The following is a 72,089-nucleotide window of genomic DNA, read 5'->3' on the forward strand; positions in this document are numbered from 1 at the left end:
ATTGGGTTGGGATAGTTGGTCGGCATGGACAAGTTGGACCAAACAGTCTGTTTCTGTGCTGTACATCTCTATCTCAATGTTGAACATACTCTGTGACCTGGCCTCCACAGTTTTCTGTGACAATAGATTCCATAGATTCAGCAATCTCTGGCTCAAGAAATTTCTCCTCATCTCCATTCTCCCTTTATGCTGAGGCTATGCCCAGGGTATTAGTCTCTCCTCCCAATGAAAACATCTTCCCAATGTCCACTCTGTCCAGACCGTTCAACGTTCTGTACGTTTCAGTTAGATCCCCCTTGAATGTGGGCCTGTTAATCAGGATGACCAAACCGTTCAGGATGAGGACATCCGTGATTAGATTCAACAAAGTGAGAATGGAGGGTGAGAGTGTGGGATGGATATTTTCAGCTTTTAGGGAATAAGGTAGGAAAGAAAGTTTAATATAAATTATAATTGATCAGATGAGCCGATGGGCCAAGGAGTAGTGGATGGAGTTTAATTTAGACAAATATGAGCTTTTGCATTTTGATGAGGCAACTCAGGGCAGGACCTATGTGGTTAATGGTCAATTAATGGAATTCTGTGCTCAAGGAAGCAGTAGAGGCAGCTTCATTAAGACACTGTTGGATGGATTTTTTTGCGTGGCAAGGGAATTAAGGGTAGTTGGGATTTATGCAATTAGGAGGAGCTGAGACGATTGATCGATCCGCCATGATTTTAATGAATGGCGGGCCAAATGGGCTACTCCTTCTATTACTTTGAAACGACACCCTGCGTTTCCCATGGCCTACCCACCTAACCTGCACGTCCCTGGACACTGGGCAATTTAGCATGGCCAGTCCAAATCAAGGCCAGTGAGCAATATAGTGATGTGGAAACCAAACACCAGAGAGTGAGAGAAAGGGACAAGGAGAATAAATTTACTAGCAATCAAAACTGGATTGTCACCATCACAGAAAATAAAACTATAAGCTGCATTGTAAAAAAAAAGCGAATTAATTGACTGCACACGTTGAAGAGAATAATTACGATCTGAGACTCCTTACAGAGATATGGCTTCAGAATGACAAGGATTGGATCCAGAATTTTGAGGGGATACGTGGCATTCAATTCGAGTGAGAGGCTCAGTAAAGGTAGAGGGTGGGCACTGCTAATCAAAGCACTGATAACATGGTAATCTGGTGTCAGCTCGGATTTCAGGTCCTGATTTCTCTGTCCTCTTCTCCCTGTTCCCACAGAGTAAGATGTTGTCTGTTCTCAGCTCAGCTGGCTTTCTGCTGAAACTTTGAACCCCTTTTACACCTTCCAGAGCAATGAAACATTCAGTTCATCAAGGCGTAATCCAAAATATTCTCAGCCTGACAACCATCCAGACTGAGAGAGTCATCGGAGCAGGGAATAAAACAAGAAAAATGAAACAAAATTAGACATAAATGCACATTTGTTGCTTAAAGTGTGTTTATTAGATCGTAAACCAGAATTAGGGGTCTCCCAGGATTCTTATCATCCCCCCCCCCTTGAGGAATTCTCTCTCCCTAACAACATTTACATCAACAGAAATAAAGCATCTGTTATCAAATAGACATAGAGATATACAGCACGGAAATAGACTTTTTGATCCAACACATCCATGCTGACAAGATGTCCTATATAAATCTAGTGTCCCATTTGCCAGCATTTGGCCCATATCCCTCCAAACCTATCCTATTCACACACCCATCCAGATGCCCTTTAAATGTTGTAATTGTACCAGCTTCCACCACGTCCTTGAGCCTATTTACCCTATCCATGCCCCTCGTGATTTTATAAATGTCCATAAGATCACTCCTCAGCCTCCGACACTCCAGGGAAGCAGCCCCATCCTATTCAGGCTCTCCTTATACCACAAACCCTCCAACCCTGGCGACATCCTTGTCAATCTTTTCTGCACAGTTTCAAGTCTCACAACGTTGTTCCTATCCAACAGTGGGGAGACCAGAATCGAATGCAATAATCCAAAAGTGGGCGAACCAATGTCCTGTACAGCTACAACATGACCTCCCAACTCCTATACCCAATGCATTCAATGAGCCAAATGGCTTATTTCTGCACTGCAGCGATTTAATGATTTGATTTTGTACTAGAGTCAATTGCAGTCACTGTCTCTGGTTTATGGTGTGTCAGGGTGGGATCACTGGTACCAGAATTGCATGCAATACTCCAGTCGCAACATGACCTCACGACTCCTGCACCCAGTGCATTGACTAATAAGGTCAGGCATATCAAACGCATTCTTCACTATTCTGTCGATGTGCGACTCCCCTTTCAAGGAACTATGAACCTACGATCGAATCATACAGCATGATCATGGACTTTTGGTCCAACCAGTTCATGCCAACCATAATCTCAAACTAATTCAGTCTCTCCTGCCTGCTGTTGGCCTGTATCCCTCCAAACCTTTCCTATTCATGTACTAAAACAAATGTATTTTTTTGTACCCGCATCCATTGCTTCCTGAGGAGGTTCATTCCACACATCAACCACTCTCTGTGTAAAATTAGTATTTGAATGGCAAGGATGAAGTTGAATTGAAATGGTTCATTAAAATAAACAGCTTCTACCAAACCCCCTACAGCAGGTATGGCAGCAACTCCAACTCTGGAGTCTCTCAAATCGGTATTTCCATGGAGTGGAGGGGAGAGTAAAGTGTTGGATTCACAGAGGTGGGCGTCTTCTGAGAGTGTAAAGCTAAAATTAAACCCCGTGATTTGCTTGAACTCAAACCGCATTGACGTGGAGGAGAGCAAAAGGAGTTTGAAAAGTGTCCTCCCCTCCCCATGTGCCTCATCTGCAGGGCAGCGCAGGCGCAGTGCGACCCCCCCTCCCCCCATTGTGGACGTCACGATGTGGAGGTAGCCCTGTCAATTTCAGAGAGAAACTCCCTCCCTCTGGGCAACATCTGGGAGCAAAACAATGTCTCCCCTTTTCCATTCCTCATCCTGGGAGGGGGAGAGAGAGAGGCGTGGGGGTGGGGGTGGGTGTGGAGTGAGGTGGAGACTGTTCACTTGTAGCAACTGGAGTGACTCCATGGAGGGAGCAGGCTCTCCAAAGGTGCTCAGATGCTCTCTGTCCCTCTCAAAGGTATTTTCCTTGTGTATTCCCTCAGTTTGGCACCCAAAGAGTTTGTACCCGGAAAAGGTTACTTCTTTCCTCATGCTCAGAATTATAAGGGTAGTTTCTCTTGGAACTGAGCAGTATTTAAGGGATTGGCACATTGATTTCAAATGTAGACATATATTGCTTCATATGGTGTATATCTAATATTGTTGGCTATTATAAAATATTTGTGGCTATAATTGTTCACCTTCTAATGCAGTAATAGAGTCACGTTCTATATTTCTTGTCTTTTTTTATTTACTAGGACAGCAGGAAGTCATTCATTAACTTCACTGGCTTTCTTTTCCCAAGCAGCCTTGACATTTCATTATCATATTCTTGATTCAGCTCGATTTCCAGCACCTTTGTCGATAGCTTGTTCCAGGTTATTGCGATCTAAATTAAGTTTTCCTCTATACACACTTAAGGCTATCTTGTTGCATGAGGGTTTTCCGTGTCCTGCATAATATATGGTCAGCACTCATCTAGTGATCGACAGGAATTGCCACCGATGTTATATTCATTTAACAGTACTGACAGTGATCGCTCAATTTGTGATTTTTTTTGCAGGAAGACATGCAGAAAGAAATCTGAAAACAAATGATACATTATTTTCTGACAGAGCCACTTGAATCAATGGGGCTGACTATCAGCAGCCATTCAATTCGAGAAGAAATGTTTACTTTTGTCTGTATGAGAGATTTTGAACACTGGTATGGCAGGAATAATACTGAGACACCCGAGTGAGGGAGATTGAGTACCCTGTCTGTGAAAAATGTGTCAAACAATTTACTCAGCTTGGGGGATCAAAATCTCACCCCTCACAGTGGGGAGAGACTATGTATCCACTCTGTTTTTAATGTCAAACCCAGCGCGACACAAAGAATGCTCCCCTCATGGGGAAACCATGGAAACATGGGGACTGTGGGAAAGGGCTCCCTTCCCCATTGGAGCGAGACACCCACAGATGCGTTCTCACTGGGGAGAAGCCGTTCTCCTGCTCAGTATGCGGGAAGGGATTCAGTTGGCTGTGCAGACTGCAGACACAGCAGCGAGTTCACACCAGGGAGAGGCCGTTCATCTGCCGCCATTGTGGGAAATGATTCATTCAGTCGTCCCACCTGCAGATACACCAGCAGGTACACACCAGAGAGAGGCAATTCACCTGCTCTCTGTATGGGAAGCGATTCATCGATGCATCCCACCTCCTGAAACACCAGTGGGTTCACATAAGGGAGAGGCCATTCACCTGCTCTGAGTGCAGGAAGGGATTTGTCGATTCTTACACCCTGCTGACCCACCAGCAGATCCACATCGGAGAGATGCCGTTCACCTGCCCGAAGTGCGAGACTGCAAAATGTGCAGTCATGTGGGCAACTTGTGGAGGCACCAGCCGATCCATGCAACGGAGAGGCCATTCACATGCTTTGTGTGCGGGAAGGGGTTCAGTCAGACATCTACACTGCAATCGACATAAGGGTCCATATCATGGAGAGGGCGTTCATCTGCTCTAAGTGTAGAAAGTGCTTCACCCGCACCTCCCACCAGCGAGTTCTGGAATTTTTTGAGGATGTAGCTCTGAAGATGGACAAGGGAGATCCAGTGGACATAGTCTACCTGGACTTTCAGAAAGCCTTTGATGAAGTCCCACATAGGAAATGATTCATTCAGTCCCACATAGTGAGCAAAATTAGGGCGCATGGTATTGGGGCCAAAGTACTGACTTGGATTGAAAATTGGTTGGCTGACAGGAAACAAAGAGTAGTGATAAATGGCTCCCTTTCGGAATGGCAGGCAGTGACCAGTTGGGTACCGCAGGGATCAGTGCTGGGAACGCAGCTTTTTACAATATACATTAATGATATAGAAGATGGTATTAATAGTAATATTAGCAAATTTGCTGATGATACAAAGCTGGGTGGCAGGATGAAATGTGAGGAGGATGTTAGGAGATTAAAGGGTGACCTAGAGAGGTTAGGTGAGTGGACAGATGCATGGCAGATGCAGTTTAATATGGAAAAATATATGGTTATCCACTTTAGTGGCAAGAACAGGAAGGCAGATTACTACCTAAATGGAGTCAAGTTAGGTAAAGGGGAAGTACAAAGAGATCTGGGCTTTCTGGTACACCAGTCAAAGAAGGCAAGCATGCAGGTACAGTAAGTAGTGAAGAAAGCCAATAGCATAGTGGCCTGGAATATTGTGTGCAGTTCTGGTCTCCAAATTTGAGGAAAGACATCCTGGCTATTGAGGGAGTGCAGCGTAGGTTCACGAGGTCAATTCCTTGAATGGCGAGACTATCTTATGTTGAAAGATTGAAGCGATTGGGCTTGTATACCCTTGCGTTTAGAAGATTGAGAGGGGATCTGATTGAGACATATAAGATTATTAAAGGATTGGACACTCTGGAGGCAGGAAACATATTTCCACTGATGGGTGAGTCCCGAACCAGAGGGCACAGCTTAAAAATAAGGGGTAGGCCATTTAGGACAATGTTGAGGAGAACCTTCTTCACCAGAGAGTGGTAGGTGTGTGGAATGCTCTGCCCCAGAAGGCAGTGGAGGCCCAGCCTTTGTATTCGTTTAAGAAAGAGTTGGATAGAGCTCTCAAGGATTGTGGAATCAAGGATTATGGAGATAAAGCAGGAACAGGATACTGATTGAGGATGATCAGCCATGATTATAATGAATGGTCGTGTAGGCTCAAAGGGCAGAATGACCTACTCTTGTACATATTGTTTATTGTCTATTGAGTTCATGTGCCATTGCAGGGGGATTGAAGGAGCGACGGCTGAGTGCCATTATCGACTCGACTATCAACCCAGTTCCGGGAATTCCCGGGGTTTGAATCACGCCAAGGCAGATGGTGGGATTGGAATCCGGTCAGAAATTTGGAGTTCTGAATCTAAGAATGAAACCATTTTTGGGGGGAGAAACTGCCATCTAATTCACTCATCTCCCTTTTAGGAAAGGAAACTGCCATTGTGGGAAAGGATTCACGCAGTCATCTCAACTGCATCCTTTGTCCGGTCTGGCCGACACCTGACTCCAGACCCACAGCAGCATGATTGACTCTTGACTGCCCCCCTCCATGGCAAATGAGTGGGAGTAACTTAAATGGATACAGTGTGTGGTTTGAAATTGCTGAGTGAGACAATACTTCCTTCAGCTTAAGGCTCTCCCAAGGACCAATTATAAAGGGACAACTCGGTGCTTACTAACAGTAAAGCAAGTGGAGTTGGGAGGAGTATGTGAGCTTTGAGCTGTTTTTAAAAAAACTCTTCTTTTCACACACTTTTTTTTGCTGGGGAGATCTGAAGCTGTAACAAAGTTGGGTGACAATAAAGGTTACTTGAACTTAACCCCAGTCTCAGACTGTCAGTGAAACCTATGAGATCCAATAGGTTTTTGTTTTAAAGCTGCTCAATTCTTTCAACCTCTTGCACTAAGTTTCAGAAGGAGCAGTGAATGAGTAGCTAATATCGCTAGAAATTGTAAAGTTTTCATCTCTGCAGGTATTGCATTGTTTCATTCACATTTTTTTTTAGATTAGATTATTTACAGTGTGGAAACAGGACCTTCGGCCCAACAAGTCCACACCGCACCCGCCGAAGCGTAACCCACCCATAGCCCTACATCTACCCCTTACCTAACACTACGGGCAATTTAGCATGGCCAATTCACCTGACCAGCACATCTTTGGACTGTGGGAGGAAACCGGAGCACCCGGAGGAAACCCACGCAGACACGGGGAGAACATGCAAACTCCACACAGAGAGTCACCTGAGGCGGGAAATGAACCCGGATCTCTGGCGCTGTGAAGCAGCAGTGCTAACCACTGTGCCACCGTGCCGCCCAAAACATTGTAAGGTTTACTGGCAGCACCTGGAAGTGTGGGATGTATTCACGAGAAACAAATTTAAAAATCATTCAACACCAGGTTACAGTCCAACATGTTGATTTGGAAGCACTAACTTTCGGAACACTGCTCCTTCATCAGGTGTTTGTGGAGCAGGATCATTGGAGAATCTATAGCAAAAGATCGCAGTTTTGTGCAACAGAAATGATGATATAGAACAAACTTAGATTGTTGTGAAGTCTTTCATCTTTTAGAATGGGATGCAGGTTTTGGTTCATTAATATGTAAATCCCAGAACTTGTTTGAAGACACATTCTCGAGACAACTTAAGGTCTGTATCCCAATCTTGATTAGGAATTTATAAAATCTCACATGGATTGACTGCCGGGAGATTGTATTTGGCTCAAAAAGCGCACAATGTATCTGCAAATACAAATCACACCAAAGCCTTATATGTAAGTGTGCATGCATGAGAGTATGTGTGAGTGTGTGCGTGCTTGATAAAGTGTGCGAGTGATAGAGGGTCATACTGTTCTGGCTGAGATATTGAGAGACCCTGGTATAAGTAATTACGAATCCAATTATTTTGGTCAAAGAATTGGACAATCATTTTGCAACAAAGTGATCTACTCTGATAAGGAGGTTGTGTTCATTTCTAGGGTAAGTGAACAGTTTGTAGATCAGGGAGATGAAGTTCCAGACACTTGGGAAGGGATAGAAATGAATTTGATAAATAAGACAAAGAACTGTGGATGCTGGGAATCTGAAACAAAAACTGAGAACACTGGAAAATCTCAGCAGGACTGGAAGCATCTGTGGAGAGAAAGCAGAGTTAAACTTTCGAGTCCAACAACTCCTCTTCAGGATTCTGAAATAGTTTGTGAGAACCCCTTAAGTCATCTGCCCAGCTGTAAGACCATAATACACAGGAGCAGGATGAAGCCATTTGGCTCATCGAGTCTGCTCCACCAGTCGATCATGGCTGATATATTTCTCCATCCCATTCTGCTGCCTTCTCCTCATAACCCTTGACCCCTTACTAATCAAGAACCTATCTCTGTCTTAAATGCCCTCAATGACTTGGCATCCTCAACCCTTCTCCTAGTGGAAACATCATCTCCACGCCCACACTATCCAGTCAGAGAGTAGCACAGCGCTGCCTGACCCACTGTGATCTCCAGCATTTGTTGTTTTCAGGAAGGATTCCAGCATCTACAACAACTCGCTTATAAATTTTGTACCCAGTTGTTTAGCTCTCCCTGGATCCTGTGAGATTTAACCTTACTCAACAATCCACTGTGCTGAACAATTAACAAAGTTCCCAGCCCCCACCTCTTTCTGCACACATGGGCAGCACGATGGATCAGTGGTTCGCTCTGCTGCCTTACAGCGACAGGGAACGGCTTTCGATTCCAGCCTTGGGGCGACTGTCTGTGTGGAGTTTGCATATTCTCCCTGCCGTGTCTGCTGGGTTTCCTCCAGGTGCTCTGGTTTCCTCCCAAAATCTAAAGATGTGCAATTTCGGGAGAAGTGGCCATACTAAATGGGCCCATAGTGTGCAGTAAGTGTAGTGGAATGGGATAGGGAATGTGTCAACATGGGTTACGCATTGGATGGTCGATGTGGACTTGTTGGGCTGAATGGCGTGTTTCCACATTGCAGGAATTCTACGTGGCATTCCCCCAACTCCAGAGTCTCAGCACGCTTGGCTTTTCCCATGGACAGTGTGGGGGAGGGAAACAATGTTTTACACAGGAGTAAGGTTCCGTGAGTGTGAAGCTAAAAGTAAACGCAGTGCATTGCTTGAGCTGTTTTCCCCGGTATACCAGAGGCTGAGGCGTAATCTTACAGACGTTTATAGAATCATGAGAGGCATGGATAGGATAAATAGACAAGGTCATTTCCCTGTGATGGGAAAAGTCCAGAACAGGACGATATTATGTTTGGGGTGAGGGAGGCAAGTGTAAGGAATGATCTGCCGGAGGAAGTGGTGGATATCGGTCCAATTATAACATTTAAAAGGCATCTGGATGTGTATATGAATAGGAAGAGTTCAGAGGGATATGGGCCAAGTGCTGGTAAATGAGACGAGATTAATTTCGGCTATCTGGTCGGCATGGATGAGTTGGACTGAAGGACCTGTTTCTGTGCTGTGTATCTCTGTGACTCTGGCTTGCCTGTAATGTTTGCCCTGCCTGTGTGTTCAGTTTCTGTCCGGTGTCGGTGTCAATGCCTTGATGTCTCATTTCCTCCATCTCCCCACTTCCACCTCCCCAGATGTTAACCATTTCATGTCTGGTTGTTTCTCAAGAAGCTGCATTGAAGGTTCATCCTGAATTGCCACTTTGTTTGGTTCCCAAAATCAGACTTACTCACTCCTCGATGTCGTGAAAGATACTAACTCTCAGGTGGAGGTATCCAAAATTCAGAGGTGTCTATCTTGATGTTTTCAGTTTTCGGTCTCTGTAAGATCTTATATCAGTACCGTCGGGAGGATTAGTTTGAGCGGAGTGAGAATAGAGGGGTGAGAGGGGGTGGGATGGTGCTTTCAATTTTGTCGAAAAAGAAAAGAATGTTCTGCAGAAAGTAGAATTGCTTGTTTGGAATTTCTAACCTGGACTGACAGTAATGACTTTTGTCATCTCTTTTTACAGATTATTTGAAGATCTGAAGACGGAAGTTTCAATATCAATAGATGAAGAGCTTTGCCTGAAACATTGACTCTGCTGCTCCTCAGATGCTGCCTGATCTGCTGTGGTTTGACTCTGACTCGCCAGCATTTGCAGTCCTCAATTTCACGTCAATGTCTGGCAGTCACTGAATCCATCGGGACGATAACAATTTTCGACTATGATTCTGTGAGAAGGAATCAAGCTTTTTGGTTCCTCTTTCAGTACGTTTTCAGCATCAGTGAGACTGGAAGAGAGACCTGACTGATGCAGCACTCTGATTGTTGAGCCAGTAAAAGTTATACAGACTGGGAAGAGAGGTGCTGTACACGCGATTGTGTGCAGCTGAAGCTTCGGTCATGGAGAAACCCAAGGAATCCCGTCCCGTGGAGAAACCATGAATATGTGGGAACTGTGGGAAAGGCTTCCGCTTCCCATCTGACCTGGAGACTCATGGGCGCAGTAACACCGGGGTGAGACTGTTCTCCTGCACTGAGTGCGGGAAGACCTTCAGCAATTCCTCTGTACTGCAGAGGCACCAGGGGGTCCACACAGGCGAGAGGCCATTCTCCTGCCCCGAATGCGGGAAGGCCTTCAGCTATTCCTCCTTCCGACTGACCCACCGCCGGGTCCACATATTAGTGAAGCCCTTCAGCTGCTCTAAGTACGGGAAGGCCTTCAACGATACCTCTGTCCTGCTGAACCACCAGCGGGTCCACACCGGGGAGAGCCCGTTCTCCTGCCTCAACTGTGGGAAGGGCTTTAGCCAGGCATCCCACCTTCGGGTCCATACGGGGGAGAGGCCCTTCCCCTGCCCAGAGTGGGGGAAGGCCTTCAGCAATTCCTCCCACCTGCTGAGGCACAGGTGGGGCCATACCGGGGAGAGGCCGTTCACCTGCCCTGAGTGGAAGCGGAGGTTCTCATCATTCTGCACCTTGCAGAAGCACCTGCGGACACACCAGTGCTCCCAACAATCTGATTCTGCTGGTGAAACTGCTGTGGGTCACTGTGAGGACTGAAACCCTGCACATTCTGACAGTGCTTATAATGGGAGAGTCAGTCGGATTTTTTTGTTTTATGCTGTCGTGCTCCACCACCCCTGCAAATTTGCTTCCAGTGGGAGCTGCTGCTCATTGAGACCAGGCGCTGTTCTCTTCAGTTTTTTTTGTCCAGTTAAACAATTATTGACTCTGACTAGGAACGAGCTCCAGTCTGTAAGCAATAGCTGAATACTCCAGGGTGTCCATTCGCATTCATCAGTGACTTAGAAATTAAATTTATGGTTATGTGCCTGTGAACAACTCATCATTGAAGGATTGCCCAACGGCTTGGCAAGCCATTGTTGGAAACTGTTTGCTTGAATTGATAATTTTAAAAATTCTCTTCCTTAATCTACCCTTTAAGTTTCTGCCTCTGAGATGGTGGAGGACTTGATCAAAGGGATTAAATCATTGCTATTAACTGGATTATCTTGTTTAACTTTGCCTGAGTAAATTTGTGGTATTCGTAATTGTTTGTTTTTGTTTAAATTATAATTCTGGTGTGCAAGATCTGTTCATCAAGTGTGGGTCTCTTGATGAAACTGCTGTGGGTCACTCCCAGTACTGAGCCCCTGTGATTTCTGACAGTGTTTGTGAAGTGGGAGAGTCAGTGGGTTTTTTTGTTTTATGCCCTTGCCCCACCTAGCACCGCCGCCAACTGATTCCATTGGGCGTTGCTGCTTGTTGAGCCCAGGAACTGTTCTCTCGAGATTCTACTGTCCAGTTAAAGAATTGTTGGCTCTTTCTGGGAATGAGTCCCAGCCTGTAAAAAAATGGCTGAATACTTTGGGGTGTCTATTCACATTCAGTAGTGACTTTTAAATTAGATTTACAGTTACGTGTCTGTGAAACAGTCATAGTCCAACGATTGCACAAAGGTTTGGCAATACATTTTTGGAAACTGACTGCTTGAATTGGTAAGTTAATTTTTTTTTTCTTAATTTTCCGCTTAAGTTTCAGTCTCTGAGATGGTGGGGGACTTGATCAAAGGGTTTGAATCATTGCTATTAATTAGATTATCTTCTTTAACTTTGCCCTAGAAAATTTGCCATATTTATAATTGTTGGTTTTTGTTTAAATTATCATGTTGATGTGCAAGATCTGTTCTTCATCAAGTCTGGTTCGGAACAGTTGAGAAATTGAGGGATATTGCATGTTTTAATTTCACTGTGTTGTGAATCTAGTGGCAGTGACATCCATTTGTATTGGGTTGATTACCCTTAGTGTAGTGTCTTCCACCCCAACTATTCACTATGGTAGTGAGTTCCGCAGTCTCACCACACTCTGAGGTTTTTCATGAAATCCTTAGTAGAGAATTGTAAGGGGAAATGTTGACGAGGGCAGAATGTCGAGTCTTAACTGCAAAAGCCAGGAAGACATTCGACAAAGTAAAACCATGACTATGTAGGGACAAATAAGGAACTTTGACAGCAATGAAGAGGTCACACGTCAGAGTTCAAGATAATGGTCGTGACAAAAAGAAAAAGTACTCTGGAGATATTGGATATAGTAATTAAGCAAGTTTCTAGATGCTGTAGTTGGTTGAATACGATAAGGTAAAAGATGAAATAACCAAAACCACGCATGTAATTTGATGTCGGTCACCAGAAAGCAAGTGTATACTGTTGATTGATATAGGCCAATTGCATGCAAGTAGGCCATCGAGTCAACATTGACTGACCGTCCCACCCAGACCCAGTTCGTTACCCAATCCCTGTAACCCTGCATCTTCCATGGTCAATCTACCCTCAACTGCACGTCCTTTGGACTGTGAAGGAGGCGAGAGCATCAGAGGAAACCCACGCAGACACAAGGGGAGAATGTGCAAAATCCACACAGACAGTCGGCCCGAAGGTGGGATCAAATCCAGGTCACTGAAGCCGTGAGGCAGCTGTGCTAACCACCGTGACACCACCACATGCTGCTATCTTAAAAAGTGAATTTCAAAGACTCGAGAACACTTGTGAGAAAAATAAAACTCTCCTGTCTTAAATGAGAGACTAGTCTCTGGCTAGAATTGAGTTGACATTACATTTACATTAAGTCCTCTCCAGATGTTATACAGCTCCATCGGATCATCTATTTCTTCTAAACTCAAACTGATACAAGCCCAGCCTGACATCCCCTTGTCCCGATTATAAGTTGAGTAAATGAGCGACCCTATACCTCACTGGCATGACAAAGAATGACCTCATTCCAAGTTGACCTTAACTGTCTAACCTCTTGACCCCCACGCCACAATGTGGTCAGCCCCAACTCAGCCCTGAACGAGAGCAGAGGAACTGACCAGACAGCAGTGAGGTGGACATTGCATTCCCAGAGAATTTTGTTCACGTGAGAATGTTGTTCAGCTCACATTCGGATCACTGCAGGGACTATGTCTCCTGTCATTTAAATGTCTTTGATCCAAATAACAGTCTAGTTTTGTTAGACATTGTGTGTGTTTTATCTGTGTTTCACTTCATGATTTTCTGTTGCTGTAATTCCCATTAGGATTTGTGAATTCAGTACCAGATAATACTTCAATTCTGAATTTCCCTTGAGGATTGGTGTAGAACGTACTAAGTGCCAGTCAGAATGGAAGAAGCTCCACTGTTTATTTAACCCTCTGCTGTCATTGTACTGGGACTGTATGAATGGGGAAGTGTAGAGGACGTTTTACTCTGTATCTAACCCAATGCTGTTTCTGTCTTGACAGTGTTTGTTGGGGACAGTGTTGAGGTAGCTTCACTTGAAATTGAAGAGTAGAGGAAGCTTTATTCTGATTGTCATCTCATGCTGTCCTTGTCCTGGGAGGTTTCGATGGCATCTATAATTGAAGTGAATGCAGACTTGGCTGTGGGAGTGGAGGGTACTTCTACCTGAGCACACCCATCTTTGAGATTGCTGTGCTGATCAAGACAATCTCAGACACCTTCATGCACTTTTCCAACCAACCACAGGGTGGTTAAGGATGGGTATAAATGCTGGCATTGCCAGCGATGCCCACACTCCATGCATGAATAAATACTTTCTGTTTAAAAGTTACATTCACGTTCCAAACCCTCTAATGTATGATTACTTACATGGAAAATTCCTGTCTGCTGGAATTTCATTTTAAAACATAGGAATGTGTCAACCATGTAGAAATATAACAAGAACAACAAATTGAGAATTTAACAGGTAATGAGCAGGACCAGAATGCTGAGTCAGCCTGACCCCCAAGGCTGAGAGAGTTCTCCCAGATGCTGAACATTACTCACCCTGTGACATTATGACTGCACTGTTGTTTCCCATTCTTTGCTATTTTGTGTTTGCTGTTCACGTCTTTGTCCTCTGATGTTTGTGAAATTGAACCTGTTTAAAAGATTGCCCTAAATTTGCCCCTTTGACCAAGTCTTTTGTCACCTGTCCTAATCTGTGCTCCGAAGTTGTGATTTTTAAAGGAATTCTCATTATGTTCATGTGAAGCACTTTGACATAGTTAACTGTACCACAGGTATTATTTGAATGCAGCTTGTGTCCCTATCTTAATATCTGAAAGTACAGGGTCATATTTTAAATGTAGAAGACAAAAATGAGGATGATTTCTTTTCTTTCTGAGGGTTGTGTGTCTTCTTCAAAAGGCAGTGGATTCGAAATCTTTAAGGCAGAGGTAGATCGGTTCTTGATAACCAAGTGGATGAAAGCTTGTCGGGGATGTGTTGGAATGTAGAGTTGAGATTGAATTCAGATCAGCCATGATCTTATTGAATGTTGCAGCAGGCTCGAAGTGCCGAGTGACCTACGCCCGCCCATTATATGTTTGTATTAAGCAGTCTGTGTCTCCCCTCTTATAGCTATGAAGAACTGGGTCATTCCTTTCCAATATTGCCCCTTGTAGAGAGTTAATTGAACACCAGATGGCCTCCTATTGGGAGCAGGCACTTTGTAGCAATTGCAGTATTTCTTGTGTTAATTTTGTTGCTTCTTACTCAGTGATGCTGAGAATCATCGAAATAAAAACCAAACCACTTCTATTATTATCGCACCAATGGAAGTGTTGGTTTGGATGTAACATTGTTGAATTAGCCATTCCCATCTTTTCCAGAATTCTGTGTTTAAAGCCCTCGAGTCTGGTTTCTACATCTGAAACAGTTCTTATCAAGGTCATATTTGACATCCTTTGTACCGGTGATAGGGATGAACATTCCCTCGTCGACCTGCAGACAGCCTTGATCAGGGTTAATGACAGTACTGACCCTCTCCAGCATCACTGTATCCTCTGGGAGGGTCTGCTTTTTGCGTCTTCCGTTCTGATTTGTTTAACCGTAGCTGCTGGTGTTGGCATCTATACTGATGATATCCAACTGTGCCTGAACACCACTTCTCTCCCAACTCCTCTATGATGCATAATTTACCAATAATTTATCTGAATGTCTGCCCAATTTCCATCATTGGATAACCATAGATATTCCCTTAGTTAAATATTGTGAAGCGTGAAGTCATTGTTTTAGTCCCCAAGTTCGACCTGAGCCCCCGTTCCACCCCCCCCCCCCACCCCAGTAACTCTGTTGACAGCCTTCATGTCACATTTAAAACTAGGATCGATAGATTCGTGAAGAGTCGGGGGATGAACAGTTACAGGAAAAGGGCAGGAAAGTGAATGTGGGGAATGCCAGATCACCCAGAATCCTACTGAATGGAGAAGCAGGCTCAAGGGGCTGAATGGCATATTCCTGTTCCCATTTCTTATCGTTCCCGAGCCCTTACCTCTGATACAGGACACTGACTTCAGTGTGTGCCATTACTGAGAGTGCTGATGTTCCCTTGTGTAATATCAACAACTTAGCAGCTGCTGAAACCTCTTGCTCCTTTGTTACCTCTAAACACAATAAGCCAATGTGTTCAGGGGAGGCGATGGCCGACTTTATTGTCACCAGACTATTCACCCAAGTAATGTTGTAGGGACTTGTGTTCAAAACCTGCCACGGCAGATGGTGGAATCTGAATTCAATATAAATCCGGAATTAAGAGCCTAATGATGAAATCGTTGTCGTTTGTTGGAAAAACGTATCTGGTTTCCTGCTGTCCGAACCTGGTCTGATCTACATGTGATTCAGATCAACTGTCAGATGGTTGAATCTTCACTGCCCTTTCAATCAAAACCTCCACTATAACCTCCCTACTTTTATACTCCATTAAAAGGCCAATCTCCCTTTTCCTGTCCCTATGTTCCCAGAAGCAGGATTGTGGATAAGATTAAAGTAGGTCCTATGTCTCTGATTACATCGGTACACAAGGCAGTGAAGAAAGGTTTCAGCACACTAACCTTCATCAGTTCGGGAATTGAGTACAGATGTTGGCAAGTTATGTTGTCGTTATACAGGACGTTGATGAGGCTGCACCTGGAATATTGTGATCAGTTTTGGTCCCCTTGGTGTTCTGACTTCTGACTTCTTCAACTCTGGGTTTGTGTTGAACTTGATGGGATACTTTGTCCAACTCAGCATATTTAAACAGTATCTCTCAGAGGGATTCATCTGAAACTTTTCAGGAGGTGAGCTCAACAAGATTGAACTATTCAAAGTTACTTGGACTCTATTTTAAACTTACATCAGGACCAGTAGTCAGAGACACATACAGCGTGGAAACAGACCCTTTGGTCCAACTTTTCCATGCTGACCTGAAATCCTAAATTTATCTACTCCCATTTGACAGCACCTGACCGATATACTCTGGCAGCTCATTTCATATAAGTACCACCCTCTGCATGAAGAAGTTGTCTCTTTATATATTTCGCCTCTCACCCTAAACCTACGCCCTCTAGTTCTGGGCTCCACCATCCCAGGGAAAATACCTTGTCTATTACCCAGTCCATGCCTCTCATGATTTTGTAACCTCTATTCGGTCACTCCTCTGCCTCTGATGCTCTTGTGATAACAGCCCCAGCCTATTCAGACTCTCCCTGTCGCTCAAACCCCCAGCAACATTCCATAAATCGATTCTCATAGAGAAGTAACGTTTCAGTCCTGAAGAAGGGTTAATACCCAAAACGCTGACTACTCCACATCCTGGTGCTGCCTGGCTTGCTGTATTCTCCCAACCTCCTGCTTGCCTAGTTCGGATTGCAACATGTATTGGCTCAGCCTCACAGCGCCAGGGACCCAGGTTTGATTCCAGCCTTGGCTAACTGTCTGTGAGGAGTTTACACATTCTCCCAGTGTCTGCGTGGGTTTTCTCTGGGTGGTCCTGTCCAAAGATGTGCAGGTCATGTGAATTGGCCATGCTGTATTGCCCATAGAGTTATGTGCATTAGTCAGAGAGAAATGGGTCTGGGGGCGTTACTCTTCAGAGGGTCGCTTCTGGACTAATCGGGACAAATGGCCTGTTTCCACACTGTAGTGAATCTCATCTGAATTTTTTTTTACTCTAACGAATGGCAGAGTAGACTCGAAGTGCCGAATGGCCGACCTTCTGCTCCGATGATCTTGCAGTCTTAGGTTTCTCTGGATCATTTCATTGCCAATGTGCAGTCCCGAGCTCAATGAGCAGCAGTGTCCTCATAAAGCAAAGCTCATAGGATCGAAGAACTCCTACAGTGTGGAAACAGGTCCTTCAGCCCAACACATCTGCACTGATCCTCCGAAGAGTAACCCAGTCAGATCCATTTTCCTATCCTCCACAAATTGCACACAGACCCCCAAGGGTGGAATTCATCCTGAGTTCCTGGTGCCATGAGGCAGCAGTGCTACGCACTGAGTCACCTTGACGCCACTGAGCCACCGTGAGGTTGTGGTTGTGGGGTCTGGTGGAGGCATTTGGAGTCCAGCAGAAAACAAAAACAGCTCACCTACTCTTCCACTGCACCCACTTTCAGAAGTGGCAGGAGGTTTAGTCCATGGGGTGACCCAAGCCAGAACACCGGTGGGGTCTGAATGATGGGAGCGTTGGTGCCTCCGCTGGTGCTTCCACAAGTTGATGGAAAACATGAATCACTTCCCACACTCGGGCCAGCTGAAGGGCCTCTCCCCGCTGTGGACACACTGGTGCTTCAACAGGGCGGAGGGGCGGGTAAAGCCCTTCCCGCACTCGGGGCAGGAAAATGGCTTCTCTCCAGTGTGGACGGATTGGTGGTTAAGCAGGGCTGAGGAATTGCTGAAGGCCTTCCTTCACTTAGGGCAACTGAACGAACTCTCCCTCATGTGGACCCACCAGTGGGCCAGCAGGTCAGAGGAAAGAGCAAAGCCCTTCCTGCACTCGGGGCAGAAGGACGGCCTCTCCTCGGTGTGGACCCACTGGTGTCTCAGCAGGTGGGAAGAACTGCAGAAGGCCATCTCGCACTTCGGGCCGGAGAACAGCCGTCCCTGGCGTGGGCCAACTGTTCCGTCAGCCTTGCAGAGGAATCACTTAATCCCTTCCCGCACTCAGGACAGCAGAAGGGCCTCTCCCCTCTGTGGACCCATTGGTGCTTCACAACCCTTTCAAATTTCACATTATCCTTCTGATAGGAGGGAGACCAGAATTGCACACAATATTCCAAAATTATTCCACAATACTCCAATGCCCTGTACAGCCACAAAATAACTTTCCAACTCCAACACTCATTCAGAGGATTGGGAAAGTTTTCAAAACCCACAAAATAAAATAGGAAAGGATGGAAGGACAAACCGAATTTTTGAGAGTCAGCTTGGAAGCATCAATGAGAAATTGGCGGACTGGGTTTATTGGGTACCCTTTCTCCTTAAATACACGATATACGTCTTTCTCTTCTGCTCTTCGTCGTTTCTCTGTGCTGCAGTGTGTACTGGCTCGTTGAAATAATGTAATGCTGCAGCTTCGTTTGTGGGTGTTGGGATGATTGCTTCTGTGATTAAGTACCTGGTTTGTGTGTGTTATTTTTCTGTAGACGCTAGTTTGAAGTTCCCAATTGACTGTTCGCTCTACTGTAACATCTAGGAATGGCACTTTGTTGCTGTTCTCCTCCTCTTCAAACCAGGAGCCCCCCTCAGGCCATAGTCTCACCACTTGGAACACCAATATACGGACTAGTCAAAGACCCCCACAGAAGACTAAAACACCAAGTCGAAGATTCACACGACTCCAGTTACTCTCTCCAAGAACTCTTGAACACCAAAGACACCAAGGTAGAAGAGGATGGAATAATGTTGTCCTTTGACATAACAGCCCTGTTCACATCCATTAACATTAACGTGGCCAAAGAAAACTGGAGACACTACTCGAAGAACCAAAGACACAAACACCAAACAGCACCAACTTCATCAGCAAAGATAACACTATCAAGCTCGTGGAGCTGTGCCTTACCACCCACTTCATATTCAGTAACAAGCCCTACAAACAAATCAACGAAACACCCATGAAACCACCAGTATCAGGATTCCTAGCAGAAGTAATAACGCAGAGACTCGAACAAACAGCCCTTTCAACGACCTAATCCAAACTTTGGGTCCGCTACAGCAATGATACTTTTGTCATCAGAAAATGAAACAAATTAGAAGAAACATACAACACCATCAATAATATCCTGACTGTCATAAAATTCACAAAAGAGGAGAACAACAACAAGGTGTTATTTCTAGATGTCACAGGAGAGCGAACAGTCAATGGTAAATTCAAAACAGCCTCTACAGGAAAACAACACACGCGAAACAAGTACTTTTCTACAGAAGCAAACATCCCTACACATACAAACAAATCTGCATCAGGATGCTATTTCAACGATCCACTACACACTGCAGCACCCAGGAACTATGAAGATCAATAAATAACTGTACAGCGCATTTAAGAAGAATTAGTAGCCAACAGACACGGAAACGATTGCTTCCCTGACCGGGAATCGAACCCGGGCCGCGGCGGTGAGAGCGCCGAATCCTAACCACTAGACCACCAGGGAGATATGCATGCACCTGCGTAGCTCTACTGAGAATTGCTTCGCTGCTCGGGAATCGAACCCGTGCCGCGATGGTAAGAAGACTTTCACCTGTACATCCACCAAGGTAATTTTTTGTATCCATTGCTCCCGATGCGATCTCTACAACTTTGGGGAGACTGGAGAGTCAAGTCACATCTCCGGGACACCGGTACCAATCGACCCCATCGTCCTATGCCCAACATTTCAACACCCCCCCCCCCCACTCTGCCAAGGACATACACGTCCTGGGCCTGCTTCACCGCCACTCCCTCCCCACCCGACGCCTGGAGGAAGAACACCTCATCTTCCGCCTCAGAACACTACAACCCCAGGGCATCAATGTGGACTTCACCAGTTTCCTCATTTCCCCTCCCCCCACCTTACTTCAGTTTTAAACTTCCAGCTCAACACTGACATCATGACCTGTTCTACTTGCCAAGCTCCCTTCCCACCTATCCGCTCCACTCTCCTCTCTGACCTATCACCTCCATACCCACCACCATTCACCTATTTTACTCTTTGCTACCTTCGCCCCAGCACACCCCCCATCCCCAATTTACCTCTCCAACCTAGAGGCTGGGATGAGTTAAGGAAGATTTTTTTCAGCCAAAACGAATCGGCACTGACTGGACAGCCATTTAAAATCACCCCTGTCAGCCCAGGATGGAAGGTCCGAAGGGATGAACATTTTTCTTAGTTCCTGAAGATTTACAAACCTGAGACTGGGTTTTGGTGTTTGTTCCCTTTCCACTCCCAGGAGCCGCAGTGGTTGGGGCGGTGAGTTGCGGAAAGTGAAATGTGCCCGTGAGCAGCGTGTGGGTCTCTTTCAGCTTCCCCTCCTCTTACAGAGCTGTGACTTGACTCTGATGTTCTCAGGGACACTTACCGACGCGAAACAGTTAAAAGAGTCTCATTCCCGCAGATCGGGAATTCAAACCTTATGCCTGCTTCAGGACAATGAGAAAGATTAATTGGGGTGTGTGAAGAAGCTGTGAGGTGCATTTCAAACAGGTATCTGGAGTCAGATGCGTCATCCATTGCGCCCCTGGCCCTGTGCGGACCTGACACCGCCATGCTGCAGAGTTCTGACGTTAACACGGACATGCGCAGCAATGGGAACATTCACAAGGTGAACAGCCAAAGATAATCACAGTCACTGCTTCCCTTCCATAGTACAACTTTGGGAAGCACTATCTTTCACTGGCAAATAAAACATATTAATCCTCAGGTGCCTGCTTCATTTCGATCACGACATCACGCCCCACACTGTTCTCGTCTTATTTCCAAATACTTGACTCATTGCCTCAAAAGCAGCTCTGTGGGTATCTGCTTGTACCACCCTGACAGGCAGTGGGTTGCAGATTCCCGACCAGTCCTAACATGAGTGACATATCTTCCACCCTCCACTGATTTGAATCTGAAAAACGAAACCGGGGAACAGTCTCCCTTTCTTTTTGACGACATTTCTCATTTTGTAATCGGCAGGCTTCACACCTGCGTGGGGAAATCGCAGTTTTAAAATCCTTATGTTCAGCAGCACAAGAAAACTAGGTCTGCAATCGTATTTCGAGAGTGGTACTTCCAGCTCTGGTAGTCCTGTTGGGTCACCCGAGAGGGAGGGAGAGAAGATGTCACATCTAAAAAGCAAACCGAAAAGTTTTTGTTTGTTCCGTCAGTTGAGTGGTTTCTGCACTCAGATGAGACTGGATACTGATTTTAATGGATCAGAATTGAACACTACAATGGAACACATTACATTTCAAGAGTGTTGAAAGGGAAAATCAAACTGTAACCTTGAAGAGATATGTTTCCATTTCTAACCTTGGGTGATCCAAATGAGACATTTTTACTGATCGCTCCATTTCAGAGTGCTGCTCTTTCATCAGGTGGTCATGGACAATAAGATCATGATCACAGGATTTATAGCCAAAGGAATCCACGGTCATGGAGATGTCCTTCACTAAACAATTTTAGATTAAATCTTTCATATTTTAGAATGGGCTTCTGTTCTTTGGTACATTAATCCCAGAACTAGTTTTAAATTACCTTCAACAATTTCATTTAAATGCAGAGCTTTTCGAACAACAATGTCAGTCTGACTCGATATTGGGACACAGACAAGATTCACACCTATTGTTCGAAAAGCTCTACATTTAAATGACTTTCTGAAATGGCTGATCTTTAACATCATGCTGATGACGTCCTTTTGTTCTTGGCCAATCTGGAGGAGTCCGTTCCTCGATTGATTCAACAATCAATTTATTTGGCAGTGTTTTGGGCTGCAGGATCAACTTTACAAAATCGGAAACCGTGCCGATGTGGGGGGAGAATTAGTGGAGGTGCCTGATCATATTTCAAGTAACAATATGCAGAAATACACAGAGAAGGTAAGTGAATGATACGAATAGAGACACACGTTTATTTACTTTGACGAACCAGCAGAGTGAAGGTGGGCCGCATGGCGTCCGTCTGCGCTGTGACACAGGCTGTGATTCAGAGTGAAATCACAGTTCGACCGACAGAATGTGGGAAGTGAGAAAGAAGTGTATATTTACACAGTCTCCATACGTCTGTGAAACAGCATATTACACGACAGCAGTGGAGGTCTTTGACACCAGTCTCGAACGTGTCTCCTTGAGCAGCTTCCTTTATGTAATGGTGCTGTACTCTGTCCTGTATCTTGCCTTTGAACCTACTTCCTGAGTGTCTGAACGTCCTGTATCATACCGATACACTCGCGAACCTCACACGGTTCAAGTAACATGCTTTTTGGAGGTCTGAGTGGTCTTCTCCTGTTCTTGGTCGGTTTCCTATGAACTAATTCGCAAACCCAGTTCTCTACGATGCTAATGAGCTGGTAAAGTTGAAACCCATGCCTTGCGGTTTCGGCCATTCTCTGCAGTAATTCGCCACCCTGGTTCAGACGTGAATGACAAGCATCACGACTCAGACATCGTCCCCCACTATGAGGACAGATATCACCGATTGTGAATAACTTCAGAGAGAGAGAGACAAGTGATAGAGAGTCGCCGTGACTCGATGGGCTGAACCGCCTCTGTCTGCGGGAGAATGATCCTAACCGTTTATGCTGTCCCACTGCCTGTCTATGGGACAGACAATCTGAGGGAGCAACAATGTTCATTTTTAACCGTCCCTTCCATGTTGGACTGCCTGCAGTCCCTCAGCTCAGGGCCGTGGGGATGACTCTCAGTGAGTGAAGGTTTCACTCGGATTCTCTTCATCTGGGACACTTGGGGCTCAGATGTTAACTGCTGCGCGGTCGCAGCAAAGAAAGTGATGCCCACTTTGCAATAGACTTTCCATAAGATTGCTGGGTGTGAGGAATTCTGAACACCAAGCAGGCTGCACAACAATGTATTCATACGAATTTACCTGAGGGAAGAGTATTCGTTGTCCATTTCTCTCTGATCCACCAGCACAGCATTTTTCTATCTCTCCGATAACAGACATTTGGAGAAAGTTCACAATCAAAGCTCACCTCCGACGCATTAGTGTAACTGATACCTCTCACCGCAAGGAATTGAGGGAGCAGAAGAGCGAATAGACTCACCCCTCACCGCCCCCGCCCCCCAGAACAGCTTGCAAGTAGGAACAAACTGGTTTAATTATCCTCCAGTGGAGAGAGTCCAGTTCCTGGGGATGAGACAAACATCAGCCTCCCGGGGACAGAATGACAACAGATGTTCTGGAAACTCTTTGCTGCTTGCAATTCTTGGAGCAATGTGGAATGTACTTCACACTGAGCAAGTTTCAGCTGGCTCAGCATCTCTAGTCTATATTGCTCTCTGAGTTTATATTTGCACATCAGCGACATGTTTGCACAACAGCACATGACACTACAGCAGTGAAGATCTTTTGAAATCATTCTCGAACATGCAAGTCACACGCCAGATGAAAAGCTGAATACTTCTCTGGAAAAGCTGCCGCGCAATGCAGGAGAATGGCAGAGCGGGTGCATGCTGGGATCATAACCCAGAAGCGAAACCATTTTCTCCTATTCACTCAATGTCGTATTTAGCAGCTTTCCCGTATAACGAAAAACGTTATAACGCTCTGTTCTGTTCCTTGCCTTGTCATCTGCTTCCCAAAACTTCGGGTATCTGAGTTAAATATGTCACATCGATACACAAGTCAAATTTATACAGTTGCGCTGACACACTTGTGGAGCTCTGAGTGGTCTTGTTCTGTTCTCTGTCAGTGTGTCCTGTTCTCAAGTGTTAAACCGTTTCTCTCAGATGGCAATGAACCGGAGAAGTTGTAACACATGACTTGCTGGTTTGGTCCATTCCTGCAGTAAAGAAACCAACGCCCGTGTAATAAAAGACTTTCTGCAAGATTGCAGTGTCAAGACAAATTCTGAACACCAAACAGGCTGCACAAAAATGCACTCATATCAATTTACCTGATGGAAGAGTCTCCGGTGTCTATTTCTCTCTGTCCCGACAGCACAGCATCTTTCTATCTCTCCGTTAACAAGACCTTTGGAACAAGTTCAAAGTTACCCATTTCCTACACATGACTGTAACTGACTTCTCCTGATTCACGTAATAGTGAGAGAGAGCAGAATAGTGAATGGGCTCTGCCTTCGACCAGCACAGCTTGTAAGTAGAAAAGAAATGGTTCAATTATCCACCAGTGGAGAGAGCCCGGCTCCTGGGGACGGGACAAACAGCAGCGTCCTGAAACCAGAGAGACAGAAAGAGAAGCAGATGTTCTTGAAACTCTTTGCTGCTTGTAATTCTGGGAGCAATGTACAATGTATTTCGTACTGAGCAACTCCCAGTTGCTTCAGCAGTTGGGGATGCACATGATGTTTGGCTCGTTGGTCTCGGGGTTTGATGCAAGCTTTGGGTTTTCTAGCTTATACAGACGTGTGGGAGGTGCCGGGTTCCAATCCCAGGTGAACCTTAATTGCTTAAATTGACCTGAGCAAAAATGCCGGGTCAGTTTTCTCAAAAAGCCGCTTCGTTAAATCAGATGGGACTGCCTGAATTAGGAATGGGACAGAGGTATCATTGCAGAGAACACGGCGAAGGGAAACACTTGTTCAAAGTGAAAACAAGTATTGCAGATTTGTCGCCCGCACAATCCGAGTCTGAATGAATCCTCCACCTGTATTACGCTCAATTCTGAGGGTGATACTTCAGGAAGCGGGGAAGTGAAGTCATTGCAGGCAGCGCTGAATAGGTTGAAGTGAATGGTACCGTGTATGAGGAATGTCAGTCATGAAGGGAGATTGGAAAGTTGGGGCAGTTCTCTTTGGTGAACAGAGGGCTGAAAGCTGGTCTGATTAAATTTTCCACGTCATGAGGGTTTTAGACAGAGGAAATAATGCAGTGAAAATGCTCCCAGGCCTGAAAAGATCGAGAACGATTTGGCAGAGATTGAAAGTCATCAGGAAAATAAGCAAAAGTGACATTAGGAAGACCGTTTACGCACAGGGAGTGGGGTCAGTAAGTTCCTATATGACAGTGATCAAGAGGTAGATTCAATGGACACAAAAGGGAATTCGGTGGGCATGTTCAATATAACAATGTGCAGATTTACAGGGAGAAGGCGACAGAATCAGATACTTATTTACATATTGTGTTGAATCAACAGAGTTCAGGGGGGTTCATGGCCTCAGTCTGCGCTGTCACACATTTTGTGATTCTGAGTGAAATCAGAGTTGGACCTTCAGAACGTGGAAAATTTGACAACGGATATATTCCGCCCAACAGGATACTCCATCACAGCAATGAAGGTGTTTTGACATCATTCTCGAAGGTACATGCCACAGTGCAGATTCAAAACCGAGTATCCCTTTGAATCACTGAGTAATTTGTTTACAGTTATTCAGTTGAGGTGAGCGGAGTTGCGCATTGGGAGCCACTCCAGTTAATAGGTCGAAGCCGTTTTCTCCTGTGTGATAGTCCCACCAGCACTCCAATTTGCTGTGCTTCCAGTCAGTAGATGCAGATTTCTATCCCATACTGATACACGGGCCACGATGACCCAGCTGTGGTGATAAGCTTGTGAAGGTCTGAGTGCTCTTCTCCTGTTCTCTGTCGGGCTGCTGTGATCCGAATCATCAAACCTCTCTTCTCCGAGATAGGAATAAACTGGTGAAGGTGAAACACATCAGTTGCGGTGTGTTTCATGCGCAGGAGGCCCTACAGTAATTCCCCACGCTGTTTCACAAAGCAGTATCCTCTCGGTGAATTACACTTGGCAAAAAAAACGATTGAACCAAATCAGTGCCCGCCACTGGATTTTACTGACACTGGATTTCAGGCTCAGCGTTAATGTGGAGAGGGGCCGTCAGACTGTAGTTTCCACTCCTTCTGTTGAATAAAGATAATTTTAACTGTGTCCAGTGAGAGGAAAGGATTTGCTGTTGGTGGGAAACATTTCTATCTGAACTCGCTGTCACTCTCCTGATAGATTGAAACAGAAAGCTGGGAGTCTCTGGATTATGTTGTAAAAATATTGGTATTATGTTATTCACACCGCGCTGTCACCAACTGAATGAAGCGGCTGCCCAGAGGGAGGCGGCTGTGTTGAAATCCCGTGATGAACTGGGGGAGCTGAGCATTTCCCCAAACAATGGGCACACCACCTCCCAGACACAGTGTTCACAAATCAAACTGACAGCAAAGCTTCATGTGAGATCGAAAGTTTCCGTAAAGAACATTTGGCTCAACAGGTGTCCGGAGTGGACGCGCTCCGTTCTTGATTTGAAAACGACTAGAAGCGTAAGAAGCGGACGTTAGTGAGCCTGACGTGATTCGAACACGCAACCTTCTGATCTGGAGTCAGACGCGCTACCGTTGCGCCACAAACTCACAGAGGCTTGTGAACTCTATACGTGCTTAAGGGAAGTGATCGCACTGCAATTAATTTACATTATGAATAACAACGGAGATCAACAGTTCATGTCTGTTCTGTCTCTCCCCCGTCTCCTTCTGTCTCTCGAAACAATTTCCAACTCTACCTCAATAAAAATCTGAAAGAACTGCGGATGCTGTATATCAGGAACAAAAAACAGGAGTTGCCGGTGACCCTTCCACAGAACAGATGGTGATTGGGAAAACGTTGGTTTATATGCAGGAGATATTGTGGGAGGAAGACGGATGCAGTAAATGATAGATCAGTACAGAGCCCAAAGCGAGGGAAGACCTGTTGGACAGGAAAGGGAGTTGACAAAGATCTGCGTGGGAGGGTGAATGGAGACTGTTCATGGCTAAGAATAGGTAGTGTGTAATGACAGACTGTGTGATAACAAGGCTTTGTGTGTGTGGAAGGGACGAGGATACTGTGGATTTCAGGCCCTAGAATTATTGAATTCGATATTGGGACCGGAGGACGTATGGTCCCCAAGTGAAATATTCGGTGATCTTCGTTCTGCTGGTGCTGAGCTTCGCTGGAACACTACAGTAATCCTGAGACAGAGATGTTGGCCAGGGAACAGAGTGGGCTGTGGAATTGGCAGGCAACTGGAAGCTCAGGGTCTTTTTAGCGGGCAGAACGTAGATGTTCTGTGCAGCAGTCACCCAGTTTATGCTTCGTTTTCCCCATTGTAGATGAGACCACATTGTGAGCAGCAAATGCAGTAGATTGGGTTGTGGGAAGTGCAAGTAAAGTGCCGCTTCACCTGGAAGGTAAGTTTTGGCCCTTGGATAGTGAGGAGGGAGCAGGTAAATGGGCTGGTGTCACACATTCGGCAGTTGCAAGGTAAAGTGCCGTTGGACTATTGGGTTAGGGTTGATAGGAATGAAGGAAGAGTTGACCCAAGGTATAACTCCTGCCCATTTACTTATGCGCCAAATAGAGAAAATTGTTAAGTGTGTACAAGGAAATTTTCTAATTCACAATGAGGATGTACATACTGGAGAGGGTGCAAAACCTAAGGGCCAGCAACCATAATTCTATTAACATTACAATAGTGATTGAAAATAATATTTCAGATCTTAAGGTTGAAGTTCTAAATTGGAGGAAGACTCAAGTATGAGGCAAGATCTTTCAAAAGCTGATTGGGGGCAGTTGTTCGCAGGTTAAAGGACTGCTGGAAAATGGGAAGCCTTCACATATGAGATATCAAGAATCCACACACAGTATATTCCTGTTCGGGTGAACGAAAAGGCTGATCGGTGTTGGGCATGCTGGACGACCAGAGAAGATTTTGGTTAGGATAAAGAAGGATGCATACGTCAGGTATCGACAGAGAGATCGACTGAATCCTAAGAGAATAAAGACAGTATGAGCATACTGAAGAGGGAAATCATGAGGGCAAAAAGGGGACATGAGACAGCTTTGGCAAATAGAGTTCAGGATAACCCAAAGGGTTTTTTTATAAATACGTTAAGGACAAAAGGATAACAAGGGAGAGAATAGGGCCCATCAAAGATCAGCAAGGCGGCCTTTGTGTGGAGCGGAAATACATCGTGGCGGGGTGGGGGGCGGGAATACTGAACGGATATTATGCACCAGTGTTTACTGTGGAGAAGGGTATAGAAGATATAGAATGTGAGAAAGTAAATGGTGACATGTTGAAAAAATGTCCATATGGCAGATGAGAAATTGCTAGATATCTTGAAATGCATAAAAGTGGATAAATCCCAAGGACCTGAACAGGAGTACCCTTTCACGATATGGGAAACTGGGGAAATGATTGCTGGGCCTCTCAATTAGATATTTGTATCATCAATAGTCACAGGTGAGGTGCTGGAAGGCTAGAGGGTGACTAACATGGTGCTACTATTTAAGAAAGGTGGTAAGGAAAAGCCAGGGAACTATAGACCGGTGAGCCAGACATCCGTGACGGGCAAGTTTTTGGAGAGAATCCTGAGTGATAGGGTTTACATGCATTTGGAAAGGCAAGAATTGATTAGGGATAGTCAGCATGGCTTTATGCTTGAGAAATCATGTCTTACGAACATGATTGTGTTTCTCCAAGAAGTACAAAGTGGATTGATGAGGGCAGAGCGATGGATGTGATCTATATGGACTTCAGGAAGGCGTTCATCAAAGTTCCTCATGGGAGACTGGTGAGCAAGGTTTAATCTCAAGACATGCAGGGACAACTAGCCATTTGGATACAGAACTGGCTAGAAGAAAGAAGACAGAGGGTGTTGATGGAGGGTTGCTTTTCAGACTGAAGGCCTGTGACCAATGGTGTATCACAAGGATCGATGCTGGGTCCGCTACTTTTTGTCAGTTATATAAATGATTTGTATGTGAACGGAGGAGGTATCGTTAGTAAGTTTGTAGATCACACCAAAATTGGAGGTGTAGTGGACAGCAAAGAAGGTTACCTCAGATTACAACGGGACGTTGATCAGATGGGCCAATGGGCTGAGAAGTGGCAGATGGAGGTTAATGTAGATAAATACGAGGTGCTGCATTTTGGAAAAACAAATCAGAGCAGGACTTTTACACTTAATGTTAAGTGCCTTGGAAGTGTTGCTGAGCAAAGAGACCTTGGAGTTCAGGTTGATCGTTCCTTAAAAGTAGACACGCAGGCCGATTGGGTAGTAAAGAAAGCGTTTGGTGTGCGTTCCTTTGTTGGTCAGAGCATCGAGGATAGATGTTGGAAGCTCATGTTGCCACTGTACAGAACATTGGTCAGGCCACGTTTGGAATATTGCATGTCATTTTGGTCTGCTTCCTCCCGGAAAGATGTTGTGAATCTAGAAAAGGTGCAGAAAAGATTTACAAGGATGTTGCCAGGGTTGGAGGGTTGAGCTATAGGGCGAGGCTGAATCGACTGTTTTCTCTGGAGCGTCGTAGGCTGAGGGGTGACCTTGTAGAGGTTTATATAATCATGAGGGATATGGATAGAGCAAATGGGCAAGTTCTTTTCCCTGGGATGGGGGAGTCCAGAACTACAGGGCATAGTTTTAGGGAGGGGAGGGGAAAGAAAAGAAGGGACTTAAGGGGCAACCTTTTCACGCAGAGGGTGATGCATGTACGGCATGAGCTGCTGGAGTAAGTGATGGAGGCTGTATAATTACAGCATTTAAAATGGATCTGGATGTGTATATGAATAGGAAGGTTTTATGGGGATTTGGGTCAAGTGCTGGCATATGGGACTAGATTAGGTTAGGATATCTGGGCTGCATGGACGAGTTGGTCTGAAGGTTTTGTTTCCGTGCTGTACATCTGTGTCACTCTGTGAGACTCCATGGGCTTCTCTAGGAGAAAGTGAGGACTTCAGATGCTGGAGATCAGAGCTGAAAATGTGTTGCTGGAAAAGCGCAGCAGGTCAGGCAGCATCCAAGGAGCAGGAGAATTGACGTTTCGGGCATGAGCCCTTCTTCAGGAATTTTTATCTATAAACTATAAACATTCCCTTAGTTAAATATTGTGAAGTGTGAAGCCATTGTTTTAGTCCCCAAGTTCGAACTGAGCACCCCCCTCCCCCATCCCAGTAACTCTGTTGACAGCCTTCATGTCTCATTTAAAACGAGGATCAATAGATTCGTGATCAGTCGGGGGATGAACAGTTACAGGAAAAGGGCAGAAAAGTAGATTTGGGGAATGTCAGATCAGCCACAATCCTATTGAATGGAAAAACAGGCTCAAGGGGTTGAATGGCATTTTCCTGTTCCGATGTCTTATGGTTCCCGAGCCCTGACCACTGAAAGAGGTCCTGGCTTCAGTATGTGCCATTACTGAGAGTGCTGATGTTCCCTTGTGTAATATCAACAACTTTGCAGCTGCTGAAACCTTTTGCTCCTTTGTCACCTCTAAACACAATAAGCCAATGTGTCCAGTGGAGGCGATGGCCGACTTTATTGTCACCAGACTATTCACTCAGGTAATGTTCTGGGGACTTGGGTTCAAAACCTGCCACGACAGATGGTGGAATCTGAATTCAATATAAATCTGGAATTCAGAGTCAAATGATGAAACCGTTGTGGTTTGTTGTAAAAACTTATCTGGTTTCCTGCTGTCCGAACCTGATCTAATTGTGATTTCAGATCCACTATCAGCTGGTTGAATCTTCACTGCCCGTTGAGTCAATTCTTAAAGCTCACCTTTTTTTAACTATGATGTTGCCAGAATGATTTATAGACGGCATAGGCTGGGACTTTTTCACTGGAGTGTAGGAGGTTGAGGGTGGAGGTGATGGAGGTTTATGAAGTCACGAGGGACAAAGATAACTTGAATAACCAGTGTTTTTTCCTGAAGGGTAGGGGAGTTCAAAGTTTGGGAGTACATTTTTAAGATAAGAGGGAGAAGATTTAAAAAGGACTGAGAGGGGGGGCAATGTTTTTTTACATTGAAGGTGGTTCGTGTGTAGAATGAACTGTTAGAGGAAGTGGTGGATGCAGGTCATGTTACAATGTTTAAAATTATTTGGATAAATACATATGAGCCAAACACAGGCAGGTGGGTCTAATCTTCCCCCAGATATTCAAAGGGACAGCCAGTCAGAGGGGGGGGGGCAGTGTCACGCCGATCGTTGTTGTGTGGCATGTGTGACAGCTGCAACAAGACGTCCTAACTCCTGTGCTCAAGGATCTGAACAATGAAAGCAAGCATGCCAAAAGCCTTCTTCACCACCCCGTCTACCCACAACTCCATTTTCTCGGAGCTACTAACCCGCAACCCAAGATCTCTCTCAGTTTTGGTCCCCTTGATGTTCTGACTTCTGACTTCTTCATCTCTGGGTTTGTGTTGAACTTGATGGGATACTTTGTCCAACTCAGCATGTTTAAATAGTATCGCTCAGAGGGATTCATCTGAAACTTTTCAGGAGGTGAGCTCAACAAGATTGAACTATTCAAAGTTACTTGGACTCTATTTTAAACTTACATCAGGACCAGTAGTCAGAGACACATGCAGCATGGAAACAGACCCTTCGGTCCAACTTGTCCATGCTGACCTGATATCCTAAATTAATCTAGTCCCATTTGACAGCACCTGACCCATATACTCTGGCAGCTCATTTCATATATATACCACCCACTGCATGAAGAAGTTGTCCATTTAATATATTTTGCCTCTTACCCTAAACCTCTGCCCTCTAGTTCTGGGCTCCCCCATCCCAGGGAAAAGACCTTGTCTATTACACTGTCCATTCCTCCCATGAATTTGTAACGTCTATTAGGTCACTCCTCTGCCTCTGATGGTCCAGTGAAAACAGCCCCAGCCTATTCAGCCTCTCCCTGTAGCTCAAATCCTCCAACCCCCTACAACATTCCCGTAAATCATTTCTCACAGAGACGTCAACTTTTCAGTCTGGAAGAAGGGTTAATACCCAAAACGCTGACTACTCCACAATCTTGGGCTGCCTGGCTTGCTGTATTCTCCCAAACTGCTGCTTGCCTGCTTCGGCTTGCAGTATGTAGTGGCTCAGTGGATACCACTGCAGCCTCACAGTGCCGGGGCCCCAGGTTTGATTGCAGCCTTTGGTGACTGTATGTGAGGAGTTTGCACTTTCTCCCAGAGTTTGCGTGGGTTTTCTCTGGGTGATCCTGTTTTCTTCCATAAACCAAACATGTGCATGTCTTTGGCCATGCTTCCTTGCCCGTAGAGGTAGGTACATTAGTCAGAGGGAAATGGGTCTGGATGGGTTACTCTTTGGAGGGTCGGTGTGGACTTGTTGAGACAAATGGCCTGTTTCACACGGAAGCTAATCCCATCTGCGCGACTTTTGTCACTAACGAATGACAGAGTAGACTCGACAGGCCGAATGGCTAAACTTCTGCTCCGATGGTCTTGCGGTCTTAGGTTTCTCTGGATCATTTCATTTGGCAATGTGGAGTCCCGGGCTCATTGAGCAGCACTGTCCACTGAAAGAAAAGCTCATCGTATGGTTGAACTCCGACAATGTGGAAACAGGTCCTTCAGCCCAACACATCTGCACTGATCTTCCGAAGAGTAACCCAGTCAGATCCATTTTCCCACCCTCCCTAAATTGCACACAGACCCCGAAGGGTGGAATTATTCCTGGGTTCTTGGTGCCATGAGACAGCAGTGCAATCCCTGAACCACCATGGGGTTGTGGTTGTGGGGTGTAGGGGAGGCAATTGCAGTCCAGCAGAAAACAAAAACAGCTCACCTATTCTCCCACTGCACCAACTGTCAGGACTGGCAGGATGTTCAGTCCTGGGGGGTGACCCAAGGCAGCGTCACTGGTGGGATCTGGTTGCTGGGAGCGTTGGTGCCCCTGCTGGTGCTTCCGACAGTTGCAGGAAAATATGAACCTCTTTCCACATTCGGGCGAGCTGAAGGGCCTCTCCCCATTGTGGACACACTGGTGCTTCAGCAGGGCGGAGGAACTGCTGAAGGGCTTCCCGCACTCAGGGCAGCAGAATGGCCTCCACCCCTCCGCCAACACCCTCCCGACCCACCTCCGGGTGGATCAGCTGGTTCTTCAGCAGTGTGGAGGAGCGGGTAAAGCTCTTCCGACACTCGGGAAGGAGAACGGCTTCTCCCCGGTTTGGACGGACTAGTGTCTCCGCAGGGCTGAGGAATTGCTGAAGGCCTTCCTGCCCTTAAGGCAACTGAACGATCTCTCCCCCATGTGGACCCACCAATGGGCCAGTAGGTCGGAAGAAAGAGCAAAGCCCTCCCTGCACTCGGGGCAGAAGAACGGCCTCTCCTCAGTGTGGACCCACTGGTGTCTCAGCAGGTGGGAAGAACTGCTGAAGGCCATCTCGCACTTGGGGCCAGAGAACAGCCTTCCCCGGTGTGGACCAACTGGTGCGTCAGCAGTACAGAGGAATCACTGAAGGCCTTCCCACACTCAGGGAAGCAGAAGGTCCTCGTCACCTCTGTGGACCTATTGGTGCTTCAGAACACTTTCAAATTTCACAATATCCTTCTGATAGGAAGGAGACCAGAATTACATACAATATTCCAAAAGTGGTCCAACCAATGTCCTCTACAGCCACAACATAACTTCCCAACTCCAATACTCAGTCAGAGGATTGGGAAAGCTTTCAAAACCCACAAAAAAACAAACAGGAAAGAATGGAGGAACAAACCGAATTTTTGAGAGTCAGCTTGGAAGCATCAATGAGAAATCGGCGGACTGGTTTTCTTGGGTACCTGTTCTCGTTAAATACACTACATATGTATTTCTCTTCTGTTCTTCATAATTTCGCTGTGTTGCAGTGTGTAGTGGCTCGTTGAAATAATGACATTGCAGCCTCGTTTGTGGGTGTTGGGATGATTGCTTCTGCAGTTACGTATTTGGTTTGTGTGTGTTGTTTTTCTGTAGATGCTAGTTTGAAATTCCCCATTGACTGTTCGCTCTACTGTGACATCTAGGAATGGCACTTCGTTGTTGTTCTCCTCCAATTCAATTCAGGAGACCCCTCACGCCAAAGTCTCACTACTTGGAACAGCAATATACAGACTAGTCAAAGGCTCCACTGAAGACTAAAACACCAAGTCGAAGATTCACACCACTCCATTTACTCCGTCCAAGAATTCCTGAACACCAAAGACACTAAGATAGAAGAGGATGGAATAATGCTGTCCTTTGACATAACAGCCCTGTTCACATCCATTAACATCAACGTGGCCAAAGAAAACTGAAGACTCTACTCGAACAACCAAAGACACCAACACAGCATCAACTTCATCAGCAAAGATAACACTGTCAACCTCGTGGAACTGTGCCTTACCACCCACTTCATATTCAATAACAAGCCCTACAAACAAATCAAAGAAACACCCATGAAACCACCAGTGTCAGGATTCCTAGCAGAAGCAATAATGCAGAGACTCGAACAAACAGCCCTTTCAACGATCCAACCCAAACTTTGGATCCGCTACAGCGATGACACTTTTGTCATCAAAAAATGAAACAAATTAGAGGAAACCTACAACACCATTAACAATATCCTTACTGGCATAAAATTCACAAAAGAGGAGAACAATAACAAAGTGCCATTTCTAGATGTCACACAAGAGCGAACAGTCAATGGTAAATTCAAAACAGGATCTACAGGAAAACAATGCACGCGAACCAAGAACTTAACGACTGAAGCAATCATCCCTACACATACAAACAAATCTGAATCAGAACAGGACTTCAACGAGCCACGACACACTGCAGCGCCCTGGAACTACGAAGATCAAAAAATAACCGTGCAGCGCATTTAAGAAGAACGGGCAACCTACAACTCCCATGAAAATTGTTTCCCTGACCGGGAATCGAACCCGGGCAGCGGCGGTGAAAACGCCGAATCCTAACCACTAGACCACCAGGGAGCTGCGGTTAGGTGTTGACACCTCTACTGAAGATTTCTTTCCTGCCCGGAAATCGAATCCAGGCCACGGTCGTGAGAAGGCATTCACCTGTGCATCCAACAATGTCATTTCTTGTATCTATTGCTCCTGATGCGGTCTCCCCTCCATTGGGGAGATAGGAGACTCCTCGCAGAGTCAATTCACAGCGCTTGAGCGAACTTCTCCAGCACACCCGCACCAATCAACCCCATCGCCCTCTGGAACAACATTTCAAACCCCCCACTCCCACACTACCGAGGACATGCAGGTCCTGGGCCTCCTCCATCGCCGTTCCCTCCCCACCCGATGCCTGGAGGGTGAGCGCCACATCTTCCCCCTCGGATAAATTCAACCCCAGGCCATCAATGCGGACTTCACCAGTTTCCTCATTTCCCCTCCCCCATCTTACCTCAGTTCCAACCTTCCAGCTCAGCGCTGTCCTCATGACCTGTCCTACCTGCCAATCTCGCTTCCCACCTATCCGCTCCACCCTCCTCTCTGATCTGTCACCTCCATCCGCACCCCCATTCACCTAATGTACTCTTCACTACCTTCGGCCAAGCAACCCCCAATTTATCTCTCTACCCTGGAGGCATCCTGCCTCTATTCCTGATGAAGGGCTTTTGCCTGAATCGTCGATTTTTCTCCTCCTTGGAAGCTGTCTGACCTGCTGTGCTTTTCCAGCACCACTCTGATTTCAACTCTGGTTTCCAGCATCTGCAGTCCTCACTTTTGCCGACCCAATAAACCCAGTGTGCCGATTTCACATCAACAAACTGACACAAGCAGACACAACGTCTGCAGAAACCCGAGCACATTACTTTACATTAAAGACATCTGTGAAATGATGTCCAGACAACTCGATCTTCTCAGCATCATGGCAGCCCACAAACCTACCAACACACTTGAACAGCCCTAATGAACCTGAAATACCCTATACAAACAACCAACAAACGAATGTTTTTTACAAAATACCATACAAGGAAATATATACATGAACTCTGCCGCACAGTTCTCTGTGGCAAGAAATGCTGGGATGAGATAAGGAAGATTTTTTCAGCCAAAACGAATCGGCACTGACTGGACAGCCATTTAAAATCAACGCTGTCAGCTCAGGATGGAAGATTCGAAGGGACGAACAGTTTTCCCATGTCTTGAAGATTTACAAAGCTGAGACCGGGTTTTGGTGTTTGTTCCCTTTCCACTCCCAGGAAACGCAGAGGTTGCGGCAGTGAGTTGGAGAAAGTGAAATGTGCGCATGAGCAGCGTGTGGGTCTCTTTCAGCTTCCCCTCCTCTGACAGCACTGTGACGTGACTGATATTCTCAGGGACATTTACTGACGTGAGACAGTGAAAAGAGTCTTGTTCCTGCAGATCAGGAATTCAAACCGTATGCCGGCTTCAGGACAATAAGAAAGATTAATTGGGGTGTGTGAAGAAGCTGTGAGCTGTATTTCAAACAGGTAGCTGGAGTCAAATGCGTCAACCATTGCGCCCCTGGCACTGTGCGTACCTGACGCCGCCATGCTGCAGAGTTCTGACGTTAACACGGACATGTGCAGCAATGGGAACATTCACAAGAGGAACAGCCAAAGATAATCACCGTCACTGCTTCCCTTCCACAGTCCCAACTTTGTAAAGCAATATGTTTGACTGGCAAATAAAACACCTTTGTCCTCAGGTGCCTGCTTAACTTCGATCACGACTTCACGCCCCTCACTGTTCTAGTCTCATTTCCAAATACTTGACTCATTGCCTCAAAAGCAGCTCTGTGGGTATCTGCTTGTTCCACCCTGACAGGCAGTGGGTTGCAGATTCCCGACCACTCCCAATGTGATTGAAATATTTCAACTCCTCCACTGATTTGCATCTTAAAAAACCGTGGAGCTATCTATCTTTCTTTTTCACGACGTTTCTCAAATGTAGTCGGCAGGGTTCACACCTGCGTGGGGAAACCGCAATGGATTTCATATCCATCGCATTCACCCCGCGGCCCACCAATGCAGATCAACACTGACAGCTTCATTTCCCAGGTCTCTCTGCCTGTGGAGCTGAGAAAGAGTGAATCATTGCAGAGTTTGTTTGAATCCAATCACTTCACAGGTTTTGAAAGGGTTAAATATCTGCAAATGGTGAGTCTGGGTGTTTCATCCCGAAAGATGACGTGGGCATTCAGTTAAAAACAAAACCAGAAATTGCAGGAGCAACTCAGCAGGTGCGGCAGCATATGTGGAAAGAGAATAAGAGAAAACCTTTTTGAGAACTCTTTTTTTTTCCTTATCCAGGTACAGCCAAACCTGCTGAATTTCTCCAGCCGTTTGTCTTTCTGTCTCGGACTCTCAGCATCCGCAGTCCTTTACGTTAGAAATTCAATCAATTCAGAAACCCCTCTGTGCTTCCTCAGTGGAGAAAATTTCCGTTGGGAAACATTTTCATGACGCCATTAAAAACGCGCGCCTTCGCAGCCAAGGAAACGGTAGGAGCGAGAACAACAAAAAGCTCCGCCCCAGGGTGGTCTTGAAACACCAACCTCTCGATTAGCAACCGAACGCGCTGACCAATTGCACCACAGAAACAGGTCAAGTGCTCGCCTGCACAGTCTCTTTGAGGAAGCTACTATTCAATTCATAACTCAAATTGCCCCGCCCAGAATTACCATTGTCTTCTATCAGTTTTACTTTTCCATAATAAAGCCTTGGACATTCATTATGGAGACATGGGGACAGCCTGATCCCACCATCTGCAGGTACATCCATGTCACGAGGAACGAGCTCTCCTACACCGGGGCCATCGCCCTCCGAGCCTTTCAGTGTTTTGCCTCTTCCCGAATTTTCTCATTGGCCCCGATCCGAGAATGGGTTTGAATTCCTGATGTGCAGAGAATTCTTTCAATGTCTCGGGTCAGTTCATGTCGCCAGAATATCAGAGTCAATCAGCAACTTAAACAAGGGGACGGTGTCTGGACTGTCTCTGCTCAGTCGGACAGTTCATTCTTCATTCCCCTGTAATTCCGCTTCCCAAAGAGTTTCTGAAGATTCACAAAGCTGGAGACTGGGATTTCTGTTTTACGTCCTGAACATTTTTCCACCTGCTAACTGACAATATTTTGTCAAAACCTCTTCCCCATTGTAACACTTGCATCATGTCGAGGGATGAGCAATTTCCATTTTGTGGAGACATTCCCAAGTTTGGGAATGGTCTCTTTCGAGCAAAGAAGGTTAACTTGAGATTTCCAGGGGCTGTTGGCAATGATGGGAGAAGAAGTGGTGGGAATGGATAGGTTAATGATCGGAAGAACCTATTGAATTGACTCGGGTCTGTTACCAGAGGACAGGGATTGAAGTTCTTTAATGGAAAGCAGCAATTGTGCAGAACAAACACAGCGAATACTGCAGAAAGCCAACCGGTCGAGCAGCATCTGTGGAAAGGTAAACAGCCGACCTTTTGAGTGGTGCTCCGGGTTTTGTTCAGAACTCAGTGTTTTGCCTCTTCCCGGAGTTGGTCCAGGTCTGTGTCTCAATTGGCAAACACATGGCAAGAGCAGTGCGCAATGTGAATTTATAGCCTTTGCTGTTTGAAAAAAAAAGTGCATTGTTTAAATGGTGATACATTGGAATGTGGAGAAAGTGAGGACTAGAGGTGGAAATCGAAAAATGTGGCACTGAAAAAGCACAACAGGTCAGACAGCATCTGATGAGCAGGAAAATGAATGTTTCGGGCACAAGCCCTTCATCAGGAATGACGTATGGATGTACAAAGGGGTCGCAGAGTCCCTCCACACCAGTCAATGCCAGTTGTTGGGCAGATGCAGCAGTCAATGAGCAAGGCAAGTGGTATATTACGAAGAGGAATTGAGTACAGAAGTGGGGTCATTGAACATATTTAAGGCGAAGTTCATCTGAGTTTTGAACGACAAAGAAGTGGACCTTTCTGGGGGGGGTGGGGAGGTAATAAAATGGTTTTAAGACCAGTACAGGTCAGTCACAGGGTCTGACAGCACTGAACAGACCCTCAGTATGAACAGTATGTTCTAAAACTAAACTTGTCCCAGCTACCAGTGTTTGGCCCATAAACCTTCGAACCTTTCGCATTCATGTACTTATCCAAATGTCTTTTAAACGTTGTAACTGTACATGTATAAAATCATGAGGGGCATGGATAGGATAAATAGACAAAGTCTTTTCCCTTAAGTCCAGAACGAGAGGGCATGGGTTTAGGGTTAGAGGGGAAAGATCCAAAAGAGATCTAAGGGAAAACCTTTTCACACAGAGGATGGTACGTTTAATGAATGAACTGCCAGAGGATATGGTGAAGTCTAGGCTGATTGCAACATTTAAAAGGCATTTGATTAGGTATATGTATGGGAAGGGAATGGAGGGATATGGGGCCGTGTGCTGTCAGGTGTGAGCTGTTTGGGTTGGGATAGTTAGCCGGCATGGACAAGTTGGACCAAACAGTCTGTTTCTGTGCTGTACATCTCTATGACTTCCTCTGGACATTCATTCCGCACTCAGACCACTCTCTAAATAAAAACTCCTTGTCCTGTCTTTATAGAATCTTTCTCTATTCACCACAAAATAGTTGTTCCCTGATCCTGAAACCCCTAGCTGAGGGAAAGGACATCTGCTGTTCAACTCATCCGTATCCCTCATGATTTTATAATCCTCTACAAGGTCACCTCTCAATCTCCTGTGTTCCAGTGAGAAAAGTTCCAGCCTATCCACTCTAGATATAGATATATTCATATCCAGTTATGAAGTGTTCAATGCTGGTGCAGGCTGGAAAGGCCATGTGGTCTACTCCTGCTCCCAATTTATCCTGCTGAAACGTTTCTCAGCCTCATTCTCTCATTTTCTCCCCGCAGTTCTCAACCCTTGATACTCTATTTCAGTGTTAAACATAGTCAGTGACCTGGCCTCCACAGCTTTCTGTGACAATGAATTCCATAGTTTCACCACTCTCTGGCTCCAGAAATTTCTCCTAATCTCCATTCTCCCTTTCTGCTGACGCTATGCCCATGGGTATTCGTCTCTCCTGCCAATGAAAACCCCTTCCCAATGTCCACTCTGTCCAGGCTCTTCAATATTCTGTACGTTTCAGTTAGATCCCCCTTGAATGTGGGCCTGTTAATTAGCATGAACCAAACCCTTCAGGATGAGGATAGCAGGGATTAGGTTCAACAAAGTGAGAATGGAGGGAGAGTGGAGGAAGCTTTCAGGGAATAAGAGAGGAAAGAAAGTTTAGAACATAGAACATGGAACAATACAGTACAGAACAGGCCTTTCGGCCCACGATGTGGTGCCGATCATTTGTTTGACAAAAATTAAAATTGATCAGATGAGCCGATGGGCCAAGGAGTGGCGGATGGAGTTTAACTTAGACAAATATGAGCTTTTCATTTTGATGTGGCAAATCAGGGCAGGACCGATGTGGTTAATGGTAAATTCCTGGGGAGTGTTGCTGAACAAAGAAACCTTGGAAAGCAGGCTCATAGTTCCTTGAAAGTGGAGTTGCAAGTCGATAGGATAGCAAGGAAGTCGTTTGGTACGCTTTCCTTTATTGGTCAGAACACTGAGTATAGGAGTTTGGAGGTAATGTTGTGGCTGCACGGGACATTGGAAAGGCCACTTTTGGAATACTGCACTCAGGTCTGGTTCCCCTGCTGTCGGAAAGGTGCTGTGAAATTTGAAAGGGTTCGGAAAAGATTTAGGAGGTTGTTGCCAGAGTTAGAGGGTTTGAGCTACAGTGAGACGCTGAATAGGCTGGGGCTGTATTCCCTGGAGCGTCGGTGACCATTCGAAGTTTATAAGGGGCATGTATAGGGTGAATAACTGAGATCTTTTCCCCAGGATATGGGAGTCCTAAAGTAGAGAGTGTAAGTTTGAGGTGAGGAGGGGGGGGGGGGGGGAGACTTTAAAGGGATCTGAGGAGCAGCATTTTCATGCAGAGGGTGATGTGTGCATGGAACGAGCTGCCAGAGGAAATGGTGGAGGCTGGTACAATTACAATATTTAAAGGCATCTGGATGGGTATATGAATAGGAAGGGTTTAGAGGGTTATGGGCCAAATGCTGGCAAATGGGTCGAGATTAATTTTGGATATCTGGTTGGCACGGACGAGTTGGACTAAGGGTCTGTTTCCATGCTACATGACTCTAATGAAACTTGGTGAAAGTCGAAGCGTCATGGTGAAGAGTGAACTTTCAGAAGCAGCTTTCAAAGATGTTTTGCCCTTACGAGGAGCAGAAATCTTCCATTTGTGAGATAGCAGCTGGGTGAGTGAGTACGTCCAGGATTTTGTTAGAAAGTGGGAATTCATTGCACTGTAGGGATGAAGTGTTTTAAGTTTTCCCGGCAGTAAGTACAGTATGCTGAACGGGGAGCCTAGTGAAGGGTTAGGTTGGTTTTAGTTTTAAACTGTTCATTTCTTTCAGGCTCCAACATTGTATTTCCAATGCTTTCAATCAGAAGGTGCAGTGAATCAGTAACTGGTATCGTTAGAAGCCTTACGATTTTCAGTACTGCAGGTATTGCATTGTTTCATCAGCATTGTAAAGGTCACTGGCAGCAGCAGCAGGTGTGGGCTGTATTCACGAAAAATGATTAAACATTTAGATAACACACATACAAAGGGCAGGGTGTGAATTGTCTTTCGATTTGTGGAAGATGGGACATTCATGATGCTGTGATCTGGGGCAAATATAACTGCAGTAAGTCATGGAATCCCTTCAGTGTGGAAGCAGGCCATTCAGGCCATCAAGTCCACACTGAGCCCTCAAAACTCATACCAACCAGACACACCTCCCAACCGCACCATCAGGTCTTTTCTGCTGGTGGGAGAGACTAGGCTGCAAGTTTGGGGGGAGTATATTTCGGACAGAGATGAGGAGGAGCTGCTTTTTCCAGAGAATTCCATATATGGAATTCTGTGCTCAAGGAAGCAGTCGAGGCAGCTTCATTAAGAAACTGTTGGATGGGTTTTTGCGTGGTAGGGGAATTAAGGGTAGTTGGGATAATGCAATTAGGAGGACCTGAGACGATTGATCGATCCGCCATGATTTTAATGAATGTTGGAGCAGGGTCGATGGGCCAAATGGCCTACTCCTTCTATTACTTTCAAACTATAACCCTTCGTTTCCCATGGCCAACCCACTTCACCTGCACATCCCTGGACACTGGGCAATTTAGCATGGCCAATCCAAATCAAGGCCAGTGAGCAATGTAGTGATGTGGAAACCAAACATGAGAGAATGATAGAAAGGGACAAGGAAAATAAATGTGCTAGCAATGAAAACTGGATTCTCACCATCACAAAAAAACTAAAAGCTCAGTATGTGAACGTGTGCTGCATTGTTACAAAAGTGAAATAATTGACTGCTCACGTTGAAGAGAATAATTGTGATCTGAGACTCCTGACAGAGAAATGGCTTCAGAATGACAAGGATTGGATCCGGAATATCGAGTGGCTACGTGGCATTCAAGTCGAGTGAGAAACTCATTAAAGGTAGAGGGTAGGCACTGCAAATGAAAGCACTGATAACATGATAGTCTGGTGTAAACTCGGATTTCAGGTCCTGATTTCTCTGTCCTCTGGTCTCCCTGTTCCCACAGAGCTAGATGTTCTCAGCTCTGCTTGATTTCTGCTGAAGCTTTGACTCCCCTTTACACCCTTTGGAGCAATAAAATATTCTGAGCCTGCTGGAAATGACACCTTATCTATACCCCTTCTGATTTTAAAAATCTCTACAAAGTTATCTGTCAACTTGCTAGGCTCCGTTGGAAAAATGTTCCAGCTTCTTCTTAACTCAAACCCTCCATTCCCAGCAACATCCTGGTAAAGTAGGGAATAGGGAATTGTATCAAATCACATAAATGTACTGTCTGAAACAATCTGGCTGTGTGCTTGCCTGAGATATTGAGAGTCCCTGGTGCAAGTAATTACGAATGCAATTATTTTGGTCACAGAATTGGACAATAATTTTGCAACAAAATGATCTACTCTGATAAGGACGTAGTGGACATTTCTAGGGTAAGTGAACAGTTTGTAGATCAGGGAGGTGAAGTTCCAGACAGTTGAAAAGTGCAAGAAATGATTGTGATAAATAAGACAAAGAACTGTGGATGCTGGAAATCTAAAACAAAAACTGAGAGCACTGGAAAAACTCAGCAGGACTGGAAGCATCTGTGAAGAGAAAGCAGAGTTAAAGTGTCGAGTCCAACAACTCCTCTTCAGGATTCTGAAATAGTTTGTGAGAACCCCTTAAGTTATCTGCCCAGCTTTAAGACCATAATACACAGGAGCAGGATGAGGCCATTTGGCCCATCGAGTCTGCTCCACCAGTCGATCATGACTAATATGTTTCTCCATCCCATTCTGCTGCCTTCTCCTCAAAACCCTTGACCCCTTACTAATCAAGAACCTATCTCTGTCTTAAATACTCTCAATCACTTGGCATCCTCAACCCTTCTCCTAGTGGAAACATCATCTCCACGTCCACACTGTCCAGGCATAGAGTAGCACAGCGCTGCCTGACCCACTGTGATCTGCAGCATTTGTTGTTTTCAGGTACGATTCCAGCATCGACAACAACACGCTTCCAAATTTTGTACCCAGTTGGTTAGCTCTCCCTAGATCCCGTGAGATTTAACCTGATTCAACAATCCACTATGCGGTACAATTCACAAAGTTCACGGACCCCACCTCTTTCAGCACACATAGGAAGTACGATGGGTCAGTGGTTAGCACTGCTGCCTCCCAACCTCACGGGCTCGCGTTCAATCCCGGCCTTTGGGCAACTGCCTGTGTGGAGTTTGCCCATTTTCCCTGCCGTGTGTGTGTGTGGGTTTCCTCCGGGTGCTCTGGTTTACTGCCAAAATCTAAAGATGTGCAGGTACAGGTGAAATGGGCCCACGGTGTGCAGGTCAGGTGCATTAGTCAGGAGGAAATGTACAGTAATGGAAAAGAGGAATGTGTCTGGATGGGTTATACTTTGGATGGTCGGTGGGAACTTATTGGGCTGAATGGTGAGTGTGAAGGTTAAAGTAAACGCAGTGCCTTGCTTGAGCTGTTTTCCCAGCTATACCAGAGGCTGAGGGGTGATCATACAGACGTTTATCGAATCATGAGAGGCATGAATAGGGTAAACAGACAAGGTCATTTCCCAGGGATGGGAGAAATCCAGAACAGGAGGGTAATATGTTTGGGGTGAGGGAGGCAAGTGTGAGGCACAATCTGCCGGAGGAAGTGGTGGATACAAGTCCAATTATAAGATTTGAAAGACATCTGGATGGGTATATGAATAGGAAGAGTTCAGAGGGATATGGGACAAGTGCTGGTAAATGAGACGAGATTAATTTAGGCTATCTGGTCGGCACGGATGAGTTGGACCGAAGGACCTGTTTTTGTTCTGTGTATCTCTATGACTCTGGCTAAGCCGTAATGTTTTCCATGTCTGTATGTTCAGTTTCTGTCTGGTGTCGGTGCCAATGTCTTGATTTCTAATTTCCCCCATTTCCCCACGTCCACCTCCCCAGATGTTGACCATTTCATGTCTGGTTGTCTCTCAAGAGGCTGCATTGAATGTTCATCCTTAATTGACACTTTTCTTTTGCTTCCCAAAGTCAGACTTACTCACTCCGAGATGTCGTGAAAGATACTAACTTTCAGGTGGAGGGATCCAAAATTCAGAGGTGTCTATCTTGATGTGTTCACTTTTCGGTCTCTGTAAGATCCTGAATCAGTCCCGTCTGGAGAATTAGTTTGAGCGGAGTGAGAATAGAGGGGTGAGAGGGGGTGGGATGGTGCTTTCAATTTTGTGGAAAAAGAAAAGAATGTTCTGCGGAAAGTAGAATTGCTTCTTTGGAATTTCTAACCTGGACTGACAGTGATGACTTTTGTAATTTCCTTTCACAGATTATTTGAAGATCTGAAGACGTAAGTTTCAAAATCAATAGATGAAGAGCTTTGTCTGAAACATTGACTCTGCTACTCCTCTGATGCTGTCTGATCTGCTGTGTTTTTCCAGCATTTCACTTTGACTCTGACTCTCCAGCATTTGCAGTCCTCAATTTCACGTCAATGTCTGGCAGTCACTGAATCCATCGGGATTATAATAATTTTCGTCTATGATTCTGTGAGAAGGAACCAAGCTTTTTGGTTCCTGTTTCAGAACGTTTTCAGCATCAGTGAGACTGGAAGAGGGACCCTACTGTTGCAGCACTCTGATTGTGGAGCCAGAAAAGGTTATACCGACTGGGAGGCAGAACTCATGGCAGGGAGGTGCTGTACACGCGTTTGTGTGCAGCTGAAGCTTTGGTCATGGAGAAACCCAAGGAATCCCGCCCCGTAGAGAAACCGTGGAAGTGTGGCGACTGTGGGAAAGGCTTCCATTTCCCATCTGACCTGGAGACTCATGGGCACAGTCACACCGGGGAGAGTCTGTTCTCCTGCCCTGAGTGCGGAAAGGGCTTTAGCAATTCTTCCCACCTGCTGAGCCATCAGCGGGTCCACATTAGGGAGAGGCACTTCAGGTGTCCCAAGTGCGGGAAGGCCTTCAGCAGTTCCTATGTTCTGCAGAGGCACCACACTGGGGAGAGGCCATTCGCCTGCCCCGAATGCAGGAAGGCCGTCATCTATTCCGCCGTCCTGCTGACCCACCGATGGGTCCACATGGTGGAGAAGCCCTTCAGCTGGTCCAAGTGCGGACAGGCCTTCAAAGATGCCTCTGCCCTGCTGATGCACCAGCGGGTCTACATTGGGTGAGGCCGTTCTCCTGCTCTGAGAGCAGAAAGGGCTTCAGAAATTCCTCCCACCTGCTGAGGCACCAGCGGGTCCACACAGGGGAGAGGTCGTTCACCTGCCCCGAGTGCAGGCGGAGGCTCTCATCATTCTGCTCCTTGCAGAAGCAACAGCGGGCACACCAGTGCTCCCAACAATCTGATTCTGCTGGTGAAGCCGCTGTGGGTCACTGCCAGGACTGTTCCCCTGCCAGGATAGTAATTATAGTGGGAAAATCGGCTGGTATTTTTTGTTTTATGCCCTCGTGCCCCCATCCCGCAACGTTGCTTCCAGTGGGCACTGCTGTTCGTTGAGCCCAGGAGCTGTTCTCTTTTTTTCTGTCCAGTTAAAGAATTGTTGGCTCTGTCTGGGAATGAGCCCCAGTCTGTAAGAAATAGCTGAATACTTCAGAGTGTCCATTCGCATTCAGCAGTGACTTTGAAATTAAATTTACGGTGATGTGCCCGAGTAAATCTGTGGTATTCATAATTGTTTGTTTTTGTTAAAATTATGATTCTCGTGTGCAAGATCTGTTCATCAAGTCTAGTTAGGAACAGTTGAGAAATTTTGAGGGATTGTGGGGAGGGGCTGTACACACGTCTGTATAAGGCTCCTGTCCTGTGGAGAAACCGTGGAAGATTGGCGAGTGTGGGAAGGGCTTCTGTTTTCCGTCTGACCTGGACATTTCTCGGTGAAGTCACACTGGGGAGAGGATGTTCTCCTGTCCCGAGTGTGGGAAGGGCTTCAGCAATTTCTCCCACCTGCAGAAGCACCAGCGGGGAGAGGCTGTTCTCCTGCCACTCGTGCAGAAAGGGCTTCAGCAATTCCTCCGCCAAGCTGAGGCACCAGCGGGTCCACCTGTCCTAGTACGGGTGGAGGTTCTTATCATCCTACAACTTGCAGAAGCATCAGCGGGCGCACAAGTGATCACAACAATCTGATTCTCTTGGTGAAACTGCTGTGTGTCACTCCCAGGACTGAGCCCCTGTGCATTCTGACAGTGTGTGTGCAGTGGGAGATTCAGTGGGCTTTTTTTGTTTTATGCCCTTACCCCGCCCAGCCCCGTCGCCAACTTTGCTTCCATTGGGCGTTGCTGCTTGTTGAGCCCAGGAGCTGTTCTCCCTAAGTTCTACTGTCCAGTTAAAGAATTGTTGGCTCTTTCTGGGAATGAGTCCCAGCCTGTAAGAAATGGCTAAATACTTTGGGGTGTCGATATACATTTAGCAGTGACTTTGAAAATAGATTTACAGTTACGTGTCTGTGAAAAGCTCATAGTCCAAGGATTGCCCAAAGGCTTCGCAATCCATTGTTGAAAACTGTTTGTTTGAACTGGTAAGTTTTAAAAAAAAAATCTTTCTTAATTTGCCGCTTAAGTCTCTGTCTCTGAGATGGTGAGGGACTTGATCAAAGGATTTAAATCATTGCTGTTAATTAGATTATCTTGTTTAACTTTGTCCTAGCAAAGGTGGCGTATTTATAATGTTGGTTTTTGTTTAAATTATATTGTGCAAGATCTGTTCTTCATCAAATGAGCAGGAGAATCGACGTTTTGGGCATCAGCCCTTCTTCAGAATGGCTGATGCCTGAAGAAGGGCTGATGCCCGAAACGTCGATTCTCCTGCTCCTTGGATGCTGCCTGACCTGCTGCGCTTTTCCAGCAACACATTATCAGCTCTGATCTCCAGCATCTGCAGTCCTCACTTTCTCCTGTTCTTCATCAAGTCTGGTTAGGAACAGTTGAGAAATTGAGGGACATTGCATGTTTTAATTTCACTGTGTTGTGAATCTGGTGACGGCAAAACTCATTTGTATTGGGTTGCTTACCCTTAGTTGTAATGTCTTTCACCCCAAGTATTCACTATGGTAGTGAGTTCCACAGTCTCACCACACTCTGAGTGTTTTCATGAAATCGTTAGCACAGAATTGGAAGGGAAAGTGTTGACGAGGGCAGGATATAGGGTGTTAACTGCAAAAAGCCAGGAAGGTATTCGATAAAGTAAAACCATGACTATGTAGGGACAAATAAGGAACTTTAACAGCAATGAAGAGGTCACACGTCAGTCATAGAGTCGGAGAGATAGACAGCATAGAAACAGACCCTTCGGTCCAAATGGTCGTTACAAAAAGAAAAAGTACTCTGTAGATATTCGATATTGTAATTGGGCAAGTTTCTAGATGCTGTAGTTGGTTGAATACGATAAGGTAAGATAGATGAAATTACTAAAACCAATAATCTAATTGGATGTCGGTAACCATAAAGCAAGTGTATACTGTTGATTGATATAGGTCAATTGCATGCAAGTAGGCCATTCAGCCCATTGAGTCAACATTGACTGACTGTCCCACCCAAACCCAGTTTGTTCCCCTATTCCTGTAACGCAGCAACTCTCATGGTTAATCTACCCGCACCTGCACATCTTTTGGATTGTGGAAGGAGGCCAGAGCACCAGAGGAAACCCACGCAGACACAAAGGGAGAATGTGAAACCTCCACACAGAAAGTCGGCTCGAGGGTGGGGTCAAACCCAGGTCTCTGATGCCGTACCACCACCACATGCTGCTCTCGAAAGAAGTGAATTTCAAAGACTCGGGAACACTTGAGAGAAAAACAAAACTCTCCTATGTCAAATGAGAGGTGAGTCTCCGGCTAGAAATGAGTGGACATTACATTTACATTGTTAAATCTTCTCCAGATGTTATACAGCTCCATCATATCATCTGTTTCTTCTAAGCTTAAACGGATACAAACCCAGCCTGACATCCCCGTGTCCCCGATTATAAGTTGAGTAAATCAGAGACACTCGACATCACTGGCATGACACAGGATGCCCTCAATCCAAGTTGACCTTAACTCGATAACCTCTTGACCCCACGCCACAATGTGGTCAGCCGCAACTCAGCCCTGAACGAGAGCAGAGGAACTGACCAGACAGCGGTGAGGTGGACATTGCATTCCCAGAGAATATTGTTCACGTGCGAATGTTTTTCAGCTCACATTCGGATCATTGCAGGGACTATGTCTCCTGTCATTCAAATGTGTTTGATCCCAATAAAAGCCTAGTCTTGCTGCACATTGTGTGTGTTTTATCTGTGTTTCACTACATGATTTTCTGTCGCTGTCATTCCCATTAGGATGTGTGCATTCAGTACCAGATAATAGTCTCTGTTCTGAATTTTCCTTGAGGATTGGTGTAGAGCGGACTAAGTGTCAGTCATAATGGAAGAAGCTCTACTGTTTATTTAACCCTCTGCTGTCATTGTCCTGGGACTGTATGAATGGGGAAGAGTAGAGGACATTTTACTCTGTGTCTAACCCAATGCTGTTACTGTCTTGACAGTGTTTGTTGGGGAGAGCGTTGAGGTCGCTTCACTTTCAATTTAAGAGTAGAAGAAGCTTTATTCTGATTGTATTCCCATGTTGTACTTGTCTTGGAAGTTTTATATGGTTTCTGTAATTGCAATGAATGCAGAATTGGCTGTGGGAGTGAGGATACTTCGACCTGAGCACACCCATCTTTGAGATTTCTGTGCTGATCAAGACAATCTCAGACACCTTCATTCACTTTTCCAACCAACAACAGGGTGGTTAAGGATGGATAAAAATGCTGGCCTTGTCAGCGATGCCCACACCCCATGCATGAATAAATACTTTCTGTTTAAAAGTTACATTCACGTTCCAAACCCTCTAATGTATGATTACTTACATGGAAAATTCCTGTCTGCTGGAATTTCATTTTAAAACATAGGAATGTGTCAACCATGTAGAAGTATAACAAGAAAAACAAATAGAGAATTTAACAGGTAATGAGCAGGACCAGAATGCTGAGTCAGCGTGACCCCCAAGGCTAAGAGAGTTCTCCCAGATGTTGAAGTTACACCAGTGCCTTTTACTATTGCAGCTTCCCCAAAAAATTGTCCCTGATGTAAGATCATCCAATAACCCGAAGAACTGTTTTTATCTCCATAGCTGGTGCCAGACTTGCTGAGTAATTCCAGCCCTTCTGCTTTACCCTTTTATGGGATTGGAGCTTCCCTAAGTCAGTCTCAGAATGAACTGTGGATGCTGGAGATCTGAAACACCAAAATACATAAATTGCTGGAGAAACTCAATAGGCCTGGCAGCACATGTGAAGAGAGAAGCAGAGTTAGCATTTCAAGTGTTGTGACCCTTCTTCACAACTGTTCTGGACTCAGGCCAGGATATTGACCCTGTTTCTTTCTCTCTCTCACACACTCTCCATCAGGGTTGCCAGACTGGCTGAGATTCTCCAGCAATTTCTGTTCTGACACTTTCACAAGGTTGACGTTTGTTATCCATCCCTAATTGCAAGGTGTCTTGCTTGTGCCAATTCAGAGGGCAGTTTAAGAGTCAACCACATTACTGTGGGTCTGGAGTCACATGTAAACCAGACCAGTTAAGGATGGCAGTTTCCCTCCTGAAAGGACATTGGTGAACGTTGTTTTTTATGACAATTGACGTCTGTGCCATCAATACCATATTGAGACTAACTTTGTGTTCCACGTTTGTGAATTGAATTATTCACATGTCACCTCACCTCTTGCTGTGGTGGGATTTGAACTCATGTTCCCTGGATTACTCATCCTGTGACATCACGTCTACACTTTTGTTTTCCATTGTTTGCCATTTTCTGTTTGCTGTTTATGTCTTTGTCTTCTGATGTCTGGGAAATTGAACCTGTTTGAAAGGTTGCCCTAAACCTGCCCCTTTGACCAAATTTTTGGTCACCTGTCTATTCTTTGCTCCGTTTTTGTGATTTTTAAAGGAATTCTCATTGTGTTCGCGTGAAGCACTCTGAGATAGTTTACTATACTGGTGTCATTTGAATGCAGCTTGTATCCCTATCTTAATATCTGGAACTAGATGGTCATATATTAAAAGTAGAAGGCAGAAATGAGGATGATTACTTTTCTCTCTGATGGTTGTGTGTTTTCCTCAGAAGGCAGTGGATTCAGAATCTTTAAGGCAGAGGTAGATAGGTTCTTGATAACCAAGTGGATGAAAGATTGTCGGAGATATGTAGGAATGTAGAGTTGAGGTTGAATTCAGATCAGCCATGATCTTATGGAATGTTGCAGCAGGCTCGAAGGGCCGACTGGCCTACTCCCACCCCTTGTGTGTCTGTATCAAGGAGTCTGTGTCTCCCCTCTTAGAGCTATGAACTGCTTCATTCCTTTCCAATATTACCCCTTATAGACAGTTAATTGAACACCAGATGGGCCCCAATTGGGAGCAGGCACATTGTAGCAATAGCAGTATTTCTTGTGTTAATTTTGTTGCTCTTTCTCAGTATTGCTGAGAACCTTCGAGAACCAAAACACTTCTATTATTATCGCACCAATGGAAGTGTTGGTTTGGATGTATCATTGTTGAATTAGCCATTCCCATCTTTTCCAGAATTCTGTGTTTAAAGCCCTCGATTCTGGTTTCCGCCCCTGAAGCAGTTCTGACCAAGGTCATATTTGACATCCTTTGTAACGGTGACATGGATGAACATTCCCTCGTCGACCTGCGGACAGCCTTGATCAGGGTTAATGACAGTACTGACCCTCTCCAGCATTACTCTATCCTCTGGGAGGTTCTGCTTTTTAGCGTCTTCCGTTCTGATTTGTTTAACCGTTGCTGCTGGTGTTGGCATCTATACTGATGATATCCAACTGTGCCTGAACACCACTTCTCTCCCAACTCCTCTGTCATTCATAATTTACCAATAATTTCATCTGAATGCCTGCCCGATTTCCAGTATTGGATAACCGTAAACATTCCCTTCGTTAAATATTGTGAAGTGTGAAGCCATTGTTTTAGTCCCCAAGGTCGACCTGAGCTTCCCCCGCCACCCGTCACCCCACTCCCCCATCCCAGTAACTCTGTTGACAGCCTTCATGTCACATTTAAAACTAGGATCAATAGATTCGTGATCAGTTGGGGGACGAACAGTTTCAGGAAAAGGGCAGGAAAGTGCATGTGGAGAATGTCAGATCAGCCACAATCCTATTGAATGGAGGAGCAGGCTCAACGGGTTGAATGGCATTTTCCTGTTCCTATTTCTTATGGTTCCCGAGCCCTTACCTTTGATACAGATTTCTGGTTTCAGTATGTGCCATTACTGAGAGTGCTGATGTTCTCTTGTGTAATATCAACAACTTAGCAACTGCTGAAACCTCTTGCTCCTTTGTTACCTCTAAACACAATGAGCCAATGTGTTTAGGGGAGGTGATGGCTGACTTTATTGTCACCAGACTATTCACCCAGGTAATGTTCTGGGGACCTGGGTTCAAAACCTGCCACGGCAGATGGTGGAATCTGAATTCAATATAAATCTGGAATTAAGAGTCTCATGATGAAATCGTTGTGGTTTGTTGTAAAAACTCAGCTGGTTTCCTGGTGTCCGAACCTGATCTGATCTGCATGTGATTCAGATCACTGTCAGCTGGTTGAATCTTCACTGCCCTCTCAGTCAATTCTTAAAGCTCACATTTTTAACTATGGTTTTGCCAGAATGATTTATAGACGGCATAGGCTGGAGTGTAGAAGGGTGAGGGTGGAGGTTATGGAGGTTTATGAAGTCATGAGGGACAAAGATAAGTTGAATAAAGTAGGACTTTAAACTCCTGAGTTGAGGGCAAGGGAAAGTGAAGGTGGCCAGGAGTCTTGAGTTAAATGGAAAGATAAGCAGCAGAATAGCATGTGTGCAGGCGGATTTAAACTTGAGACATACTGGGAATGCAGCAAAAAGGAAGGATAACTTAGGACATCTTATGACTTCCAATATCTCTAATGATAAGAAAGTTAGCATTAAGGCACTTTACCTGAATGCTCGTCGCATTCGTAACAAAGCAGATGAGCTAATGGCACAGATCATCGTGAATGATTCTGATGTGATAGGCATCACAGAGACGTGGTTCCAAGGGGGTCAGGACTGGCAGTTAATCATCCAAGGATTTTCAACTTATCAAAAACACAGGGAGGTGGACAGAGGGGGCGGGGTTGCCTTGTTAGTTAAGAACAAAATTAAATCTATGGCACTAAATGACGTAGCGTCGGATGATGTGGAGTCTGTGTGGGTGGAAATGAGGAACTACAAAGCAAAATAAACATAATGGGAGTTATGTACAGCCTCCTAACAGAGGTCAGGACGAGGGGCGCTACATGTACCGGGAAATAGAGAAGGTATGTCAGAAAGGCAAGGTCACGGTTATCATGGGAGGCTTCAATATGCAGGTGGACTGGGTAAATAATGTTGTCAATGGATCCAAAGAAAGGGAATTCATGGAATGCTTACAGAATGGCTTTTTGGAACAGCTTGTCATGGAGCCCAAAAGGGAGCAGGCTATTCTGGTCCTAGTGCTACGTAATGAAACAGACTTTATAAAAAATCTTAAAGTACGGGAACACTTAGGAAGCAGCAATCATAATATGGTAGAGTTCAGTCTGCAGTTTGAAAGAGAGAAGGCAAAATCGGATGTAATGGTGTAACAGTTAAATTCAGGGAATTATGAGGGCCTGAGAGAGGAACTGATGAAAATAGACTGGAAGCAGAGCCTAGCGGGGAAGATAGTAGAGCAAAAATGGCAGGAGATTGTGGGTATAATTGAGGACGCTGTACAGAGGTTCATCCCCATGAAAAGAAAGATTATCCAGGGAGGGATTAGATAAAGGAAGTCAGGAAATGTATTAAAGAAAAAAAGAGAGATCCTATAAAGTGGCCAAGAGCACTGGGAAATCAGAAGATTGGGAAGGCTACAAAAACAAACAGAGGATAACAAAGAAAGAAATAAGGAAGGAGAGGATCAAACATGAAGGTAGGCTAGCCAGTAATATTAGAAATGATAGCAAAAGTTTCTTCGAATATACAAGAAACAAACGACAGGCAAAAGTAGACATTGGGCATCTTCAAACTGATGCTGGAAGCCTAGTGATGGGAGATAAGGAAATAGCAGGAGATCTTAATAAGTACTTTGCGTCAGTCTTCAAAGTGGAAGACATGAGTAATATCCCAACAATTAAAGGGAGTCGGGGGGCTGAGTTGAGTATGGTTGCCATTACAAAATAGAAAGTGCTAGAAAAGCTAAAAGGTCTTAAAATTGATAAATCTCCTGGCCCCGATGGGCTACATCCTAGAGTTCTGAGGGAGGTGGCTGAGGAAATAGTGGAGGCGTTGGTTGAGTTCTTTCAAAAGTCACTGGAATCAGGGAAAGTCCCGGATGATTGGAAGATCGCTGTTGTAACCCCTTTGTTCAAGAAAGGATCAAGACAAAAGATGGAAAATTATAGGCCAATTAGCCTAACTTCGTTTGTTGGTAAAATTCTAGAATCCATCATTAAGGATGAGGTTTCTAAATTCTTGGAAGAGCGAATCTGTTGGAATTCTTTGAAGAGGTGACAAGTAGGTTAGACCAGGGAAACCCAGTGGATGTGGTCTATCGAGACTTCCAAAAGGCCTTTGATAAGATGCCACACGGGAGGCTGCTGAGCAAGGTAAGGGCCCACGGTGTTCGAGCTGAGCTACTGGTATGGATTGAGGATTGGCTGTGTGACAGAAGGCAGACAGTTGGGATAAAAGGTTCTTTTTCGGAATGGCAGCCAGCGACAAGCGGTGACCTGCATGGTTCAGTGTTGGGGCCGCAGCAGTTCACATTATATATTAATGATCTGGATGAAGGGACTGGGGGAATTCTAACGACGTTTGCCGATGATACGAAGTTAGGTGGACAGGCAGGTAGTACTGAGGAAGTGGGGAGGCTGCAGAAGGATCTAGACAGTTTGGGAGAGTGATCCAGGAATTGGCTGATGAAATTCAATGTGAACAATGCGAGGTCTTGCACTTTGGAAAAAAGAATACAAGGATTGACTACATTCTAAACGGTGAGAAAATTCATCAAGCCAAAGTACAAACGGATCTGGGAGTGCTAGTCGAGGATTATATAAAGGTAAACATGCAGGTTGAGTTGGTGATTAAGAAAGCGAATGCAATGTTGTCATTTATCTCAAGAGGGTTGGAATATAAAACACCGTTGTGCTCTGAGACTTTATAAAGGTCTGGTTAGGCCCCATTTGGAGTACTGTGTCCAGTTTTGGTCCCCACACCTCAGGAAGGACATACTGGCACTGGAGTGTGTCCAGCGGAGATTCACTCGGATGATCCCTGGAATGGTAGGTCTAACATACGAGGAATGGTTGAGGATCCTGGGATTGTATTCATTGGACTTTAGAAGATTAAGGGGAGATCTAATAGTGACTTATAAGATAATACATGGCTTGGAAAGGGAGGATGATAGGAAATTGTTTCCGTTAGGCGAGGAGATTAGGACCCGTGGACATAGCCTTAGAATTAGAGGGGGTAAATTCAGAACAGAAATACGGAGACATTTCTTCAGCCAGAGAGTGGTGGGCCTGTGGGATGCATTGCCACAGAGTGCAGTGGAGGCCGGGACGCTAAATGTCTTCAAGGCAGAGATTGATAAATTCTTGATGTCACAAAGAATTAAGGGTTACGAGGAGAATGCGGGTAAGTGGAGTACAAATGCCCATCAGCCATGATTGAATGGCGGTGTGGACTCAATGGGCCGAATGGACTTACTTCCACTCCTATGACTTATGGTCTCAACGACTGTCTTTTCCCGAAGGGTAGGGGAGTTCAAAATTTGGGAGTATATTTTTAAGATGTGAGGGTGAAGATTTAAAAAGCACGGGGGTGGGCAACATTTTTTACATTGAAGGTAGTTCGTGTGTGGAATGAACTGTCAGAGGAAGTGGGGGATGCAGGTAATGTTGCAATGTTTAAAATTACTTGGAGAAGTACATATGAGCCAAACACAGGCAGGTGGGTCTAATCTTTCCTCAGATATTCAAACGGACAGCCAGTCAGAGGGGGGCAGCTCCACGCCTATCGTTGTTGTGTGGCATGTGTGACAGCTGCAACAAGACGTCCCAACTCCTGTGCTCAATGCTCTGACCAATGAAAGCAAGCATGCCAGAAGCCTTTTTCACCAGCCTGTCTAGCCACGACTCCATTTTCTAGGACCTAATAACCCGCAACCCGAGTTCTCTTGGTTCAAGATACTGCATATGAAACAGATTTGGTGCTTGTTGGCAGACGTTAATATTTGGTGCATATCTCTCCTCTAATTTGGTATCTTATATTGAATACCATCACCGATGAAGTCCAGTGTGCCAAAACCTGAACTTCAAAATCCCTCTGTTCAACTACACTCAAGGTCCTACCTTTCACCATGTAAATCCTACCTTGATTTGACTATACAAAATGTAAGATCATCATATTTCGCTGTATTAAACTCCATTTGGAATCACTTTCAACTTGTGCAATCTAGTTCTGGACTCTCCTTCCCCAGGTAAAAGGCCTTTCCTATTTACCCTATTCATGCCCTCATGATTTTATAAATATCTATAAAGTCACCCCTCACCCTTCAAAACTTCAGGGAAAATGACCCTAGTCGATTCATCATCTTCCTGTAGCTCAAACTCTCCAATCCTGGCAGCATCCTTGTAAATGTTTTCTGAACCGTTTCAAGTTTCACAACCTCCTTCCTGTAGCAGAGAGCCCAGAATTGCATGCAGTATTCCAACAGTGGTGTAATAAATGTCTTCTCTGAAGAGGATTTTTAAAAATATAACTACAAGCAAATCACGTTAGTTGGGCAAGACTTTCCCATAGCAGTTTGTTTTGGCTGTCCTTCATTAATCTATGTTTTTTTTTCAGTTATGAGAAAATATTTTGTGGGATGTGATGATTGCGAGCACATCCAACATTTGCTCATTGTCCCTCGTGGCCCTTGGACAGAGTAATTGTGGCTACATGCCAGAAGGCAGTTGAGAGTCAACCACATTATAATAGGTCTGGAGTCACAAGGTGTGTGTGCTTGGCGCGCGCGCGCACATGCATACATGCATGCAGAGTTCATGAATGACAGATTTCGTGTCTTAAAAAGGACAGTTTCTGGAGAAACACAACAGTTCTGGTAGCATCTATGAAGAGACAACAGTGTTACTGCTTTGAGTCCAATGGTCCTTCAAAACTTGGCTGCATTCAAAACATTAACTGGTTTCTCCCCACAGATGCTGCCAGACCTGCTGCGTTTCCCCAGCAATTTTGCCTTTTGTTGCTGATCTCCAATATCTGCAAGTCATTATTTTAGTGAATAACTGTTTCCTGGTTGCCAGGAACGAGATAAACTTTCACTTCCAGATCTTTTTATTAGTTGAACATAAATTCCACCAACAGCCATGATGGGATTTGAATTTGTGTTCTCAGAAGACCTAGATCTCTAGGTTGCTCAACCATTATCACTAGATCCCAATCTTCCGTTCAATGACAATTTTCTCCTGATAATTTTCATTTATTCATTCATGGGATGTCGCACTTTGTCTCCCACTATTGTTTGGGTAAACATCAACTTCACTTTCCTGCTGTTTCCCCATAATCCTCAATTCCCTTTCTGATTTAAAAAAAAATCTTAGTTTTGAATGCACTTAACAATCCAGACTCAACATCTGTCCCAAACATGCAATCCCTTATTTGCAGGTTATTCCCTCTGTTTCTAAACTCACCCACAAGGGTAAACGTTCCCACATCTAGCCGGTCACGTCTCCTCAGAATCTTGTTTGTGACAATAATGTGACCTCGAAATCTTCTAACTTTTATTAAACACAGGCCCAACCTATTCATTTCTCCTCATAAGACATTATTTCTGTCCCTGATATCATCCTGGTCAACCTTCTCTGGACTGCCTCCAATGCCAGTATATCTTTCCTTAGCTGAAAGGCCCAAAACTTCTCCCAGTGTTCAGTTGTGGCCTAATTGGTGTCTGATTTAGGTTCACTATAACCTCCCCACTCTTATACTCCATTTTAAAAGCAACATCCCATTTGCCTTCCCTATTACTCACTGAACTTGGATGAAGTGTTCATGGATGCGAGCTTGCAAATCCTTCTATTCAGCAGATTTCTCCATTTAACATTCAGCACATTTCCTCTTGGCAAAGTGCACAACCTCATTTTCCCACATTCTATTCCAACGGCCAAGGTTTTGCTCATTTCCTTAACCTGTCGATATCGCTCTCCATGTCATCCTCACCACCTGCATCCCAATCAACTGTCTCTACTGCAGTCTTGGCAATAGTACATTCACTTCACTTATCCAAGTAATTCATATCCATATTGTAAATAGTTTTGGCCGCAGCAATGTACCCTGTGGGAAGTTGCGATCCTGAACATACCCCTTATCCCTACAGTAACATTGGTTAGCCAATCATCGATCCATATAATCAGAGCGTCTCCAATATCATGTGAATATCATTGGCTCTGCCAGCAAGTCTTCCCAAACCGTCCTTGAAAAAGTGGTGGTGAGCTGCCTCTTAAATTGCTTCACAAATATGATGTGGTCTATAATAAAGGCTCAGGAGCGAGTTCCAGGATTTTGATCAATTACATCGAAGCAATGCGTATCTGTCACAGTTGGAATGTTGTGTTCACACTTATCTCCTCTTGCTGGTTGAAGTGATGGAGTGAAAGTTGCTCTTGAAGAGCCGCCACTCATATAATTAAGCCAGACAGATCGATTGTAGCCAGACACTCTGCCATTTTGACTTCTCATCAATCTACATTCTTTCCATCTAAGTTTTATTCACATCAAACTGCCACGCAATGCTGTTAAGGCCTCAGTAAACTATAATAACGTGAAGATCGCTGGGATGATTTTCTACATCCGACTGCAATATAAACACAGATCATTGTTTCCAGTTTTGGTGGAACAAAAGACATCGTATTGGTGGATAATTACAGTTAGTGCAAACACAGCTAGCCGTCGGTAAATATTAATCCTGTTCACTTCAATGGCCAAATTGCAATTCAGAAACCAAGTGCACTCGGCTGCTTGTAACATAGACAACATGACAAAATGGCTCATTGGATGAGAAATGGGACATTGAGGAGGAGTGAAATGTTTGCTTTTGGTCACTTCTACAATTGTTAGGAAAACAGGTTGAAAGGATTCTTAAAAGGTGTCTGAAGGAGTGGTGAGGGATAACACTTCAGACAGCGCAAAGGGGAAGACCACTTTCTAGTGGAAGAAAAAGACATTCCTTATTTCTGAAAGAACTGGGAAACAGAAGAGGGAATGAAATCTGACTTGGGAGCTATTTCGTTTTTGTTGAGGATGTTGCTTCATCACAGTCTTGGTTTAGAGCATAAGTTCTTTATCAGGGAGAAAGGGTGGCCCAAGGGAGCTGAGAGATAAATGGGAAGGAAGTGGGGCTGGGGGGAAGGCAGCTGGGAGTGCAATAGGTAGATGGAGGTAGGAATTGATGGTGATAGGTCAGAGATGAGGGTGGAGCAAATAGGTGAGAAGCAAGGTGGACAGGTATGACAGGTCAAGAGGTTGGTGTCGAATTGGAAGTTTGGATTTGGGGCAAGGTGCGGGAGAGGAAATGAGGAAACTGATGAAACCTGCATTGATCCCATGTGGTTGGAGAGTCCCAAGGCAGAAGATGATGTGTTTTTTCGACAAGCGTCGGGTAGCAAGACTCGCACAAACAGCCCTTCCAACGACCCAACCCAAACTTTGTGTCCGCCACAGTGATGACACTTTTGTCATCACAAAATGAAACAAATTAGAGGAAACCTACAACACCATCAACAATCTCTTTACTGGCATCAAATTCACAAAAGAGGAGAACAACAACAAAGTGCCATTTCTAGATGTCACAGCAGAGCCGACATCAATGGTAAATTCAAAACAGCGTCGACTGGAAAACAACGCACGCGAAACAAGATTTTTCCTAAAGAAGCAATGATCACGACACATACAAAGCAATCTGAATCAGGACACAGATTCAATGAGCCACGACACACCGCAGCACCCAGGGACTACGAAGATAAATAAACAATTGCACAGCACATTTTAGAAGAATGGGCAGACTTTACCCCTGAAAATTGCTTCCCTGGCCGGGAATCGAACCGGGGCCACGGCGGTGAGAGCACCGGATCCTAACCTCTAGACCACCAGGGAGACATAGATGCAGCCTGTCAGCTCTATTGAAAATGTCTTCCCTGCCCGGAAATCGAATCCGGGCCACGGTCGTGAGAAGGTGTTCACCTGTGTATCCAACAATGTCATTTCTTGTATCCATTGCTCCCGATGGGATCTCCTCTACATTGGGGAGACTAGAGACCCCTCGCAGAGTCAAGTCACAGCGCTTGAGGGAACATCTCCAGGACACCTGCACCAATCAACCCCGTCACTTTATGGCCCAACATTTCAAACCCCCTCCCTCTCTGCTGAGGACATGCAGGTCCTGGGCCTCCTCCATCGCAGCTCTCTCCCCACCCGATGCCTGGAGGAAGAATGTCTCATCTTCCGCCTCGGATAAATTCAACCCCAGGACATCCATGTGGACTACACCAGTTTCCTCATTTCCCCCACCTAACATCAGTTCCAAACGTCCGGCTTAGCGCTGTCCTCATGACCTGTCCTTCCTGCCAATCTATCTGTTCCCCTCTGTGGGCCCATTGGTGCTTCAGAACCCTTTCAAATTTCACAATATCTTTCTGATAGGAGGGAGACCAGAATTAAACTCACTATTCCAAAAGTGGTCTTACCAATGTCCTGTACAGCCATAACATAACTTTCCAACTCCAATACCCACTCAGAGGATTGGGAAAGCTTTCAAAACCCACAAAAAACAGACAGGAATGAATGGATCAATCAAGAACTCTATCAATCTATCTATCTATCTACCACCTATCTGTTCCACCCTCCTCTCTGACCTGTCACCTCCATCCTCACCCCCATTCACCAATGCTACTTTCGGCCCAGCACACCCCCACCCCCAATATATCTCTCCACCCGGGAGGGGACCTGCCTCAATTCCTGATGAAGGGCTTTTGCCCGAAAAGTCGATTTTCATGCTCCTCGGAAGCTGTCTGACCTGCTGTGCTTTTCCAGCACCATTCTGATCTAAACTCTGGTTTCCAGCACCTGCAATCCGCACTTTTGCCGACCCAATAATCCCAGGGTGTCGGTTTCATATCGACAAACTGACACAAGCAGACACAACGTCTGCAGAAACCCTAGCCACATTACTTTACATTAACGACATCTGTGAAATGATGTCCAGACAACTCAAGCCTCTCAACATCATGGTAGCCCATAAACCTACCAACACACTTAAACAGCGTCTAATGAACCTGAAATACCCTATACAACCAACCAGCAAACGAATGTTATTTACAAAATACCATACAAGGCAATATATACATGAACTCTGCCACACAGTTCTGTTTTTCACTGGAGCATCGGAGGTTGAGAGGTGACCTCAGAGAGGATTATAAAATCATGAGGGGTGTTGATGAGGTGAACAGCAGGTATTCTTTCCCGAGTGTGGGTGTTCAAGATTAGGGAGCAAATTTCGAAGATGAAGAAAGAAATATTTTAAAAAGACATAAGGGGCACCTTTTTTTAGAAGATAAAGAGTAGTTCATGTGAGGAATCAATGTCCAGAGGAGTTGCTGGATGCAGGTACAGTTACAATGTTTAAAAGACATTTGGATAAGTACATGAATAGGAAAGGTTCGGAGGGATAGGGGCCAAACACTGGCAGGTGGGACCAGTTTAGTTTCAGAACACAATCCGCATGGACTAGTTCGACTGAATCGTCTGTTTCTGTGCTGTATGACTCTGTAACTGTTCTGTACTGGTCTCAAAACCATTTTCTTACCTTTTCCCATAACTTCTTTGTTCTTCAAAGTCACGTAAGCTCAGCCTTGAATACATTCAATAGCGGACCTGACTGCAGAAAGACATCCCCACTTCTGAACTCAATTCCTCTTGCTGATATATACCACTTGCTTTGCTCATTGCTTGCTGCACCTTTCTGACAACTGGCATTGGCTGGTGTTGAAGGATGCTGACGACCCTTTGTCTGTCCACACATCACTCCTGGTGAAGGGCTCGTGCCCGTTACGTCGACTCTCCTCCTCCTCCTCCTCAGTTGCTCCCTGGCCTACTGTGGTTTTCCAGCACAACAATATTCAACTCTGATCTCCAGCATCTAACGTTCGCCACATCTCAACATAGCACCATTTCAACCATGCATCTCCTTTCTGCTTTCTTTTTACACTGCAAAGGCTATAACTTCACACTGTGGTACTGCATTTGCCATGTGTTTCCAAGTTGGGATCAACTTTTCCAGAGTCTGGCCCCTCCCTCGGTTCACTCTTTCCTTTCAATTGCTGCAAGTCAACAATTGAACCCCAGAATGAAAAAGTGGAAAGAAAAACACTGTTGTCCTCACAAATGTTAGACAGACGAAGAAAGTTACAGTCTGGGATGACGTTTAATCTTATGCAGAGAGAAAAGAGCAGCTGCAGCTTCAGAGCTCACGGTCCAATCTCCACATTTCGACAATGGCCGGCTCTGATTGGCAGGAGGACCAGACTCCTTCTGGTCCTCCAAGGTTCCACACTGCTCCATGGAAAGGAGCTCGCACGCTTCCAAGAGTATACGCAGTGCTTGCTGACACTGGCGGTCATGCGCAGTGCTTGCTAACACTGGCGGTCATGCACAGTGCTTTGCTGACACCGCGGAGCATGCTCAGTGTGCAGGAATTTGTTATTAACTTTTCAGTTAAAAAATCACAAAGCACCTGGTGATAGTCCAACAGACTTATTTGCAAGCACTAGCTTTCGGAGCCCTGCTCCTTCATCAGGTGATTGCGGAGTATAACATCATAAGACTAAGAACTTACGATGTTATATTCCAAAACCACCTGATGAAGTAGCAGCGCTCCGAAAGCTAGTGCTACCAAACAAGCCTATTGGACTGTAACCTGCTGTTGTGTGATTTTTAACTTCGTACACCTTAGTCCAACACGGGTACCTCCCGATCATGACAAATATAAGATTACGAGAGAAAAATGCCGAAGCCATTTTTTTTTGCTGATTTTTCCCCCTGTGCCTCCACATTTTGTCTGGTTTCTGAACGTTTCTGTCTTTTCCCCTGGATAGAAGTATTCAAAAGCTAGAGGGTAAAGGTGAAGGGGAAAGATTTTAATAGATCTAAAAGACTAGGAATAGACATTCACCCCTTACTGGACGAAAGTGAGGACTGCAGACGCTGGAGATTAGGGTCGAGAGTGTGGAGCTGGAAAAGCACAGCAGGTCAGGCAGCATCCGAGGAGCAGGAGAATTGACGTTTCGTGCATAAGCACTTGGCACTCGGCCATCGCTCCTTCAATCCCCCTGCGATAGCACCTGAACTCGCTGGTGCCTCCGCCGGTGGGAGGAGCAGGTGAATCCCTTCCGGCACTTACAGCAGGTGAATGGCCTCTGTCCAGTGTGGACTCGCTGGTGGGTCAGCAGTGCAGCTGACTGAGTGAAACCCCTCCCGCACATGGGGCACGTGAATGGCTTCTCTCACTTGTGGACCCACTCGTGCGTCTGCAGATGGCAGATCCGACTGAAGCCCTTCCTACACACTGAGCAGGTGAATGGCCTCTCCAGGTGTGAATGCATCTGTGGCTTTCCAGCACGGATGGGGAAGGGAATCCTCTCCCACCGTCCCCACATTTGCACGGTTTCCCCTTTGGAGGGAACTTTACTTGTGTTGGTCTGGGATTGAAATTACAAACAGAACGGGGACAATAGCCTTTCCCACCGTGAGGGGTGAGACTTTGATTCCCCCAATCTGAGTAATTGGTTTGCAGCACTTTTCACAGTCAGCGCACTGAATCTCCCTCACTCGGTGTCTCAGTATTCTGCCTGCCGCACCAGTGTCCAGAATCTCTCAAGCAAACAAAAGCAAACATGTCTTCTTGATTGGAATGGCTGCTGATATTCAAGTCTCAATGAATCAAGTGGCTCTGTCAGAAGTTGATGTATCATTTGCTTTCAGATTTCTTTCTACACGCCTTCCTGCGAAGAAAAATCACAAACTAAGTGATCACTGTCAGTACAGTTAATGATCAGAACAGAGGTGGCAATTCCTGTAGATTGTGAGATGCCTGCTGATCACATATTATCCAGACCACAGAAACCTGAAAACCCTCCTGCAGCCAGGTCGGCTTAGCTGTGCATGGAGGAAAACTTAATTTCAGTGACAATAACATGGAACAAACTGTTGTGGTTCTGTTCACCGAACTGGGAATTTGTGTTGAAGACGTTTCTTCCCCTATCTCGGTGACATCCTCGGTGCTTGGGAGCCTCCTGTGAAGCGCTTCTGTGATGTTTCCTCCGGCATTTAGAATGATTTGTACCTGCCGCTTCCGGTTGTCAGTTCCAGCTGTCCACTGCAGTGGCCGGTATATTGGGTCCAGGTCGATGTGTGTGTTGACTGAATCAGTGGATGAGTGCCATGCCTCTCGGAATTCCCTGGTTGTTCTCTGTTTGGCTTGTCCTATAATAGTAGTGTTGTCCCAGTCGAACTCACGTTGCTCGTCATGAGTTCGACTGGGACAACACTGCTATTACTACAACAATGAGCACAGGAGCAACAAATCTTCTCCCAAACATGGAACAAACTGCCTACAAAGATGCTGGAAATGGCGCTGAATCAAGGGTATGAAAATGAAATGTTCAGGCTGCTTGAGAAAAGAAAGCCAGTAAAGATGCTGAATGGCTTCCTGCTGACCTATTAAAGTAAAAAAAAAGACAAAAAATGACGTAACTCCATTACTACATTAGAAGCTGAATAATAATTGCAAAGAAACTTTTACAACAGCCAACAATATCAGATATACACCATATAGAACAAAGAACAAAGAAAATTTACAGCACAGGAACAGGTTCTTCAGCTCTCCAAGCCTGAGCCGATACAAATGTCCTGTCTAAACCTGTCGGTCAATTCCTAAGCATCTGTATCCCTCTACTCCCGCCACCCCCACCGCCCCCACCGACCCCTGACCCCCGACTCATGCATTTATCCAGACGCATTTGAAATGAATCTACCGTGCCTCCTATGCTGGCAACGCGTTCCAAACGCCCACAAGCAAAGCTTGTGTTCAGTTTGAGTTAGTGTTGCCCTTGCCGCGTTCATTGTAATGGCAGCTCTGCCCCACCCAGGCAGTCGGATCTCGTTTAACGAAGCTGCTTTTTGAGAAAATTGATTGGCCGTTTTTGCACAAGGCAATGTAAGAAACGAGGGCTCGTCCGGGATTTGAACCCGGGATCTCTCGCATGCTCCCGCAGCTAAAAGCCCGAAGCGAGAATCATACCCCTAGACCAACGAGCCACAAGCTCCCATGCGCCTCCAAGTCAATGCAGTTTGAGTTCAAGCAAAGCAAGGGGTTTAAATTTATTTTAGAAAACCTCCTTTGTGCCGTGGGAAAACTCCTGCCGCGGGAAACGCAGTGTTACAGATTCATAGTAACAGAAGCAGGAATAGACCATTTGGTCAATCCTACTCCGTCATTTATTAAGATCACAGCTCCACCAACCTGCACTATCCCGACCGCCCTTAATTCCCCTTCCATGCAAAAACCCATCCAACTGTGCCTTCAATATACTTCATGAAGCTGTCTCAACTGCTGTCTTGGGCAAAGAATCCCATGGAATCTCACAGAGTAACACAGATGTACAATACGGAAACAGACCCTTCGGTCCAACTCGTCCATGCAGCCCAGATGCCCTGACCTAATCTAGTCCCACTTGCCAGCACTTGGCCCAAATCCTCATAAAACCTTCCTATTCATATACACATCCAGATGCATTTTAAATGCTGTAATTATACAGCCTCCATCACTTACTCCAGCAGCTCATGCCGTACATGCATCACCCTCTGCGGGAAAAGGTTGCCCGTTATGTCCCTTCTATATCTTTCCCCTCCCCTACCTAAAACTATGCCTTCTCGTTCTGGACTCCCCATCACAGGGAAAAGAACTTGTGTATTTGCTCTATCCATATCCCTCATGATTTTATAAACCTCTATAAGGTCACCCCTTAGCCTCCGACGCTCCAGCGAAAACTGGCTACTCAGCCTCTCCCTACAGCTCAACCCGCCAACCATGGCAACGTCCTGGTAAATCTTTTCTGCACCTTTTCTACTTTCACAACATCTTTCCGATAGGAAGCAGACCAAAATTACATGCAATATTCCAAAAGTGGCCTGACCAATGTTCTGTACAGTAGCAACATGAGCTCCCAACATCTATCCTCGATGCCCTGACCAACAAAGGAAAGCATACCAAACACATTCTTTACCATCCAATCTGCCTGCGTCTTTACTTTTAAGGAACTATCAACCTGAACTTCAAGGTCTCTTTGTTCAGCAACACTTCCAAGGAACTTACCATTAAGTGTAAAAGTCCTGCTCTGATTTGTTTGTCCAAAATGCAGCACCTCACATTTATCTACATTAACCTCCATCTGCCACTTCTCAGCCCATTGGCCCATCTGATCAAGATGCCGTTGAAATCTGAGGTAACCTTCTTTGCTGTCCACTACACCTCCAATTTTGGTGTCATCTACAAACGTACTAACTATACCTCCTCCGTTTACATGCAAATCATTTATATAAATGACAAAACGTAGCGGACCCAGCATCGATCCTTGTGGTATACCATTGGTCACAGGCCTTCAGTCTGAAAAGCAACCCTCCATCACCACCCTCTGTCTTCTGCCTTCGAGGCAGTTCTGTATCCAAATGGCTAGTTGTCCCTGCATTCCATGAGATTAAACCTTGCTCACCAGTCTCCCATGTGGAACCTTGATGAATGCCTTCCGGAAGTCCATATAAATCACGTCCATCGCTCTGCCCTCATCAATCCACTTTGTTACTTCTTCAAAAAACTCAATCATGTTCGTGAGACATGACTTCCCAAGCATAAAGCCATGCTGACTATCCCTAATCAATTCTTGCCTTTCCAAATACATGTAAATCCTGTCTCTCAGGATTCTCTCCAACAACTTGCCCGTCACGGATGTCAGGCTCACCGGTCTATAGTTCCCTGGCTTTTCCTTACCACCTTTCTTAAATAGTGGTACCACGTTAGCCACCCTCTAGCCTTCCGGCACCTCACCTGTGACTATTGATGATACAAATATCTCACTAAGAGGCCCAGCAATCACTTCCCCAGTTTCCCACAGAGTTCCAGGGTACTCCTGATCAGGTCCTTGGAATTTATCCAACTTTATGCATTTCAAGATATCCAGCAATTTCGCACCTGCAATATGGACATTGTTTCAACATGTAACCATCTATTTTCTCACATTCTATATCTTCCATGCCCTTCTCCGCAGTGAACACTGATGCACAATATCCGTTCAGTATCTCCCCCATCTACTGCAGCTCCACACGAAGGCTGCCTTGGTGATCTTTGAGGGGCCCTATTCTCTCCCTTGTTACCCTTTTGTCCTTAATGTATTTATAAAAAACACTTTGGATTCTCCTTAACTCTATTTGACAAAGCTATCTCATGTCCCCTTTTTGCCCTCATGATTTCTCTCTTAAGTATGCTCGTACTGCATTTCTACTCAAAGGATTCACTCGATCTCTCTGTCTATACCTGACATATGCTTCCTTCTTTGTCTTAACCAAAATGTCAATTTCTCTAGTCATCCAGCGTTCCCCAACATACCAGCCTTTCCTTTCACCCTAACAGGAATATACTGTGTCTGGACTCTTGTTATCTCATATTTGAAGGCTTCCCATTTTCCAGCAGTCCTTTAACCTGCGAACAACTGCCCCCAATCAGCTTTTGAAAGATCTTGCCGAATACCTGAGTTTTCCTCCAATTTAGAACTTGAACTTTTAGAACTGATATTTTATTTTCAATCACTATTCTAATGTTAATAGAATTATGGTTGCTGGCCCTTAGGTTTTGCACTCTCCCCAGTATGTACATCTAGATTGTTATTGAGAAAATTTCCTTGTACACACTTAACAAATTTCTCTATTTGACAGATAAGTAAATGGGCAGGAGTTATACCTTGGGTTCACTCTTCCTTCATTCTCATCAACCCTACCCCCATTCCCACCCCAATCGTCCCAAGGCACTTTCCCCTGAAACTGTCGTATGTGTAACACCAGCCCATCTACCTGCACCCTCCTCACTATGCGAAGGCCCAAACATACCTTCCAGGTGAAGCAGCACTTTACCTGCACTTCCCACAACCCAGTCCACTGCATTTGTTGCTCACAATGTGCTCTCATCTACATTAGGGAAATGAAGAGTAAACTGGGTGACTGCTGCACAGAACATCTACGTCCTGCCCGCAAAAAGAACTTGAGCTTCCAGTTGCCTGCCAATTCCACACCCCACTCTGTTCCCTGGCCAACATCTCTGTCTCAGGTTTGCTGTAGTGTTCCAGCGAAGCTCAGCACCAGCAGAACGAAGAGCACCAAATATTGCACTTGGGGACCATACATCCTTTCGGTCCCAACATCGAATTCAATAAATCTAGGGCCTGAAGTCCATAGTATCCTCGTCCCTTCCACACACACCAAGCCTTGTTATCACATAGTCTGTCATTACACACTACCTATTCTTAGCTATGGACAGTCTCCATTTACTGTTGTTCACCCTCCCACGCAGATTGTTATCAACTCCCTTTCCTGTCCAAAAATTCTTCCCTCGCTTAGGGCTATGTCCTGATCTATCATTTACTGCGTCCTCCTTCCTCCCACAATATTTTTCGCATATAAACCGACAATTTCTCAATCACCATCAGTTCTATGGAAGGGTCACCGGCAACTCCTGTTTTTTTGTTTCTTATATACAGCATCCGCAATTCTTTCAGTTTTTTATTGAGAGAGAGTTGGAAATTGTTTCGATAGACAGAGGGAGAGGGGGGAGAGACAGAACAGACATGAACTGTTGATCTCCGTTGTTCCTCATAACGTAAAATCATTGCAGTGCAATCAGTTCTCTTAACCATGAATAGAAATGCATCGCTTTCTGTAGGCTTGTGGCGCAACGGTAGCATATTTGATTCAAGCTCCAACAATTATGTGTTCAAATCACACCAGGCTCACTGCAGTCAACTATATCCCAAGAAAGGAGTATGCTCGCGGGTATGTGTTGAGCCAAGTCTGCTTCCTGGGCACTTTCGATCACACATGAAGCTTTGCTGTCAGTTTGATTTGTGGATACTGTGTCAGGGAGGTGCTGCGCCCGTTGTTTGGGTAAATGCTCAGCTTTCCCCAGTATGAGAAGTAAAACATGAACTGTTCTATCAGGGGATTTAAACACTGCCGCCTCCCTGTGGGCAGCCACTTCGTTCGGTTGGTGACAGCACGGATATGAATAACATTTTTCCGATATTTTTACAACATAATCTAGAGACTCCCAGCTTTATGTTTCAATATATCAGGAGAGTGACAGCGAGTTCAGATAGAAATATTTCCCACCAACAGCAAATTCTTTCCTCTCACTGGACACAGTTAAAATTATCTTTATTCACCAGAAGGAGCGGAAATTACAGTCTGACGGCCCCTCTCCACATTAACGGTGAGCCTGAATTTTATAAACGGTGTCAGTAAAATCCAGTGGCGGACATTGATTTGGTTCAATCGTTTTTTTTTGCCAAGCGTAATTCACCGAGAGGATGCTGCTGTGTGAAACAGCGTGGGGAATTACTGCAGGGCCTCCTGCGCATGGAACACACCGCAACTGATGTGTTTCACCTTCACCAGTTTATTCCTATCTCGGAGAAAAGAGGTTTTATGATTCGGACCATAGCAGCCAGACAGAGAACAGGAGAAGAGCACTCAGCCCTTCACAGGCTTGTCACCACAGCTGGGTCACCGTGGCCTGTGTATCAGAATGGGACATTTATTTGCATCTACTGACTGGAAGCACAACAAATTGGAGTGCTGGTGGGACTATCACACAGGAGAAAACGTCTTTGACCTATCAGCTGGAGCAGCCCCCAATGCGCAACTCCGCTCACCCTCACTGAATAACTGTAAACAAATTACTCAGTGATTCAAAGGAATACTCGGTTTTGAATCTGCATTGTGGCATGTACCTTCGAGAATGATGTCAAAACACCTTCATTGCTGTGATGGAGTATCCTGTTGGGCAGAATATATCCGTTGTCAAATTTCCCACATGCTGTTGGTCCAACTCTGATTTCACTGAGAATCACAAAATGCGTGACAGCGCAGACTGAGACCATGCAGCCCACCTTAGCTCTGCTGGCTCGAGACAATATATAAATAAGTGTCTCTGTGTGTATCATTCTGTCGCCCTCTCCCTGTAAATCTGCACATTGTTACATTGAACATGACCATTGAATTCCCTTTTGTGTCCATTGAATCTGCCTCTTTGTCACTGTCAAACAGGGATTTACTGACCCTAATCCCTGTGCGAAAACATTCTTCCTAATGCCACTTTTACTTTTCCTAATGACTTTAAATCTCTGCCAAATGGTTCTCGATCCTTTCATTCATGGGAGCATTTTTACTTCATTACTTCCTCTGTCTAGACCCCTGATGACTTGGAAAACTTCAATCAGGCCAACGTTCAGCCTTCCGTTCAACAAAAGCTCCCAACTTTCCAATCTACCTTCACTGCTGTCATTCCTCATGCATGGCACCATTCACTTCAACCTGTTCAGCACTGTCTCCAATCACTTCACTTCCCGCTTCCTGAAATTTCCCCCTCAGAACTGAACAGTAATGCAGCTGGATGATTCGGATTGCGCGGGCGAACAATCTACAATTCTTGACTCCACTTTTTACAAATGATCCCTTCGCATAGCTCACTGCAATTGGAGCTCTGCCCCATCCTTCCTTCAGACAGTCTGATCTCGTTTCATTTGCACAAGGCAATTTAAGAAATGAGGGCTCGTTCGGGATTCAAACCCAGCGTCTCTCGCCCGAGCGTGTAGCTGAAGACCCAAAGCGAAATTCGCACTGCTAGACCAGCGAGTCACAGGCTGTTGAATTCCGTCTCTGCCCTGACCCCTGACACCCCAAGCGCCCTCCCCGAAGCAGTTGAGACTTGCTCAGTGTGAAATACTTTTGACATTGCTCCAAGAAATGCAAACAGCAAAGAGATTCCACAACATTTGCTTCTCATTCTGTCTCCCTGCGCCCAGGACGCTGCTGTTTGTCCCGTTCCCAGGAACCGGACTCTCTCCACTGGCGGATAATTAAACCATTTTGTTTCTACTTGCAAACTGTTCTGGGGAGGGCAGAGCCCATCCGATCTTCTGATCTCTCTCTATCACTTTGGATGGGAGACGTCAGTTCCACTAATGCGTAGGAAATTGGCAAGTTTTAAATACATTACAAAGGTCTGTAATCAAAGAAACAGAAAGATGCTGTGATGGCGGGACAGAGAGAAATGGACACCAGAAACTGTTCCCTCAGGTAAATTAATATGAGTGTATTTGTGTGCAGCTTGCTTGGTGTTCAGAATTCGTCTTCACACAGTAATCCTGCAGAAAGACCTTTCTAACACGGGCGTCTGTTTCTTTGCTGAGAACGGGCAGCAGTGAACATCTGAGCCCCAACTGTCCCAGATGAAGTTGAAAATGAGCCATTGTTTCTCCCTCAGCCGCTCTGTCCCAGAGACAGGGAGAGGGACGGCATCAACGCGTGACGTCATTCCGCCGCAGCCTGAAGCCGTTCAGTCCATCATTTCCATGTGACTCTCTGTCACTTGTATCTCTCCGAGATGATTCCCAATCGGTGATATGTGTCCTCATCATGGGAACTGTGTCTGTGTGGTGATGCTGCTTTCGAAATGCTGATCGTCCTGTCATTCACGTCTGAACCGGAGAGGGGAATTATAGCAGGGAATGAATACGACCGCAAATAATGTGACCCTGCGGCTCAGTGGTTAACCCTGCTGTCTCATAACGGGACCTGAATTCGATCCTACCCGTGTGCAGTTTGTTCGAGTGTAGTTTGTTCAATCTCTGCGTGGGTTTCCTGCTCCTGTTTCCTTCCACAGTCGAAAGATATGCAGGTTAGATGGATTGACCATGCCCAGAGATCCGGTTAGGCGCATCAGTCAGAAGGAAATGTAGGGTCTGGGCGGGTTACTCTTCGGAGTGTTGATAAGGACTTGTTGAGCAGGAGGGCCTGTTTCCACACGGTAGGGATTCGAATTCGAATTGTTTCAACTTCACCAGCTCATTCCGATTTCAGAGAAGAGGTGTTAGGATACAGTTCAGAGCAGACTGTCGGGAAACAACTCAAATCTCCACAAGCACTTCCCCTCAGTTGTGCAAATTGGGCCAGTGTTTAGTGACAAATTCAGTTCAGGTGCTCGAAGATTTGGGAAGCAGAGGCAAAGGCAAGATACAGAACAGAGTACCGTTACAAAGCGAAGCAATAGCAGACGATAGTTTCGATCGAGTGACATGAACCCACTCTACTTTCCCGCACGGAGTGTTTTGCACAGATCCCTTCAACCTTTCGTCTGGCGTGTGGCAGGCACGTTTGAGACTGATGTCAAAGACCTCCACTGCTGTCGTGTAATATGCTGTTGT

At 45.4% G+C, this 72,089-nt stretch overlaps 5 non-coding genes across 5 annotated transcripts; all 5 read right to left on the reverse strand.

Moving 5' to 3' along the window:
* Window positions 1-19,502: 19,502 nt before the first annotated feature.
* trnae-cuc (transfer RNA glutamic acid (anticodon CUC)) lies at window positions 19,503-19,574 on the reverse strand. The gene has a single exon. It is a non-coding gene; the product is annotated as a tRNA-Glu (tRNA).
* Window positions 19,575-26,365: 6,791 nt separating this feature from the next.
* Window positions 26,366-26,437, reverse strand: trnaw-cca (transfer RNA tryptophan (anticodon CCA)). The gene has a single exon. It is a non-coding gene; the product is annotated as a tRNA-Trp (tRNA).
* Window positions 26,438-34,751: 8,314 nt separating this feature from the next.
* On the reverse strand, window positions 34,752-34,823 carry trnae-uuc (transfer RNA glutamic acid (anticodon UUC)). Its single transcript has one exon. It is a non-coding gene; the product is annotated as a tRNA-Glu (tRNA).
* Window positions 34,824-59,589: 24,766 nt separating this feature from the next.
* On the reverse strand, window positions 59,590-59,661 carry trnae-cuc (transfer RNA glutamic acid (anticodon CUC)). Its single transcript has one exon. It is a non-coding gene; the product is annotated as a tRNA-Glu (tRNA).
* Window positions 59,662-64,788: 5,127 nt separating this feature from the next.
* trnap-cgg (transfer RNA proline (anticodon CGG)) lies at window positions 64,789-64,878 on the reverse strand. The gene is given in 2 exon segments: window positions 64,789-64,824; window positions 64,843-64,878. It is a non-coding gene; the product is annotated as a tRNA-Pro (tRNA).
* Window positions 64,879-72,089: the final 7,211 nt, after the last annotated feature.

The sequence above is a fragment of the Chiloscyllium punctatum genome, chromosome 36, assembly GCF_047496795.1.
Source record: "Chiloscyllium punctatum isolate Juve2018m chromosome 36, sChiPun1.3, whole genome shotgun sequence".
Taxonomy (NCBI): domain Eukaryota; kingdom Metazoa; phylum Chordata; class Chondrichthyes; order Orectolobiformes; family Hemiscylliidae; genus Chiloscyllium; species Chiloscyllium punctatum.